This window comes from Melozone crissalis, unplaced genomic scaffold, assembly GCF_028551555.1.
Source record: "Melozone crissalis strain CALT ecotype California unplaced genomic scaffold, PUWL_Pcris_2 ptg000090l_1, whole genome shotgun sequence".
Classification (NCBI taxonomy): domain Eukaryota; kingdom Metazoa; phylum Chordata; class Aves; order Passeriformes; family Passerellidae; genus Melozone; species Melozone crissalis.
In genome coordinates, this window is record NW_026535867.1 from 726,487 (window position 1) to 798,575 (window position 72,089).

Consider the following 72,089-nt stretch of genomic DNA (forward strand, 5'->3'; position numbering starts at 1 on the left):
AACTGCTGGCTGGACAACTCTCATGTGTATTCTTGCCTCAGGTCTGCCACAGGGTGTGTTTGTGGTGCACTGCCAGGCTGAGCAGAGTGAGGGAGATGTGAGAAACATTTAGGTGAGTTGCAGAAGGAGAGCATAGGAGGAATACTTGTGGAAGATTGCCAGTTGTTGATAAACAGTGGTCTTTTGGACTATACTCTTCCTTGATCAAATTCTGATAAACTTCTCCTCAAATTTCATTATTTCCAACAAATGTTCTGCTCTGACCAAGGGGATCTGATTTGAGAAGTCAGGTTACCTTAAAGAAAATAAACTGTATAAATCTATGCACAGTCCACTGAGAGGCCAGGAGCTTGAGGAGGTATCATCCAGGCAGTTCTACAGCAGCAGCTGTTGTGGGAAGCTGAGAACAGCTGCTCATTGCTGACATTTTAATCTAACCTGCCCTGCCTTTTTCTTTTTCTCTTAATGAATCTTTCTGTCACCCATTGAGCAGTTATTTACTCCTTGAACAGTCTGAGTAATCCCCAAATTTGGAGGAGTACCTGGGAGCTATTTTTTTGAGAAGGATAGCGCAGTAGGAAGCACAATCACTATGAAATTGGAGCTTAGCTTCACTTTTTTCTGAGACACACAGTCCTTTTTATGAGGGAGAGGCCTGGCTTCTTAAAGAATAAATATAGCAAAGTCTGTAAAAAAAAACACTGCTCAGAAATTGTGTATTCACCTTTAGATTAGCAGCTTTCTGGAAAGGAAGGAGAATTGTTTTCTAGCCTTTGTTTTGCATGTGGCAACTTTTTTAGGGTATGGAGATACAGAATCCCCCATACTTTGAAAAATGTTAGGGCTGGATACTGAGTCATACACATCCTGTGCATGCAGGTTCTACTCCTTAATCCTTAATTAAAAACCATCAAGAGAGGCTTCAGATATTCCTCTGGGGAAAGCATAAAATTTGCTAGGAACTGGATTTTGTTGGACATTTCAGAATATTAGGAAGAAAGTAGCAATCCTGCATAGAGCTGGTATCTTTGCTTACAAGGTCAAAGTGGTGCAATGAGCACTAATGCTGAGCAAAGGATGAAAACCAGAGAAAAGGGGGAAAAAATCTGTATTCCAACAATTGTCCTCTAAGCTAGAGGAGTGGGAACGTACCTGATGCAGATAATTCATTCCTCTGGCCCTCCATGGAGATGCAGTGATCTCTGCAATTCAAAAAAATTATGTATTGAAGTGCTGAAGCAGCAGTTGTAAGGCCAGCCTAGAATAAGCCCTAAGTTTTTTAATGCAAGTGACAACTGAAGAGAGAACAGTATGTTCTGTCATTTTCCAACAGATTACTTATGATGAGGAAAATACTCTTTCACATTTTTAAGAAATAATCACACTATTCCTAGAGTCAATTCAAAGCTATCCACGAAGAAGAACAAGAGGCATCAGGTGCCATTTCTTGTTGTGAGCTGTGATTGGAGCTGTGATGGTCAATAATGACAAATGGCCAGAGGAAGATGAAATTCCCAAACACATTACCAAGACTCTCAGCAGAGTCTTGATGTATTGTAGCACTTTCCAGCCAACGCATACATCTTCTTTTACTCTTTGGCAGCTTTCTGAAGGGTTTTTTTTTTTTTTCTTTTGGGTCAATAACACACAATTGCAGTCACTTCAGAACCCAGCTGCAAGGGTGGTGCTCTGTCAGGGCACCCACAGCTTGGGCCAGCGTGCCACCTCCAGGCACTGCTGCCTGTGGGGCTGCCACAGGTGGCATCTGTGGCTCCACGAGGCTTTCTGAACACTCAAGGAAGGGAGCTGTCACACAGGTGGGATGTTTGTGCCAGTCCTGGCTTCCCAGTGGGATGTGGGCAACTGTGGGTGGGTCATGGCATGGCACAGGGGAGCATGGTTTGTCCACCCCACTCTACCACCATAACTCCTAAACCACATCACCCAGTGTCAGATCCAGATGTCTCCTAAACACCTGTAGGAATGGTAACTCCACCACTTCCCTGGGCAACCTCTTCCAATGTCTGAGCACCCTAACACTGTGAAAAAATCTGAATTGCCTCAGCCTAAGCCTAAGGCCATTTCTTCTAGTCCTCTCACTGTAGGCCTGGGGAGACTGGCCCCCACTTCACTGCAATCTCTTTCCAGGTAGAAAATGCTCCTTTACTGTGTCCAGTTCTGGACAGGACAGGAGAGGCATGGAGCTCCTGGAACAGTTCCAGTGGAGGGCAATGAGGACGAGTGGGGGACTGGAGCATCTCTCTTATGAGGAAAGGCTGAGGCCTGCTCAGGTTCGAGAAGAAACGACTGAGAAGGACCTCATTAATGGACATTAATATCTAAATGGGGGCTGTCAAAGCATGGACCAGGCTTTGCTTGATGATGCCCAGCGAGGGAACAGGAGGTGAGGGGCAGAAACTGATGGTCAGAAGTTCCACCTGAGCATGAGGAACAACTTCACTGGGCAGTGACTGGGCAGACAGAGTATGGAAGGCTATAATTTTCACTGGACATACTCCAGAGCCACACGGTAACAACCCTGTGCCAGCGCTCCGGGCTGGCCCTACTGGAGCAGGAGGCCGGACCTGGTGACCCAGCGCGGTCCCCTTCCAGCCTGCCCCATCCCGCGCCGCCCGCAGTGCCGAGGCGCGGCGCTCGCCGCTCCCGCCGTTTCCGAGCCCGGGGGGGATCGGACGGGGCCCGGCGCTCGGTGCCGTTGGCTCGGCCGGGCGGGGAGGCCGCGGGGAGCGTGACCGCGTGACGCCGGTGGGTGTGCAGGGAGCCGTGTCCCCTCCACAGCCCCGGGCAGCGGGCTCGCCGGCAGGCGGCCATTGGGAGCCGGCCGGTGCCCGCCTCCGTGCGGCGGGGGGTGTGTGACAGGCGGGCAGGGCGAGCGCGTCACGCCGTCCGCGCTCCGCCCCCCGCTCCTGCTCCTGGCGCCGCCAGCTCGGCCCGGCGCGGGCAGGCGCGCGCGGCGCAGCCATGGAGCCGGAGTGCCGGGTGCTTTCCATCCAGAGCCATGTCGTCCGCGGCTACGTGGGCAACAAGGCGGCCACCTTCCCCCTGCAGGTGAGCGGGCGCGGACCTGCTCCTCTTCCTCCTCCTCTCCCTCCTCCTTTCCCTCCGCCGCTCTTCCCTGCGGGCAGGCGGTGTGACGGCAGCGCTGCCCGGCGAGCTCCGGTGCCCAAGCGGCTCCTGCCAAGCCGGGATAAGGGAAGGGCACGGCGGGGAGATGCCCGCACGGGCGCCCTCCCCGCCCGCTCCGCTGCCGGGGGCAGTGCCCGTCCCGGGGCTCCGCGCACCCCGCGGCCGCTGCGGCTGCGCCTCCCGCCGGCTCCGCGCCGCTCCCGTTAACGCAGCTCCTCCGGGGGCTGTGGCACGGCGGGCTGTGCCAGGGGAGGCGAGCCGGGAATGCTGCCCGTGGGTTTGCTCGCTGCCTGCGGGCTGAGGGCGGCTCCGCTGCCGCCAGCAGGGGCAGCCAGCCGGCGCTCCTGCCCCTTAAGGCAGGGTGATCGCCGTGTCCCGTGCCGGGGACCCGGGGCAGCGGTGTCCTTGTGCTGGCACCCAGCTAAACCCCGCCGGCCCTCAGGGGCAGAGACTGGGTGATCCCCCAGCCCGGATGGTCTGGAAAAGCTCTAGTGGGGTGTCGGGGCCCCTTAATGCGTGTGACAGGCAGGGCCAGAGGAGCTGCCTGACATGGCCCGGGGCTGGAGGTGTAATTGGATCTTGGCCTTCGTGCCTGTCATGTGCTGCCTTCGGAGTTGTTTGCTTGGATCTCGCCGGTGCTGGGAAAACATCGGGCGGACCTTTGCACATCGCACTGTTGGCTCTTGTGGAAGGTCTGTGTCCTAAAGGGCGGATTTGGGCCTGCCCATCGGGAGGTCTTTGTGCCTTTAATCAGGAATGTCGGTGTGGAGCTCTCCAAGAGCCTCGCTACCAGTGCACACTGTGTGTGACATTGGTTATCTTGGTGTGTGCTTACAAATGGTGTAGCTCATTTGACTAGACAGGAGAGATGATGTACTCGATAAATGATGCAAGTGAGATCAGGTCTGCAACAAGCCACTGGCACACCCCCAAAGCACCATCCAGTTATAACGTAACCAAGACTCTTAAAAATTAATGTGTGGTGAAGGGTGATGTACGTGTGTAATCCGAGTATTGTGGAAAAATACGAGTATGTAGAGCTCCAGGCCAAAAATGTGATCATGAACTGCAGGTCACCTGTCCTTCCTTTCCTAGCAAAATGATCTCGAAATTGTGCTTCTCCCTTCAATTTCGGTGTAGCAGAAGAGAACACAGCAGTACTTATTCCAGAAACCTCCAGTCTCTTAAGCTGTTCTCTCTCTCCATTCTAATTCTCTGTCAAAGGTTTTCTTTACTTTTCTGTGGCTTAACCTTTCTGTGGCAAGTGAGCTGTGTAACTTGGTAAATGGGTTCCTGGAAAGTGTTTTTAGTTCCTTGGCTATGATGGTATAAAATACTGCCAGAGTTAAAAAAACCCTGATGTTGGTGTAGCTGGGTTTTGTTCAGGAAGCTGTTGCACTCGCACTCTGTAGTATTTCTCAGTGAATAGTGTAACAAGAAGTTTCTGGAGTGGGAGGAAAAGAAATTTACTTGGGGAGCAGCCAAACTCCTGCCACTGCTGGCTGCACTTGCAAATCCTATGTAGGCAGCCCTTAGTGAAGTTGTGCTTGTTGGAAAGTTACCTAACGCCTGGTTTAGGCGCTAGAACATCAGATGGGGCAAGGTGCCCCAAAGTGAAACTTTGCTTTTCTTTATGAAGAGAATCACAAACCTGAGTCTTTCTCTTATATTGTTTTTATATAGCCATAAAAATAACCTCAAATATCTGTTGAGGATGGGTGCAAGTCTGGCATGCTTTTATTTCCCATTCTCTTTTTTTTTTACTTTAGTTTTCTGAACAGTTAAGTGAGGCTCCCTTTGGAGCTCATCTGTATTGAGTTAGCAAGGCAGGGTGTGTGTAGATATGTGTGCCTGTGTGCTTGTGAGGTCTCATGGGCTGAAATCCTGACACAACAGTTCAGGAATCCGCATTTGGACAGCAGCATCCAAATAGAAAACCTGGCATGGTTTCACCTGCTCTTTGCAGCCTTATCCAAAAAACATCACTCATGTTTGCATGACCTGATCTTTGGTGGAAATCTGTGACATTACTATCAATAGCAATCTGCACAGAAGAGAATTTTTTAAGATCTTTTTTTTATCAAGTTGGTTGCATTTTGTCAGGCTGCCACTAGAGTAAATCTTAAGTATTTAAAATGTAGGTATGTGGAAGGACTTACTCTGTGGAGTGTGCTGTAAATGCTTTCTATAAGGCAAACACAGCAAAGCAGAGTTAGACCATATATTAGAGCATTTATAATAATGGGAATAATAGAGCTAAGTGAGAAATATTAGAACTTTTTACATAATTTCAGGTTAAAATAAATTTAAGTAATTAGACAGTCTAGATTAACTAATAGGTCATAGAGGAAATGTGCACCTGGATTTGCCAGAGAGCGAACTGCCCTCAGCACTGCACTGAATTTTGCCTTGTCAAGAGTTTAAATAGTTTCTACTTGTATGATCTTACTATCTCTTTCAAATGTTCTGAAAGTCGTTCTGAATTATTGTTAGAATAGTCTTAAGTTGTTCCACAGCTGTGTATTCTGAGCTTTCAGTATCAGGAAGTGATACTAAAAGCTCAGAACTGGTTCAAGATGGTTCAGGACTGTCCAGCATTTAAGACAGTAAGAGCAGTAGGGTGTACATTAACTTGGGGAGTTGCCACTGGGAGTCAGATAAGTTAATTCAAAACACAAAAAAAGTTTCTAAATGTTTCCAATGTTGACAAAGATTTGTCATAGTTTTTATTATTATCACCATGACATTCAACTTCACTTTTATCGTATGTGGTTTTGTTTTCCTTAGAGACAAGCTCTTAGCTGTTAATTTTGAATATAATTTTATCTTGCCCTTCCTGCCCCACCTTTTAGGTAGGCAGAATGTGGCAATAAGTAAGGGGAGCAGAACTACAAGTAGAGAGTTACAGTCCTTCTCAAACCACAGAGGATCCAGAAGGACAAGGTGATTTCTCATCCTGACCAAAAGGAAAACTTTGGTTGGCAGAGGAATTTAGGATTCATATACTGCACCTGTCATAAAATCAGCTTTTGGGAATCAGTGTGTCAGTCTGTGTGCTCTGTTCTTGGGGCCTCCATGAGCTTACAAGAAAGAATTTTGAAAGTATAAGGAAGGAGCATGAGAAAATCCCAGCCAGTTTTACCTGGGCACCGGACATCTTGTTGCCACTGGAATAGTTCATACCCCTGTCTGCAAACCAGAAAATGTTGCTCTCTGCTTATGTCTCAGTAGCAGTGATGGTTTGGGGTGGTTTTGTTTGTTTGTTTTGTCTGCCTAACACTCATAGAATTTGAGAAAATCATGCCTCTGTTTTGAGTATTTAATTCCTGGCTTCCTTTTCTATCTGCTTACCTTGAAGAGAGAGCTAAAAGTTGAAACAAGCCCCATTAATTGTTTGTATCTGGAGAATGAAATTGTCTGTCCTAAACTGTAGAAACATAAACAGTTTCTACAGTACAGGATTAAATAGCCTTTTGAAATCTATTCAATTATTTTATTTCCCTTTTAACTTTTTTCCTCCTGCTAAATGGAGACAGTTGTCCAGGTATTAAAAAGGACTGATGGTTCTCAGACCATTTCTGAGTAATTCTCCTCTGTAAGTAAGTCTACATTTTTAGCTCCTTCTTAATTGTAGAAAAGATGGAAAAACAACTTTGGTCAGCACAGGTGGTAATTTCTTTGATATTTATGGATTGTATTGAACTGTCTTGTCCTGAGACCAAAACCAATATCAGTAGATCTTTCCTAACTATCTACATGGCAAAAAAGTTAAAGACATTTTTTCTTTATTTTGTTAAAAAGTATAGTCAAATGACTTAAGGATTGTGTAGAAAGATAAGTGCCTCTCTTATTCAAGATGACTCTCTTTCTTTTTCAAGCCCTGCTATTGTGTTAATAGTATGAGTCAGAAGAAGGATGAATCAATCAAAAGTCTTTACAGAGTAACAATAAGAAATGTTCTTGCTGGGTAGCCCTTATCTTTGTTACAGATCAAAGGCTGAAAAAACCCAAACCTTAAACAAAAAATAAATACAAAGATGAAAGAATGCATCTGGTCTTTTTGGGTAATACCCAGAGATTGTCCTAAATTGCGTATCTGAAACAACAATTATTGCTCTAGAACCATACTTCAAATGAGGCTTGTGGAAGCATGCTTTTTTTCTGCCTTTGTTCTTTTAATAAAGATAGATAAGGGGTGAATGAATTAAAAATAAAACAACCCAAGACATAAAAAAATTTACAACCTCTCTGGGAAGGCTTCAAAGCTGTGTAAAGAGCATTTTCTTCTTATGTGGATGTCAGCACAAGTAGCTGCAAAACTCAGGTGAATACCTTGCACAAGGTGAGGCCCTGACAAAGACTTGTAATCCAAAAAGTCCAGAGGAAGTGGCTCCCCCAACCTGGAAGTGTGGATTTCTGGGGAAAGGCTTTGCCAGACCTTTCCAGAAGTGCTTTTCCAGATGAACCCAGCTCCAGATGCACTTGAGAGAACTTTGAACCTGTCAGAAGATTGTAGGAGATGGACTTTCCACCTGCATGGTAAACTGGGGGGGAAGGTGAGTGGGACAGGACTGGGAGAGGATAAATGTCACATTCATATTTTCTGAAAAATCCCTTCACCCAGGATTTTTCTCCTGGGAAGCTGAGAAGCCTCAGAGAAAAAGGAAAACAATAATTAGGTGATTTGCTTCTCCTGTGTTTTGCAGCTTTGGAATGTGGTTGGACATTATTTACCCACAGGTGATTGTTTCATTGGGTTTCTGTGAATTATTTTGACTTATTGGCCGATCAGGGTAAAGCTGTGTCAGGGCTCTGGAGAGAGTCACGAGTTTCCATTATTATCTTTTTAGCCTTCTGTAAGTATCCTTTCTGAATTCTTTAGTATAGTTTAATGTAGTATTCTTTAATATAGTATAATAAAATAATAAATTAGCCTTCTGAGAACATGGAGTCAGATTCATCATTCCTTCCTGCCATGGGGCACCCTGCAAATCCAATAGATAAGAAAGTAGATTATTATTCAAAAGCCAACAACAAAGGGTGTCTGTGTCACTTTCAGCTCCTAACATTGCTTCGAGATAGACAAAACTGAGGCTGCTGGGGTCTCACTTTTACCTAACAATTGGAGTTTATGTTTGTGCACAGCTCTAAACAAAGAGACCTCAATTTTCTGTTTGAACTCCAAATGGAATCTTTTCAGCTACTAATGCAAAATAATCAGCTTGAAAAATTAGAGTAATTTCAACCTGTCCAAAAGAAGTGCAGCTGTGGCTGCAGATGTGCTGTGGACTCTGAAGGGCTGGGCAGAGCCTCTGATGAGCAGAGAGTGGGACTGACTGAACCATCCTCATCCAGGGTCAGCTCTGTGTGGCTGTGGGGCTTCTGACTCTTCCTGCAAGCCACTCAGTGGTGGCAGCTTGTTAAATACGCCTTTGTCATGAAAATACAGCCATGAAAATACAGACATGCTGAGGGATGTCCCCACAGGCTGATTGTATAACCCAGCTGCAAAGCTGCAAAAAGCATTTTAAGATATGCTTCAAGTTAATATGCAGTGCGTGTATGGGGCCTGTTGACCAGTTACATTTTAAATTTTTCAAAAAGATGGTGGTAAATATTTACAGTGATTGATGATTCTGATAATTTGCTGACTTTTTTCATAGTAAATTGTGGAAGTTTGAGCCATGCAGATGCATGTGCTGGTGTTTGACACAATACTTACACTGGAGTGTGTGTAGTGATGTGTAGTGAACAAATAGTTTCTGACAGAAATGTAATCTTTTCATCTGTCTCAACACAGCAAAGGGAAAAGATGAAGGAGGATCCCATTTGGTGCCTACAAGTACATACAAATATTTTACTTGAGAGGAAGCAAAAATACTTTACCCTGATTCACCCACTGTCTTTGGAAAAAAAATTGAGCTGTCAAGAAATTGCAAATCTTATTAAAAGACTGGAAAACCTTGCCTAGAGGTGGATTTGCACTTTTTGTGTGGGGAGTATAATGTACTCAGAGACTCAGTAGCAAGTGTTTACTTGCTTAAGGCATTTTTATATTAGGAATGGCCTTATTTTCTGTCTTTAAATCTTAGAGGTTTGTTTTTTTAATTTTTTGAGTATTTGATGTCTTATTTCTGCTTCAAATTAAATCTCCAGATGAGAGGATTTTTTTGTGTATAAACAAACAGGGACAGATAACAGAGGGAGAGTGATCAGGTTTCTGGGGAAAGAAAAAAAAGCTTCAAGTTAAAGTTAATTTCATGCTAAAATGGATGGAAATGTATTAAAAACAAAAGTATAGTTTGAAATAATAAGATGAATAATAATATATGTATGCAAAAGGTACACTTGATAAAAACAGGATATATATGCAAAAGGTACACTTGATAAAAACAGGTGACATACAAAGTTACTGATAGCTCTCTAAAATATTCTTTTAAGTAAATTGTTGTCTTTTGCTCTCCACTTTTTCTATTTATATCCAAAAAACGATGGTCACTTTTCCTTGAAAAGCAAATTTAGTCATTTTAGATAAGGGATACAGCATTATCCATGGCTGACTGAGCACATACCAGGCAGGTATTTTTAGCTTTTTTAGGCTGAATGGATGCAATGGAAGTTCCACTTCAGTTGCTCGTGTTGGATGGAAAAAAGGCTGGAGCTGGTGAGGCAAGGTTAATGTGAGGAGCTGGACATTAGTCTTGGGACATAAAATGTCCATTCCTCTGAAATTACTATATGCACTAGAGTGTTCAGCTGCACAGTAATATGTACAGAGGAGAAAAAAAAAATATATATATGATGAGCCTAATGTTTGAAACATGCCAGGAAGGTCTGTGCTGATGGATAATATGAGCCCCAGGAGAAGCCAGGCTAGTTCATCATCTTGTGGCTTGGCAGCAGTGGGGTGACTTATCATAGCTAAAAAAATATTGCTGTGCTGAACTACCTGAAATTTTTCAAGCCTTTGTTCAGGACTCGTATTTGTTCATGTTAATTCATCCATGACACCTCCCAGCTCCATTCCCTTAACATCTGGAGCAATTATCCACAGAGCAGGAGAGAGAACTGAGGTACCAAAACCTCTTCTGTGCTTCATTTAAAAACAAAACAAACTTCTCTTCACCCTCTGTCATCCTTTGTAAATTTTAAGCATATGGAGTAGTTTGGGCTGAGTAGAAATCCTTGCATGGTGATATAATTTTGCTGTCTGGGGAATGCAAATCACCTCTTCCCAGCTGCATGTGTGGGATTGAGGAGGTGCTGGAGCACGCACTGGAAATGGAAAGTCTCTCCTCTGTGGCAAAACAAAAGCTGGAGGGCTGCTTTCTGATCTGTGGGTGCAGTCACTCCCAAAACCAGCAGTAAATGCTTTTTCTGACCTGCAGAACTCTCCCAGTCTGGCCACAGCTCTTCCCCTTCTCTCTGCTGTGGGACCCACTCACATTTTAGCTCTCAGAAGAGGATCTGTGTGGAAATGTCCAGCAAGGATGGCACAGCTGTCAATGACATTAATAAGCTGGAGGGAGGAATCCATGAAAGTCTGCAAGAACAGTGTTCATTGGAAACATCCAAAGTTGGTCTGTCCCACAATATCAGAATACAGCAACATTTTTTCTCTTACTTCATTTAGCAGATTGCTAGCCAATAAAGCCAAGAGTGTTATCTTTCATACTTCCCTTATTTTTAACACTAAGTAGCTTAGGTGGTTTTTTCCCTAAATTTTACCACGTTTCTTCATACATGGCAATTTTGTCTCCATCTTCTCTGAGGGGAAAGAAAAAGAAAATGAGTTACAGCAGAAAAAAAATGTCAAAATTTAATACTATTTTGCAGAATTGTACACTGGAGGTTATGGTCATGTATTTAGTAAAGTCTCGCCTAAATCTAGAAAAAAAATATTTTACCAATCTGTGTACCTTACAAACCTATTTTATTACTTTTTTTTTGGATGGTGAGTACTACTGCTCATGGTTACACTGAAGGAAAAGTCTTTTTTCATCCCTCTTCACTGTGGTTACTCTCATTTTTCTGGCAGGATACAGCCTCTGGGTGTATCTCACATGGGTGAGCACCACACTACCTGTGACAAACCACCAACACAACTCTGAGCATTTAACAGAAATGAAAACATAAGTTTTTTTAAAAACCCAGCTGTTTTGTTCTCACTGTAGTTAATGGAGGTAACATTGTGCCTCTGCCTATTCATACAACAACCAAACGAACCCATGGCAACCAGCGTTTAAATTTGAGAAGTTTTATATTGTCACCTGCCCTCTAGGGTACTGAAATCTGCTGGTTTCAGAAGAGAAGCCAGACTGAGAAATGCTGCCAGCTGCTCCTTCCACCTGCACTATTTTGTGTCCACTTCAGTGCTCCAAGGAAAGTCATTTTGTCAGGCCATGTGGTAAACTGCTCTGAGAAGCCACCCAGGTTATAAATGACTTGGCAAAAGTGGAAAAGAAGAAAGTGAGGGTTTATTTTGTGAGCCAGTTTCTAAACACAGCCCTACAGAAAAGCTTTTTTTGGCACAGCTGAGGTGCCAGGACAGGAGCAAGCCCCAGGCCCTGCACCTGCTGTCTGCTGAAGGAAACATTTTCTAGAATGCTCTTCTCTAAGACTTCTGCTTGTTTTGAAGGAAGTGGTGAGACACCCACTCTCTATCAGCTTCATTCTTCCTGTTTGTGGCATTGGTCTTATCTTCACATAATGTGGCACCTCCTTCAGCGAGCTGTTTCCTGTTCTGTTTCTTCAAGTATCTCTTACCATGCAATTTAATGTCTAAACCTTTGGTAGGAGAGTGGGATCCATTCATAGCCTGCCCAAGGAGTCCACATAAAGAATGTGCTGTATAAAACAAATCTCCCTTGTAGGATAACTCCACCTCAGATGTACAAAGTGTGCTTGCCCACACTTTGCTAATGGACTGGTGGTTAGGGACCTGGCTAGCCAAAATATGAACAGCAGGACTAAAAATAAAGTGAAAAATCAAAGGAAAAGAATGTGCTGTGGGATCCTCCTCCACCATTTCATTCACAGAACTAAAAGAGATAATTCCCACGCCTGTTGAACCTATTGCTGCTGTCTGTGTCTGCCTCTCCTTATCAGTGTTTGCAAACCTCCTCGTGTAGCACTGCAGGATTCCAGCTGGCAGGAGTTTGCAGTGACAGTATGGTGTTTTTGTCAAATTACATCCAAGTGTAGCAGGAAGCAGCATGAAGATGATGAATCTGAAATCTGCAGTGAACCTACTTCTCCATCTGAAATCAGCATCTGAAGTCATTGCTTGACAGTAAAGAATGGGTTTCTTGGGTGGAAGGCAGGCAGAGACCCCCCAGCACCACCTTGTTCTGCTATTTTTATGTTTGTCCTTTAGTGGGAAGAATGAAGGGGAAAACAGCAGCATAAACAAGTTGTTTCCTTGTCTTTTATTTGCCTTAACCTTTCTAAATGGGTGTCTTGCAGGTCCATCACTTAATACCACTCCAGATGGCAGCAATGGCCTCCTGCCCATAGAAAGGTCAACAGAGCAGCTCTACCACAAATCTTTTGACCCTGCAGTCATCTCAATCCCAAACTAGAGCTGTTGTGATGCAGGGATAGTGCTGGGGAGGGTGTGTGTCTTGCAGGCACAAGAGGCTGTTTGTCTGAGTAGCCTATGGAAATGGTCATGATGTAGAACAAGGAATTTCTTAGTGCTGAATAAAATGGCTGAGGGGAATTTTGATAAAGGGATTTATTTTATGTCATCTGAGTATCTTGCATTGAACAGTTAGTAATGCATGCTAATCAGTCTGTCCAGGTGCAAAGAAAAATTAATGACATTGTGGTATTCGCTCTGAAGTGTTCCTGTGGCTCCAAGACTTCTTTGGAAAAGCATCTTCAAGGCATTACTGGATAATCTTGAATTTGGCCTAATTATCATTCAGATTGCACTTGCATTGCAAGCCTTTTCAGAAAAATGAAGGAATTATTTGAGAACATATTCACTGCAGTCTCAGGCTGTTCTAGCCTTTTCTGTTCAGTTGGTCATGATATTACAGCTAGATCAGCCCATCAGCAAATTCTCAGTGAGTACCAATTTTGCCCGAGCACTGTGACAAAAATTGTAGTGTGCTCTGGCAGAAGAGAGGATTTGTTTTCTGCTCCAGTCTTTACAATGTCCTCAGTGCTGAAGTCAGCTTATAAATCCTGAAAATGGGTATGCAGTTGATCAAAGGTAAAAAAGGGGTGTCACTGCAGAAACAAGCCCTGTTCCAGTGCCCAACCAATCTCTGGGAGAAGAATCTTTTCCTATATCCAACCTAAACCTGCCCTGACACAATTTCAGGCCATTCTCTTGGTCCTGTCACTGTCCCCACAGAGCAGAGATCAGTGCCTGCCCCTCACTGAGGTTTCCCTTCAGTCTCCCCCAGGCTGAACAACCTCATTCCCTTCAGATGCTCCTCTCAAGGCTTCCCCTCCAGACCCTTCACCATCCTCATAGCCCTCCTTTGGATGCTCTCTAATAGCTTAATACCCTTCTTCCATTATGGTGCATTTTTCTCAAGGTCACCTGGTGTATATTTTTACTGTCTGTTTTGTAATTGTCTATTTCTAACCTCAGAATTTGAAGTCTGTTCATAGATCACCAATAATATGTCCAGCATCCCTGTCCCCAGTTTATTTGCTCTAGTATTTTATACACAATATCCCAAATATCCTAATGATTTTTCTTTGCAGTGCCTTGTCAAATACTGTACAAAAATACCACTATATTATAAGTACAGAATTCTCTTTAGATACTTGGTGTGCCTTATTAAAAGCTCAGAGAAAAAAGAGCAGTTTATCAGCCCACGCCAGCAATTATTCCTGTTCACTAATTGTCAGGACATGCCTTTTCTTTTTCCCAAGTTCCTATTTCTCAAACTGAATTAGTGTTTTTACTTTTCTGCAGCCAGTACAATGTATGTTTTTTGGTTCACAGCAAATGGAAGGAGATGCAATTAAGTGAAAGAGCTGGCACATAGCGAGAGGCACAAGCTGCAACTGGGAATTTTTTCTTTTTCTCCCCCTCCAGATCAGTTTGATTACAGAAATTCAGCCTTTAAAAACACATTTCTATGCCATCTCCAGAGGAATACAGTGCAGCAATGATGTTCACTGGAGCTGCAGTGATGGCTGTGTGAGATGAAGTTCCAAACGGTAGGCTATTAATGCAAACAGCTTGCAATACAATGGATACATAGAGCAATTCATGGCCTGACACAGAGGCTTTCCTATTGCAAAGTATTGCTGCCATTATTTGACAAAAAATACCCCAAACCTCAATTACCTTGTTTGACAGGGCAATTTTAACAGAGGTAGTAAAGTTCATTCTTAATGTCTTCCAATTAATATTGGGTTTAATATATATAAAGAAGTTGGAAGGAATAGAATGGATTTGGTTTATGTGATACAGTATTTTTTTTTACACAAATTACTGGCTAATTCAGTTTGTGAACTGTACACATTCTCTGCTAAAAATCAGCAATTTGGAGCCTTACCACAAGATTTCTTGAAAATTCCTAATAAATTGTGTCTAGTTAAGTCTTGGTAACCCCCATGATTTATGTACATCTTTGTGCTATAAAAATTTGTCCTTTGACTGATGCCACAGTTGGCATAAACCTCACAGGCTGTTAATAAAACACAGTTGGGATAAACCTCACAGGCTGCTAATAAAACAATTGGGATGGAAGGAAATATTTGATTTTGTGTATTTGTATATATTTGAGATGTAAGATGTGCTCTTAAATATTCCCTTGTTTTTTAAAATTCCTCTATGTGCTTTAAATGATGTAAATCAAGGTACTCCTCAGTGCTTGGAAAGTTTGGCTTTGAAGCTGAGGACATTTTTTTTTCCTTCTGTAGAGCTCCATGGCTTGTCATATGCTGCCATTAATTTCTGAAAATTAGAGGCAACTTCACAGTGTGGTGATTAGAGGACTGGATCATCTGTCTTACAAGGACAGGCTGAGGGAGCTGGGTGGTTTTGGTTCATTTGATGATGTGTGTTATACTTCCTCTTTTTTATACTTTTTTTTTGTTTTAACTCCTACTGTGGTCTAACTCATCAGTCTGTTACTGTTTGTTGGCACAAAGGGTGGGACATGCCTGGCTTGGATGTTTCATCATTTGAATATTAATTAGAAGAAAAGTCCATAAAAGCTTTACTTGCAAAGTAAAAAGTTTGCAAAGTTTACTTTGCAAAAGTTTTGCAAAGTTTTATTTTTTCCATAAAAGTTTTATTTGCAAAAACAGTGTCGTGCTGCAAAGCAGAGGAGTTGAGGTGCAAGGAATTTAAGTGTTAAAATTTAAGGAATTTAAGTGTTATAATACAAGACTCCATTTATTTTGGGGACAACTGGATGCATGAAAGTCAAATCCTCCTTTCAGCAGTGGAGTCTCAAAAGTTCTCTTCTCCTGATCAGCAGAACCTTATTCCTTCTTACCTTTTAACCATTTTTCTGTGCCCTTTTCCTGTCAAACTGTGTTTCCCTTAGAGATAAACTCATCTTTTAGAGTTGTGAGATTTTTACCTGTGGCACATTTGTAGCTCAGATAATAAAAAACCCAAGATGCCTTGTGTTCACAATAGAAGAATTTGCATGAATGACTGGCTGAGCTTGGTTTACAACTTCAGCTAATGACACTTTCCCTGGATTTGTGGTTTACAGACTGTTTTGTTTGGGGACTCGTATGAGAAAATTGGTTTGGGTGTGTTCTGGCATGGTAGAGCTACTGTTTTCCAAAATCAAGAACTTTGAAGGACCTGGAGATTTTGGATTGAGGTCTTGCCTTCATTCCATGAAATGTAGATAGCAAACTGTGACCATGTATCAGGAACATAAATGCTATGGAAGAAACATGTATGAAGGTCTACACAGGGTGGTTTTAAACAAACTTTGGCTTTTTTACTTTTCTTACAGTGTTCTGGGGTTTTTTTCCCCTCTGCCTTTTCCTCATTCCAGATTTTTCCTCTAACTTGAGCTGCATTACTGCTTCATGGTTTTAATTTCAAACCTGAAAATGAAACACCACTGGAGGCACAAAGCAAGTGCCCTAAGAGGGCAATATATACCAGTCATGTTGCAGAGCAGAGAGGTGGTTTTAATTGAATTTCATTCTTGCAGAACTAGGTCATTGTTCTCTAAGGTTGTTTAAATTAAGTGCAAACTAAAGCATTCTAGTTAAATTGGTCCACTGGTCATTTAACAGCAAAGGATGTATTATTTTTACTGTCAAAGCTGGCATAGTTAATAGTGTAAACACAGAGTACCCCTGGGCTTTATCCTTAGAGCCAGAACTTTAGGTTGGGGAGTTGGTGGTGGTATTTTGTGTGATTTTTACACATGGAGCTGTACAATGGATAAAACTGAGGTTTTTGTAGGTAATTGTGTCACTGATGAGGAGTGGCCCAGGCTGGAAGGGACCTCAGGGATCTCTGGCTCAAAGCTTGGGCAGCCCTAAATTCAGCCCAGGCTGCTCAGGGGTTTTTCCCCCTTGGGTCTTGGAAACCTCCAATGACAGCAACTCCCAGAGCATGTCACCCCCCTCTAAGCCCCCTTTCTCTGAATATGTACATATAATACACTGGAAATTGGGAAATATTTTTGTTGTGTTTTTTCTAATGTTTAGTATCCTGAAAATCACTAAAACTTCAGTTCAGATGTTCCTGTAATTCAAGTGATAGTTTTTCTCACACACTTAGGAGATATATTTCTCTCTTAAAAAAAAATAATACTTTTTTCCTCCCCAAACTGCATATAAACAATGAAAAAAGGAGAATTTCCTGAGTAGCACAGAGTGTGTGACATTGGAAATACGCCTTTTTCCCCTGCAGGAGCATAGTAAAGCTGCAGTACAAATTTAAAGAGAAGCAGTTCAGTAACAGCTTTTCACATTTCTCAGAGTAAATAAAATTATTAAATGAGAAGTTATATTAATATTTACTCTGAGGCAGAGCTAATCTTTGAAGTTAACAGTTTTCTGACTCAAGTGGTGTTAATAATCAGATCCCAAATAGGATTAGGAGGTAGAAGTGAGTACCTTTATTTGTCTCCAGGCCATTGGTACATAATGTAGATTACACAGATATAAACATAAAGGTTGGCAGTCATTAAAGCTGAATTTCAGATGTTGCATTTGCTTTAAAATCTTCCTGCTCATTTCTCTGTTGCTACACTCACAATTTTCCATATTGTGAAATGGTTTTCTTCCTGTTTTTCAGCCTCCCTTTTGCATAACATCTGAGGCTCTCCTCTGGACTGTATGTTTGTAATATTTGATTTCTAATAGTCTTAGGCAATGGTTTGTTGTGGTGATGAAGTAACACATTTCAGTGTTTATGTGGTTGAAATGTTTTCTGGAAGGAATGGGAAGAGAAACTGTAAATTTTAAACAAAGCTGTAATTAGCACAGTGGCAAAGTCCAAAGGGTTGCATGATTAGAGTGAACCAAAGCTGAGATCCAGCTGTTTATGTAATTTACCCAATTCAAGACATTTTCTGTCTGTCTGGGCCTTTAGGTTGCTCCACTAGAGAAACAACTGCTATCTCTTGGAAAATTTTAATCCTGAGGGAGACCCATTTCTTGGCTTTTTGTTTAGAGCATAATGGCTGGATATAAGTTCAAATTACTTCTGTGCTTTTAAGAAAACTAGGCTGTCTATCCTCATTTCCAAAAGAGCCAACACCTTTAGAGGTTCTCCATGTATTTTGAAGTCTCTTCCTATCTTGTGTGTTGATTTTTCCCTTGAATATTTGCTATTTTTATTTGGGTAGTTCTCTAGACCACAGCTCTGCCCTGGTCCCAGTTTCTCTTTGCAAGGCTGGGAAAGCACTTAGGGAAGAACTGGATGAGATTTGTTCCTTCCCTTCAGTTACCTGTGATGAGAACTCAGCTGAATTTGATGTCATGCATAATGTGCTTTGTGCTGGTTGTTTCTTCTCATGGGTTCTGCTCTGCTGTGTGTACTTGGATTTAGTCTTGCAAATATTTTTCTGAAATGTGTCACTCAGATCTGCCAGCCAAACCTTCCAAGCACAGAACTCCTCCAGTTTTAATGTTTTGTGATTTAATTTTAGAAGTATAACAGTTCTGCCTCTTTTATTTGAAGATACTTGAAAAATACATTGAATTTGCCCATTTTCCTTTAAGATTTCAATTGCAAATATCACTGTGTGATGTGATCCAGGCAAGTATGGTTTGGGTCTTAAGAAGAACAACATTTGACACATGCTTAAACTGCTGGCTGAGAGATTTAGGATGGACTCATCCATCTTTTTCCTTGGAAAAACACTTATCATCCTTACCCACACACTGGGTTTGGATTTGCCCAAGGTTTCCTGTTCTGTGAACAATTGATACTTACACAGGGTGACAGCAGAGTGTGGAAATTTGGAATTGTTCTCTCCTGGAGAGCTCTGGGAGAGCAGATCATGCAGGTCAGGGGATGTGTGTGATCAAACAGGACTTGTTCTGCCACAGGCAAACTCCGAGTGGGGTGAGTCCTTCCGTTTATTTACACAGAGGCACAAGGAACACATGTGTGTGTACACAAGCAAGAAATTTTATATATTGAGTTTAGTTCTGTTTTGAATTTTTACTTTCTGGTGGTTATCTGAAGAAAAGGTTGCTTCTTACTGGTTTATTACAGTATGAAAATTATCATATCCTACTAAATACATATTTTCAGGTCATAGTTGCTACTTCTGTGTGCAAATATGATAGATTGACTCTTTTTTTAGTATGATTTGTCTCATTCAATTCATTTGCTCTGATCTCAGTTTTCAAGGTCTGTACATACAAAAATAATGTATTTCTAATTAGTTAACTTCCACTTAATATTTATTTAACCTCTGGTTTAAGCAGAAATTTTTAATTAATTAAAAAACCTGTCAAAACCAGTGCTTTTAGTTTGGTTTGCACAAGGAATTAAAAGTGTGAGTATGTATTAAAAAGGATTAACAAGATATTTTTGGAACAAAATTCCCTTTGTAAGCAAGGAAAGTGTTCATCATTCAGAGCATCAGAAACTGTCTCTGATGTCCTTCAGGTGTGAAGGATGACAGTCACTAACACTGGTTTTTAATTATTCGTTGGAAACAACAAATAAAAGAAATTAAATAACAATTAAAAGGGAGAAAACAGCATTTCTTTATCCACTAGAAACTATCAAGTTGTTAAAATGAATTATGCAAACCAAAATAAAGGCACAGTTTTTTTCTCTAGTCCTAGAAGAGGTGATTGCTGTGAAAAGCTGCTTTTATCACCTCAGTCCTGTTTTCAGGTTATCTTCTCGTGACTAAATTCTATGGGACATTTAAATGCAGTTTGCCTTGAAAACAAACACAACTTAACGTGGCTTCAGCATTCTTTTTGACTATTCTACTACTAATGCTAGGCCTAGGCCTTAGCAAGCACCTTTATAAAAGGAAATGCTTTGGAGTAACTGTGAGTTATTTTAAGAGTTGAATCGGGATTCAGAATTAGGTGTGTTAGATTTCAGTCATACATGTTTATTAAAAACAAAACTTTGGAGGAAACTGGAAACTGTGACAGAGTAGATTAATACCAGTAAGTAACTTTTATTGAGACCTTGAAAGGTTTTTTTTAGCCTCTTTTGGACTGATGAGAAAAGCGAGGATATCAAGGTCCCTTGCAGAACTTGAGCTGTCTGTGGCTTTTCATCCGCTCTCCAAAGCATTTTATTTAATGTTTTACCAAGTGTACAGCCAAGCTAACCTGACACCTATCTCCAAGAGACGTGGCCTCCTTGTACTTTTCCATCTTTTGGTTGAAGTAGATTAGCTGGCCAAAACAAACCAAAAATCCCTAATCCTGTGGAAAACCTGGCTGGGAAATCAGATGATAACTGGTGCTGGGGAGGACACAAAAGAAGGACTGCTCATTTTGGTGGCCATCATCCGGGACATCTGAGTGTTGTAGAACTGCCCTGCCTGCAGCAGCTGTGCCTGCTCTCCTTCCCTAAAGCACTGAGTGAAATCCTGATTAGTCAGTAAATCACTGTAAGAGTGTTCTGTAGTCTTAGGGTTTAAGTAGCTGGAGAGATGTGATCTGAATACTGCAGAGAAAATTAATTCACAGTTATTGCCAAGATACTTTAGGAAGTAACAACTTAGGTCTGTTCATTACAGGGAGGGGAGTTGATTATGGGATGATAATCTGGTTAGAGGCCATGTTTCCTTTTATTTGTTTGAAGAGCATGTCCAGACATCAAGGTTAAGGTCATAACAGTGTTGTCAGTTCCCAGCTGTTCAGTTCCTGGGGCTTTAAAATAAAATCCACCAAGGTGAAACAAGAACCTGTGGGGAGCATAGATGCTGAGCTTAATTTGAACCTGGTTATGTTGAGGTAATCCACCATTCTGTGTACCACTAATCCAAAATTTCTTTGCTTTCTGGTGAAAAAGGAACAGAAACCTTTATTAACTATTGAAATAAGAGATTTATTCTAAGAAGACCTGTGTGGATGTGAGCTGTGAGACAGCAGAGGAGTAGAAATGAACAACATGTCACAGCACGTAGCTTCACCTTGTAGCCAGGTATTGGAATGAAGGTTTATCCCAGGGAAGGTACAGGCACAGAGGAAGCCTGATGTCTGGCACCAGGCACCCAAAAGGGTTTTAATCTGTGAGGAGTTGCCTTCACGACAGAAAAGGGAGAGGAGTGAGCCTGCCTAGAAAACGTGACTGGAAAAGCTTTGTTTGCTCACTCCCCCCTCGCAGCAAATTGCCTGAAAGAGGATCATGCACAGTGGTGCATCATTGCTGTTATCTCCAGTGTGACTCACTGAGCCATACATAGCAGCACTTCTTTTGAGGAGATTTCTTACTCAGAGCAAGCTGGATGAGGAAACAAAGACTCGGCTGTCAGACTGTTAATGTCACTTTTGCATTAGAATTCCTTGCGTGACACATGAAAATGTCTAAAAATGGCTTGACTAGCAGTGCCTGTCTGTATTAAACAGGTATTGTCAGGTTAAAAAATCCTCATTAGTTTTCTACTGATTGGATGCTCTTATTTTCATATTATTTATATATTTTTGGGCCACAAGAATATTTGTTGATTGCACTAGGAAATTATTGGGTATTTCAGTATTTGGATTGCTGGTAATGCAATGTAGCAGGTGGCTTTCAGAGCATGCTGTAGGCTTTTTTTATTCTGTGTTTGTTTCTCCCTTGTATTGCCTAATCATACCACAAATTAATTCTCTGTGACTTCTTTCTATTCTCTTTTAGCTTTAAAGGAACTGGTTGTGACATCCTAGTATGGCTTGTAGTATTGATCCCTTTTAAGATCCCTCTGTCCTCCTTTTAGAAAAATTGGTTTTCTGGAATGCCAACAGCATCATGCCTCCATATTGTGCATTAATTTAGTACCTTGTACTTCTTTTCTTGCCAAGAAATGCCAGCCAAGGCTTTCTTCAAGGTTTCAGTGCTTGCTGCTGGAGGAGCCTCTCTGGCCTTATCCCCAGATGAACTCCAGCCTGAGCATCCTGAGCTATGATTTTCTGGTGCTGTTGCCAGTGGCATTTTTGATCCCTGTTTGTTGCTGTAGTACAGCACTGTGCTCTTTGTTTATGTTGCATGTTTGTTGACTCAGCTCCCAAGATTTTTAAGTATGCATGGGACAGCAAGGAGTTCTCTTTTTTTGTGATGTGGGCAATGTATTAACAAAGTTGTGTTAGTAAAAGAAATATTCCTGTGTTCTGTTACAGGTTTTGGGATTTGAAGTTGACACGGTGAACTCTGTCCAGTTTTCAAACCACACAGGTAAAATTTTACAGATGTACTCCAGTGTCCCTGAACTCACTCAGCATGGGGCTCACCTCATCCCATGGCAGTGGAAGGACATTGGCCTTATGTAAAGATATAAAACTCTTTTGGAGTCACAAACCAGTTAAAGAGGATATTGGTTTTGTGTTTTCACTCACATTTTCATGATAGAGGATGGAAATGTAATTTTGATGTTTTCATTCAAATCTCTCAGAAGCCTGAAGATGGGAGTAGGATGGATGTGGTAATGTCCATTTCTGCCCTTCAGAGGGTGAGTTTCTTTTGTTAGGCAGTGATCTAATTAAGTCAGATAGTGAAATAACACAAATACATTTACACAGCAGGCATGTGAACAAAGGAGTCTTCAAAATGGTTTTCTCTGAATTATGGCTCTACGAAAGTCACAGTCACATTATCAAATCAAACATCAGAAAAATACAGAGGTAGATGCAATGTTTCCTCACTATGTGCCCATTCAGGTACTACCAAGTATCCCAAAAATCTCATTTTGGTGAGAAGAAAGGCCTTAATACCTTTGGGTGTATTTTTATTTAAGCTCTAAGCCTGAATGCAATGCACTCACCTAATATATTCAGACTTCCTAATACTGACAGTGCTAGAGGACTTGATTTTTTAAAAGAAAGCTGAAGTTTATGTTTATTTTAGCAAAACCTTTCACCCATAAAGGAGCTCCAAGTGATTTGCTATTTTTGGATCACTGGAGACTCATGTGCTCTCTTGGTGGTGGCAAGTTTGAGAGGAGAGCTACTCTAGATAGAGAAAATCTATAGGTGTCTTCAGAAAATAATCTGGGAGCAAATTCTGGCTTTAACATCTTGGAAAAGGGCAAAAGTTGTTTCTGGCAAATTAAAAAGAAGGCAAAAGTTGAGGTACTTTTTTAGTATCTCTACAGGTGCAGCTCTATTAATAAAGTACTAATTTTGAGACAGAGATCAGACTGTTCATGCAGCTTTCAGAAGGTTCTAAGATGACTATCATGCAGGGAATTTAGTGTCACCTTGGGTAGAAAAAATTAATGTTTCAAAGCTGGCTTTAAAGCTATCTCTGCTTGTTGAGGAAGAGTAATAACAAAAAACCAAAAAAGGTAATAATTAAACAAGGGAATGAGGCCTTTCCTGGCTTAGGTAAAAATCTGCTTATTTTGCTTGTACCCTTTGGCACAGTACAAAGGTTATCTTGTGTTTTTCAAAGATACTTAGGTTTGACTTCTGTTTATTTAAAGAATTTATTTAGTTTTGGAGTTTGGGGTTTTCTGTTGTTTAATTTCAATAGCTGGGTGAAACTGTTGTAATCTTCCAGAAATTAAGCAATTTTTTCATGTCAAATTATTCAGTGCTTGAAATGCATGAGCACGTGTTGTTTGTTGGCTTTCTGTTTCAAGATTAAATCAGCTTTATAGGGCACTGCAAGAGCTTAATAGAAGTTTTATAGACCATAAAGTGAATGTGTCTCAAGATGGGAAAATTACATTATCAGTAGGGTGACCAGGTTCTTAAAACAAAAAAGAAGATTTTAAATTTGTTTTTAATGATATCACAACCAAGGAGAGGTTTCCAGTGTTACATTCAAGGTTTGGCAGACAGTGGAAGGAACATTAAATTTGTGGTTCCTCCTCCCACATGAAGACCCTAATGAGCATCCCAAACCCAAAACCCCAAAAATATCTCAAATATCACAAGTCTTTAAAATACTGGAACGACTCCTGGTGTTTAGGACTCAGGTTTGGTTTTGTTTTGTGTGGGGTTTTTTTGTTTAGTTGGTTGTTTTTTTGTGGTTTTGGGGGGGAGGGGTTTTTTTGGGGGTGGGGATTTTTTTGGTTTTTTGGGGGGGAGGGGTGGGAGGGATTTCTGTATTTTTTTTCTTTGTTTTGTTTACTGAATCTGTTAAAAAAATCCCAAAGTTTGCCACACGACCTCATGATTTTGGGAATTAGAGCTTGTGTCTGGCACTGTCCTGCAATACACAGGAATTGTGTGCAGGGTCAATGGGTGAATTGGTTTTCCTATAAAAACAAAATTTTACAAGAACAATTTCTGTCATCATCATCAAAGGTGGAGGACAAATTCCTCCTTCAAAATCTGGCTGTGAACTTTAGTTTCTGGAAGAATGCCAGAGGAGCACAGGTGGAAGAATGTGTGGGGTTTGGACACGGTATCCTTTCTTTCCTTCTTCCCCTGTTTTTAAATTTGGAATTAGCAGCAAATAAAATGCAGAGAGAATTTATGACTAACAGCCTTTGGTGAATCATTATTGCTCTTTTTTTGCCCTGTCTACAAATTAATAAGATACCACAGGCCTCTTTCTGCTGACTCCTGCTCAGAAATTGCAGCTTTCTTTAGTCTCTGATAATCCTGAAATTTGGAAAATGGGCTTTGAATCAGTGCCCCTGGGAGAAGAGTTTGTCATGTTGCTTCGTGAGGAACTTCAGTGATTAGAGTGACTCACACTTGAGTGGCATCATGCTGCACATACAAATAAAAAAAGCTGTCATGCAGCCTATTAAGATTGTTCTCTTTATGCTATATTAATAAACCCTTTGCAGAAGCATCACCTCATATGATGTGCAAAAATAAAAACCTGGATTTATTTTTAATTGTATAATTGATATTTTTTGGGGTGCCTTTTTAATTCTGCAGTGATTTCCAGTTCTGTTTCTCACTGGTAGGTTAATTTTAAGCAATAATGTGCTTACTCTGCCATCCAAATCCTACCTTTGAAACAGCTCTGGAACAAACAGCCTGGGTTTTTTTTGTTACTTTTCCTTTTATTCTTGAGCACGTTTGACTTCCATTTAGTGGGTGTGCAGTAGGTGGCTGGGTTGGCTGGTGGGTCTAAGACATGAGAAATTACAATTATATCTTGATGTGATTGTGCACAGTCTGCCCACCCAGGTGATTCATTCACCCTTGTGTGTGCAGGGCAGAAAGAAAAGATCTCCACTTGTGCCTGACACTGATAACATTTTACTCCCACCCTGTGACCAGCCATAAAAAATCCACTGGGGAATTTGGTTCTTCATTTCTGCTTTTGTTGGAGGCCTCCTGGTGGCTGCAGATGAGTCAAGTGCTCAGAGCAGGTTGTCTGCTGGAGTGTGCAGTGTGAATTTTGTGACACAGCTGGGCCCAGATTCCCTGTCCATCTTAAACACTACAACTTTCTTCCTTTTTCCCATGTGAAATTCTTTGTTACTGGAGCCACTTGGAATAGTTTTGCAGGGAGCACCACAGGAAGAACTCAAACCTCAGAACAGAATGTTCTGGGTTGGAAAACAAAGGAATCTTACATGCTTTGCTATACTAAAATGGTAGCTTGTTTTTCTCTTGCTGTGTTGGTCAGTTGGGGTTTTTTTTTCCCTTCTGATATGCCTGGTAATTTCATTTTCTTTCTTCCTTCCTTATTTTTGAAAGTAATTAAGAGGATTATAAACACACTCCAAAAGGGAAAAAAAAAAAACCAGAGGAAGGCAAGTATGTAAATTCATCTTGGGGGAAGTTTTAGCTGCCTCTCTTGGTTGTGGTTTTTGCTACTTTATTTATTTTTCACACCAATGTCCAATGAACCAGGACATTTCCTTGGAAACTGATGAATATGTTCATCATTTTAGTGACATGAGGTGTTGTATCTTACTTGTTTGTCATTGCCTTATCTGCTAAAAGCAAATAGATAGGATGTAATTGCAATAAAAAATAATAACCCAGGCAGAAGGGGTGTAAGGTTATTGAGGTGTTTATGTTCATCTGTGTGTTTAAAATTATTACAGACGTGGGAGACGAATGGAGTCTGAGCCAAGTGGGGTTTTGAAGAGTTGTGTCATGATTTGCAGTGTTCTCTCTGCTCTCTCAGACCAGCAATGAGGGGAATTGTTTGGTGGTTTTGTACCCAAAACAATGAAGACTCAGCTTTCTTCCTTTCTGCCTTTCCCCTTTCAAGACAGTCCCTCTTTCTGGGACCCTATCCTCCAGTTCATGAAAACCTTTTTGAACATGAGTAACTGGCTTTTTCTTCAGTCTTTCTGCTTTTTAGTGTTACATTCTGCCAGGAAAGTAGGATAAATGCAGGGTCATGAGATTTGCCCCTTCTGTTTGTCACATTACATGAAATTACCCTGGGGAAAGGACGTAGGGGTGTTCTCATCTTGCTGCCAGTTTTGATTTAGTTTGGTGAACATAATTCAGTTCCTAGTGACATCACAGTTCTCTGCAGCTCCAGTGAAGTCATTCCCTTTTATTTTTAATGTCTCGATAGCTGGGGCTTCCCTGAGAGCTTCCCTAGGGCTTTGTTTTTAACTCTGGCTGTTGTGTAGTTAGACTTCAGGTTGTATTACACATTACCAGATAATTAAAAAGATCCTCAAGTTACCTGTGGAAGTCATTGCTGCAGAGCTCAGACAATGTCCCTGCCCCATGTGGGTGACACCAGCTCCAGAGATGAGCTGGGCTGCTGCCTAAAGTTGAGTTTTTGTATTTATTTCTCTCCCTCAGTGGAGGATCAGTGTAACATGAACCCTGTGCACTGACCATTTAAGACAGCTTGACATGGGAAGCTGAACTTTTGGTTAAGCAGTGAATTAACAGGGTCTTTGTAAGGAAAGCTCCTGAAAGTATCCAGGTTGCCTGGGCCATCTGTCATAGTTATTTTTATGGCCATGTGTAAGATAAATACCAGCATTTTTTGCCTTGATTCTGGGTGAAAAGTGCCCCCAGTTTCCTTGGTGGCCCCAATGGAAGAACTCTGTTGTTGTAAATGTGGGCAACCTGATGAGGGGAGAGAATGATGCATCTGACTCCATGTTCTCAGAAAGCTAATTTATTACTTTATTATACTATATTATATTAATACTATACTATACTAAAGAATACAGAAAAAATACTGAATGCTAGAAAGATAATAACGAAAACTCATGACTCTTTTGAGAGTCCTGACACAGCTTGGCCCCAGTTGGCCAAAGACTGAAAACAACTCACAGCAGAATCCAATGAAACAATCACCTGTGGGTAAACAATCTCCAAACACATTCCACATGAGCACAACACAGGAGAACCAAATGAGATAAGAATTGTTTTCCTTTTTCTGCGAGGCCGATCGCTGCCTTTCAGCTTCCCAGGAGAAAAAACCCTGGGCATGTTCAGAGAATGTGAATGCCCCACTCTGTTGTGTCCCTTTAATGGATTTTCAGTGCTACAGAGGCTGGGGGAGAGGAGAGGACAGATTATTTCTGTGTGATGCTGCAGATGTGACAGAACAAATATCTGAATTTGTGTTAAATAAACCAAACCCTGGATTTGCATGCACTCAGGGGTTCTTCAGAACAGAAATCCCTTACTTTGTCCCTTTCTTCACAGGGACTTTGTGAGCAGCATTTTCCTGGGTGGCTGATGTGAGTCAGGCCCCCAGCCAGCTGGCAGCAAGTTGTGTTTTAGAGGCTTGGCCTTTGTGAGCTGAGGGGAGCAAAATGATCCATCTGCTCACCATACCGTGGGTCTGTTTGCACTCACAAGAAGGAAATCTGAAAAATGTGCTTATCCCAGCCTCTAGACACCTTTTGGCAGTCACTCTAATAAGTCAGTTTAGAGTGATAATCAAAGCCAACAGTTTTCATCACAGAATTTTCTAACTGCAAGAGCAGAAGTTAAACAAAATACTATTGTCTTTACACAGGGGAGGTATGGGAGAGGATATCTCACTTAACCTTTCACTTTTCCTAATTCCAGTTAATAAAAAGGTAAGCCTTTTGACAAAATATGAATTTATGGAGATTGAAAGAGTTAAAATGTGGATGTCTCATCCAATATCCTGTTGGAAGCCCCATTCTTACATACAGAGGAGTGATTGGTGCACGTAGATGGGCAGGCTTTGCTGACAAGGTGCAAGGTGCATTTACATTTTTCAACAAATGTTTAGATTCTGTAAAGGGAGATATTCTTTATTTTCCTTGGAATTGGCTGCCATGGACCTTGGTCCACTGTTTGCTGGAATCAGTTGAGTTTATCCCAAGTAACTTCCACCTTCCATCTGCTTCTCTCAGCTGAGCATATTTGCTTGCAATTCTTAGAGATCATTCAAGGATATATGGAGTATATGGATATTATTTATCTGTTTGTAGTGCCTTTCTGCTACTCCTTTCCTCCATCTCCAGGATCCTCAGCACTGAATCTGTGCTATTTTTTGAAGAAAGTCTGTCAGGTGGCCCTGTACATTTAAAGACCACCCATGGCAGTGTTCTGCTGTGATCACTCTGTTTGTGACATGCAGGTCCCAGTGGATGCTTTATCTGATGGGTGCAGGCCTCTGTCCAGACAGATCTATAAGCCTATTAAGATTGTCATCTAACTGTCAATATTTCCTTTTTTTTATATATAGTATAAGATAACAAAAATAGGTTATACTGACACCCTCCTCCAGTGAAATCTAAAACATATGTTTTTCCTCCTCCACTCAGAAAAGGGACAACTTGCAAAAGCTCCATGGGAAACCTTGCAGGAGCTTGTGTGTGCTCAGCTTGATTTTCTGTTAAATAGACACTCTCAGACGGCAGTGTAGTCACTCCAGCTCCTTTGGGAGGCAGAGATGCTGAGGAGAAGTTGAGCACACATCCTGTTCTGCTGACAGCAGCTTTCACTCAGCACCAGCATTTCACAGGAGGGGAGGTGAAAATCCTTCCTGTGCTGATACTGGCTGTGTGGTCCCTCCACGTGTATCATCTGTGTGATCTGAAGCAGAAGATCCATCTCTTGAGAGCTGCCCTGGTGTTTTCTTTGCAGGCTATGCCCACTGGAAGGGTCAGGTGCTGAATTCAGATGAGCTGCATGAACTCTACGAAGGGCTGAAGCTGAACAAGGTCAACCGCTACGATTATGTGCTCACAGGTAAGGAGAACTTGTTCCCTGCAGCTCCCAGCAGGTGTAAACAGGGCTGAAGAAATGTAAAACACATATCCCTCCTTGTTGCAAGCCAAGCAATTAAAATTTCAGCTGTATATTATAATCTGAACTGGCTCAGTGCTGTTCACCTGGGAGGTTGTAACTGGGCAGGTAAATTGATCCGCTGGTATCATTTACAGACTTGTACAGGCCAGGCATGTACAGGCTCACTTAATATTTTGGGAGTGCCTCTTTTGGAACAATGCATCAGGAATGTCAGAGTATTATTTTTAAATTTATTAGGAAGACATGAGTTTAACCCTTTCTTCTAAGTCTGCAGTGCTAGCACTCTGTGGTACTGCCGTGTGATTTTATAAACAGTTCTCTTGATTTTTTTTCTATCCTTGATTTTTTTTTTATTTGATCTTTAAGGCTTAGTGCTTTGGACAGTGAGCAAAGTATGAGTAGAATTGGGTCTTTGCTTTGGCTGTCATATATCTTGATTTTTTGCTCTTGTTACTGTGTGACCGTGTTCACAGGGATCTTATGCTGAGGGAAGAGACGAGTATCTGACTCCATGTTTCAGAAGGCTGATTTATTATTTTATGATATATATTATATTAAAACTATACTAAAAGAACAGAAGAAAAGGTTTCATCAGAAGGCTAGCTAAGCTAAGAATAGAATCTAAAAGAATGATAACAAAGGTTTGTGGCTCGGGCCCTGTGTCCAAGCCAGCTGACTGTGATTGGCCACTAATTACAAACAACCACATGAGACCAATCACAGATCCATTTGTTGCATTCCACAGCAGCGGATAATCATTGTTTACATTTTGTTCCTGAGGCCTCTCAACTTCTCAGGTGGAAAAATGCTAAGGAAAGGATTTTTCATGAAAAGATGTCTGTGACAGTTAGTGTGTAGGTCATCTGAGTGACTACAGTTCTACAGTGTTTTCCTGTGCTTACAACTAAGTGTTTATAAATACAGGCAAAGAGAACTTGTTTAGAATACTTCATAGAAAGGACAGATTCCACAAGAAGTTTTTAATAAAAATTTCTTCTCACCCAATTCCTGCTTCTCAAAAGTAGGTTACTGATCAGATTTCACCTCAGTAAGAGCTGTGCATCTGGTTTGGATAGTATTTTCAATTTCTTACAGCAGTGAACAGGGACTTTTTAAAGGTAAGCAGAAATACATAACCAGCTTTGATTGATTTCATGGCTTCCACCTGTAGGAAAGTTCTTTATACACAGGGAAAACTGGAAATTTTAAGTGCATGGGTTATAACTGCAAAGTCATTCTGGGTGAGGCATGTCCAAAGAGTTACTGCCAGGGGTTTTTCAAGGAATATATCCAAAATAAGGGAGACTGAATAGCAAATAGATTGAACTAAGGTTAAGAAATTAATTTTTGCATTAATGGGCTGTTTGCTGTGAGAAATAGATAAACACCCTTTCTTTCCTGGAAGGAACTCACACAGAAAATATTTCCAGGAAAAGCACACTGTATTGTAGGAATTTTCAGGAGATGTGAGTGTGCAAATTTATAAATAATATTTGAGTATTCTTTTAGCAGAAATGTTCCTTTTTTATTTCACTTCCAACTCTTGGAAGAGACCTCTACTCATTTCTTATCACTGGCAAAATGGATTTAAGAGATTAAAAATGGTAGAAGGAAAATAGAAATCTTCAGCAAAAAGGAATTTGGGAGAAAAAGAGATTCTTTATTAATAAAAGTCTTGTAAAATAGGATTTTTTGTGTGTTGTTCAAGTTTGTTTTAAAATCTCTTTTGCTGCAGCCATTTTCAGTATGAACAAAAAGAAGGCATGAGTAGAAAGAGCAGTAATTTCTGAACATCTAATAACACTTCTTGTGTTTTAGTCTTCAGCTGCACTGTGGCTGAAATTAAAACCCATTTTTTTTCCATTCATGACCAAAAGTCAGATTTTTCTCTTCAAACAGACATTCACTATATTGTACAACTACTTTGTATCTCAAACAAGCTGGATATGATTATTTAAACACTGAAATATGATTATTTAAACACTGAAAAGCAATTTATCAGCAGGTGGGGTTTGACTGTTAATTGTCTGATGATTATAGATATCTCAGCTGAGATTAAAGTTATTATCTTTAGGCCAATTATACAAAGTAACACTCCATGGACTTTTTGTGACTGTTAGCTATTTGTAGATCTTCTTGGATTTGTTTCATTTGCAGTAAGACACTCAAGGGAAGCGATAAATTGCAGTTCAGTGTAACTGTTTTCAACACCTCTGTCAGTGATGTACAGTATTGTTTTCAGTATTATTATTTACTCAGTATTATTATTATTCTTCAACTCAGTATTATTTTCCAGCCAGTCTGCCATGACAGGTTATTTTTAAAAAAATCTTTGCTTGACTCTTTTGACTGATTGTCAGCATTTCATGGATAGAATCCAGAATTTTGGCAAAGAATCTTTTCCATTTCTCTGCAGCACCCAAGAATTGATCAATTTTTCAAGTTAAAAAAAAAATCTCCAAAATCTACTTTTTTAATGTAGTTTAAAATATTTTATTAGAATGGACATTTCCAAGGACATTGAAAGATGCTGCCCTGCTAAAAATAATAGTATTAAATCAGAGAATCACAAAATATGCTGAGCTGGAAGGGACCCACAAATATTGAGTCCAGCTTATGGCCCTGGCCAGCCCCATCCCCATCCCCAAGAAATGAACTACAATAAATTAAAATCAAATAGATAACTCATAAATGTTGTTAGTAAAGTTAATACATAAATATATCAATTAAGGAACATCTATAACATTTAAAAACTAGTGATTAAATAAGAATATTTTGGTGCTAGCATTGTGATTGGAGCCTTGAAATACAGTAAAACTTATTTCCAGCTTATTTCACTGCTAAGCCTGAAAAATAGGAACTTTATTGGTGTTTTGGAGATTGCTCTAAAATTATCAAGGTTAAATCTCTATTGCAATAATGTGTTGGACTCAATCAGCAGGAACACTATTAATAATAAAAAATTGCCTCAAGACAGAATTTGAGAAAAGTATATGGAATTTTAAAAAATTTCTGTTTTCTGCATGAAAAAGAATACTGATCAAAATATTGTTTTTATTAAAGGGAATGTTCTTTCCTTCTAGCTTGACCTTTGTTCATATATGTTCAAGCATTGTGAAGTTATATGAGCCTTTCCTATACAACATCCTCAGTAAATGGATTTTTAAGGTTATACTTGTAGTTGTGCAAGCACTGTCTGAATTTGTATTCCAACCTTTTATTCCTGAGTCAACTACTGAAATAAATGCCTTTGTTCTAAAAATGCATTTATCCAAAGAATAGAAGTATGCAGCATTCCTATCCACAACTAAAAACAGCAAAAGTGTTCAAGAAATTGGACTTCAAAGGTGTCTTTTTTTTTTCTTTTTCTAAAAGGGTATACAAGAGACACATCATTTCTGGCAATGGTGGTGGATATTGTCCAGGAGTTGAAGCAACAGAATTCCAACCTCGTGTATGGTAAGGATGTGCATTTTAATCCTTCCTGCTCCCTCATTGAGTATGCTCATCATTTTCACATTTTAGGATGGATGGAAACAGTGTTCTGATGTTACAAAACACTTCTGATCTATCTGGAGCCAGCTGGGCCTCCAGTGATGTTTCATTTCAGCTTTAGGTGGTCAAGGAGTTGGGTTTTATCTCTCTATTTGCTGCCTTTCAGTGTGGTTCTTGCATCATGCATCCAAAGGAGAGTGTGCCTTGAGGACTGGTTGTCTGTATCCAGGAAAAAATAAAATTCCCATCCAGCTGGTGCTGATACAGAGGCTGTTCAGAGTTCAGAAGAGCCACAGTTCAGTACAGAACACAGTTCAGAGGCTGTGTGGGCTGGCAGATGAAGCCTCTCCTTGATTCTCAAGTCAGCCAGAGCAGGACAGGCTCTCCCATGTCACCCTGCCATGGCTCCTTGTCACATCCCAGAAATGTCCTGCTTTCTGTCCTCATAAGTTCCATGATTTACCTTGAACTCCAGGGCTTTTTTAGCTCTGCTGCTTTCTAATATTCCCTAGGATTATCCAGGGAGCAGGAGGCTCCAGCAGCTGTTGTCACTAAAATGTCACATCAGGCTTCAACCTGGGAGAAAAGATTTCTTCTCTTCCCTTCCTTCCTTTCCTGAGTGTTTCAGGAATAACCAGCATAGGCTTGAATTTCAGCTGATAGGGCAAAATCAGTGAGGATTTAGTGGGATAAAAAGCTGGGAATGATGGTTTGAGCTGTCATCTTCAGGCTCTGTAAACAGTATGGCCAGGAATCATCTAGAATGATTGGCAGGGTTTGCAGGGTGTTGTACTGAGCAGTGATAACTGACTTAAAATTAACAAAGCATAGGTCTTAATTAGCAAAATACAGCAGAGAAATCTTGACTGGGTCTTGTTGCTTTTTAGCCTTTATTTACACAATTGGATTGTCAAATTCTTCATAGCCTTGTGTGAAAGCTAAAGAGTCTTTTGGAATATGAACAGAAAGAGACATCTCACTGTGCAGAGCAGGAAGGAAGTGGTCAGGTGGTGAGAGCACAACGAGGCTTCTGAGATCCTGTGTGCTTAATAAATAGATTCTAACAGAAAGAAAATATTTTTAAAATGTAAAACAAATTGCCCTCTTTTTACTCATAGAAGCTTCCTGAAATACTGACATTGATTTGATATCTTTGGATTTGTGCTTCTTTTTGATCTTGCTTAAAGATCTGTTAATACAATGAACAATGTTTCTTTTTGAAGAGCCGTGCTAGGCTGTTTCCATGCTCACTGAGGACTCTTGGAGTGTGTTGTTAGTACTGCTGGTGATCCAGAACCTGTGCCAAACATGTGTTAAATATCATTACACCAAGTACTTTGGCATGAATTGTCTTCTTGTTTCATTATAATAGTTTCTTTATCTAATACACACAGAGCATTTTGGTGTGTACCAAATATATTTTATAAAATATATATAAAATATATTTTGGAATATATTTTTTCACACTGAAGTAAAAATAGGACTCTTTTCAGAGCTGTTAGCTTCTCCCATGTTTCTCCCCTCCATTCCAGACAACTTTTTAAGACACATGACCTACTCTTTCAAAATTGGCAGCCACCAGATACAAATTTCAGTGTGCTGCAAGAGCTGTGAGAGTGTGTAAGCTTTGAGATGCTCAGTGCTCTTCTGTAGCCACCACTGTTACCTCCCAAAATTTCTCCCTCCTCCCAGGATCTTTGTAACTGTACCCTCTTTCTAAACCTACATTTTTTTCCAGTGTGTGATCCAGTGATGGGTGACAAGTGGAATGGAGAAGGCTCTATGGTGAGTATTCTTCTGCTTGGATTTTCTGTGTAGTGAATGTTTGTGATACAAAGATGTATAAAGTTTTAGTATTTTTTAAACAACAACAAAAAAAAGGTGCTTTGGATCCCAGCATCAAGTAAGTTAGTACTTAAATTTCTTGGTTTTGAATGAGATTGGTATCTGGGAAGAATGACAGCTGTCCAGCCCTGGGATTGTTTCTGGCTCTCTCCTGAGACAACAGACCTTGTCCACAGGAAAATATCCTTCTACTCCCCATCCCTGTCTCTCTGGAGTTCTCTCATCACCTCTCCAGAGCTGTGTTCTGGCTGGTAGCCTGGCTGCCATTGTCAGTCATCCTGGGAATGGACACAGCCCTGGAACCTAAATGAAGATTATTTATTTCATGTGGGATCTGACAGCTGTTGGGATCTGAGCTGGGATCAGTGACAGAAAGATCCCGTGTGCCAGTACCAGGCTGCACCCTGACAAAAAAAAATTCATTTTTAATTAAAAAATTTTTGAACAAAACATTTTGGTTTTGGGGATAAGGACATGAGTGAGCTGGGACACTCTATTTCCTCATGCTGCGGAGTCACCTTGGTGAGAGAGAGCTTAAAAGTTCCTCACCCAGACATCATTTCCTTTTAATGCTGCCAGTTTAGGTCCGTCTGCTTAAAAATGGTGCTTCCCATCCCCTCCAGGGAAGAAAGGGCTGATGGTGACAGTGTCCCCAGCTGGAGGATGCTGTGCCACTGCGGTTTCAGAGTTTGGAGCTGTCAGGTCACTCAGTGGCAGCTGGAGTGGTGGTTGAGGGAAGGAGAGCTGCAGTCCCACATCTCAGACACTCTGACAACTTCTGACACTGTTTTTTTCTCCCCAGTATGTGCCCAAGGATCTCCTGCCAGTCTACAGGGACAAAGTTGTACCTGTTGCAGATATAATCACTCCTAACCAGTTTGAAGCTGAGTAAGTGCTTATTTATTTTTCTAGCCAAATAACTTGTGGAAAAAAGCAGGGAACACTGATACCCCTTAATTTTATTTGTCTCAATATAGAGCCTTATGTATGTATGTGTTGGGTTTTGAGTTGAGCTGTTAGCTTTAAGTGGTGTTTTTCAGATGACCTCAATTGCTGAATGTTGACAACAATTAAAAATACAGGAGTTATGAGAAGAAAAGGTTCTCGTTTTCTTCAGTGTCTCATTTTCATGATGAGATTTCTTGTTATCACCAGAGGCCTGTTTCTTGGACAGGTTTAAAAAGTACCTTCCCCATCCTTACCCATTAGTATGAACATTTTAATCGTGCCAGAATAACAGAACTGAAATAGTTTGGTTCAAATTCCCTCCCCCACACAAAAAAAAATATATTCAGAATTACCACCATGGCAGCATCTCAGGGGAGCTAAGAATTTAAATGTCTCCTCGTGTCCTGTCTACACAGCTGTGACTCTTTGGTCAGGAGATAATCTCTGGTGGTGCAGCACAGGCTGTGCCCTAAAGGGGAGGCAGCAGCTACATGGGAGAGGGAGAGAAAACACTTGTGAGGGGATTTTTGTGATGCAGGGACCTCTGGAGGAGGCAGGGTGGGACTGGTGTGAGTGCTCTGTGTGTCTGTGCACGTACAACACTGAGGTCTGCTCCAGCAGACCGTGGAGCTACAGATGGGTTTGGCCTGTTTGGTGCAGTCCCAGCTTTCCTCCTCTGAAAGGACAAACAAAAATTCACTGCCTGAAGAATTCCTGCTGTTTTAACATTTCTGCTTCGTTTTCAGGTTACTCACAGGCAGAAAGATTTACACAGAAAAAGATGCACTGGAGGTGAGTGGGCAAATGATGGGCTGTGTGGCATCTCTCTGCATCCCTGCCTGCAGAGCTGCACTTTGCCTTTAACCTTGGAGTCACTTTGGCCTCTGTCCTTGCCATGTGTTTATCATTAAAGCTTGTACACTTCCGGCACAAAATATTTCCTGTTTCAGTGTCAGAATTCCAAAGAAACTTCCCCAAAAGATCTCCAGATAAAGGGATTACAGTGGTAGTGAGTACATCTCTCTGAACTTGCTTTCTGCAGTGAAGGAGGAGTGGCAGCAGTATACATGGCAAAAAAAAAAAAAAAAAAAAAAAAAAAAAAAAAAAAGATATACAATATCATATAATAATATAATATAAATAATTATATACAAGAATATATAATCTATATTATACTAATATATATTATTATAATAAAGTATATATAATTATATATATAATAATATATTATTATATAAAATATATTATATATAATGATCCACTCTGTTGGTTATGTTATATTATATTATATTATATTATATTATATTGTATTGTATTATATTATATTATATTATATTATATTATATTATATTGTATTGTATTGTATTATATTATATTATATTATATTATATTATATTATATTAATATCCACAGAGTGCATTATTATATATAATAATCCACTCTGTGGATATTATTTGGTTGGAGTGAAAACCTCAGGGGACCCCAGGCATTAGGAACCTGTTTGGAGCTCTGCTGGCCACATTCAGCAATGCTGAGTGTGAGGACAGCTCTTCCTTATTCTCCCAGATAAATCCACAGCATTGACAGCTGCTGTCGTTGCCATACAGAGCTGATAGATGGCCTGCAAATATATTGCATGGAGGTGTAATGATTTGCCCTTTCACACAAAGTGAAGAAAATAAAAACCTGTAGGGCTTGGTGGTGAAGGACAAAATAGAAATCCAGTTTTATTGATGTCTTGAGAAGGACTGAGCTCTTTGTTTTGTTGGCTACTCGAGTGCTTTCATAATGGACTGATGTAATTCTCTCCAGTTTGGTTTTGAACTTCAAAAGAACACAAAATCTTTAAACAAGCAGCAGCTGCAGTTGCACCCTGGAGAGTAGCTGGGGGTCTGTCAGCCCAAATGTTTGTTGTTTTTTTGCTGTAGCAACGTCAAACACCACAGGTTGGTCACCATCCCTTCACAGCAGGAAGCAGCTACAGAGATCTCATCTCTGAATTTCCTCTGCCCCCATTTCTGCATTACCCCACTGTGCTGGGTGAGAATGATGAGCTGTGCTTCATGCCAGTAACAGCAACCTGCAACTCAGTTCTTCTGTTCTCATCTCACCAGTGGAACCAGTCTTGAGAAGAACATAATTAGCTGGGCAGCCAGTAGTTTTAAATTTGCATATTTCAGCTGCAAACCTGAGTTGCTTGTGCTAAACAGTTTTGCCAATTAGTCTTCTGACTGATTAATGCCATAGCTCTGATTTGTGATGGGCTTTAAAAAAGAGATGGAATACTTAGAAATGGCAACATTTTTAAAGAAGTTGTTTGCAGGATATTATACTTTAATCTGTCTGTATTTCCAGCTGCATGTCATATATGGGTCTGAGTAATCATTCGTGCTGGAATTTGTCCCTTTTAAAGGTGGCAGGAATTCTGGCATTGATTTCCATGATTTCATGCTTGCTTTCCTTTCCCCAACAAGGCCTGTGATGGCAGTAGTGTCTAATGACATAAAATTAGGCATGATGTAATATTAATGTAGAGAGGACTAAATCCTACAGCTAGAGACAGTGGAGATTAGGGTCCTAGTGAATTGTGACTGTGAAATGAAATTTAGTTTAATATTCCTGCACAGACTGATTGTGTCAGTGTGTGCTGGTGGATTTACTGCTTCTCCAAAACCCCACTGATGTCTGTGCAAAGAGGTCTGACAGCTGAAGAAACTTGGAGGATTAGACAAGGAAAAAAAGCAATAAAGTATTAAAAAATAGCAGAAATAAATCCTTATCATCCAGCTGCTCATGAGTCATAGCTAGCCTGAGAGGGTTTTTAGTTAAACTCTTCTGGGAGAATTAATATTTTATCCATGTTTTATACTGAACTCATTATTGAAGTCATTCTTTTTTTTTTGAAATCAAAATCACTTCTGTCTGTAACAACCAATTGTGATGTCAGGAGTATTAATGAGTTTAATGAGGAACAGACAGAGTGGAAATACATCTGCAAAGGTATATAATTTACAGCTGTAGTTTTGGGGTTGAAACAGAATGAGAAAAGAAGATTGAGATAGACACACTTCTGCCTCTGATTTAGGTTTTTAAAGTTTTGTCAACTCTAAAAGTAGTAGCTTAATAAGATTTCATGACCTGGAGTTGCTGGCTTTCTAGAAAATGCTTCAAGATGCCAGATGAGGTGCAAGTGTCTGTATATTTATTCTCTTGTTCTTTTGATAGTATGTTCTGAAAACATGATGCAGGCAAAAATTCTGATCACAGCTGAAAGAGAGTATTTTTCCAGAGGAGCATCCAAAGATAACACAAACAGAAATGCTTGTATATTTTGACAAGTGTGTACATTTAAATGTGGATGTTTTGATTCCCCTAGTTCAAAGTAATGCCCCTAATTCAAGTGGATTATTTGAATAGAGACTGGTGTTTTTTCTCTTTACAAACGATGCCAAAATAAGGTGTTTGTTAAAAATCCTCAGTACTGTGAAATCCACACATATTGCAGTCACTGACTGCTGCCTTTTTGCACACTGACAGGTAATGGATATGCTCCATGCCATGGGACCAGAGACTGTGGTGATCACAAGCTCAGATCTACAGGCACCTCTGGGAAATGACTACCTGATTGCTCTGGGAAGCCACCAAAAAAGTAAGTGAAGAGCTCCTTCCTTACCTGTGCTCTCTTCTAACCTGTCTGTGCTTGAAGAAGGAATTCCATCAGGCCCATCTGCGTGGAAGGAGCACAGATTCCTAAGTGAGCCCCTTGTCCTGCAGTAATAAATATCAGGAGTGTGAGACTGGGGCTGCTCCATGAGGGAGGACAGGAGCTGAGTGTGATCATAGCCCTGGCAGGACTCTGTCCCCACCCATGGGACCTGAATGAGGTCAGCAGGACAGGGGGGTGGTGGCACACAGGTCAGAGTCAGGGAGGCAAGGCAGGTCTGAGATGAATCTGGAAAATTCAGTAAGTATCTCAGGGCAGCAGGGCTGTACAAGGAATATCTGCACCAGGCCTGAGCTCCATGCAGCTCCTGGGCAGAAGAGGAGGAGGAGAATGTCCTAGGCAAGGTTTTTTGGGACTCTTACAGCCCCTGGTACTGACCCTGGTAGTAAGGATGTAAAACAGGAACTTGGCATGTTTGAATGCTTTCCTGAAAAGTCACTCTCTCCTTCCTGTTAGCAGATTGTTCCTCCCTTGAAAGGTTATAAAATACCCTCCTGCTTCTTCTCTGTGTCCCCTTTTGTGCTGTCACCAGGATTCAGTGTGTTCACACAATGTTTCCACCCGATGCTTACAGTTATGAAGGATGAAAAATGAAGGTGGTAACTCCCTCCTCCCTCTCAAATAAAGTATATACAGTATAGAAGTTGTAAATGCTGTCCCAAGCTGGCCAAAGTTTGGAAGGCTGTTTCTTTTAAAAGAGCTGGTACAAAGTTTACAATACTCCTTTATGTTCCAAACATTCAAATCTGATGATGATTTTAAAAAAAAATTCTTTTTAAATTCTAGTGATTGCTGTTGTATTAGTGGCTGGGTCTGTCACTTAACTGTGGATCTGTGTTGCAGCTAAAGCAGATGGTACCAGGATAACACAGAGAATTCGAGTGGAGTCTCCCAAAGTGGATGCTGTCTTTGTGGGAACAGGAGACTTGTTTGCTGCTATGCTTCTGGCATGGACACACAAGCACCCAAACAATTTGAAGGTGAGGAAGAAGTTACTCATCTCTCTGCAAGTTTGCACCTTGTTTCTCTTGAGTTTATTAAAAAACTTCTGATCTGTGACATTATTTAAATATTGTTTTCTGTTTTGGCTTTTTTTTCCTCACCTCAGAGAGGAAGCCACAGAATTTCCCTTTTGCCAAAAGGGACATTAAACTGTCATATTTCAGTTAGATTGATTTTGTAATTTTTCCAAATAAAATGTTGTTCTTTTTAGAGAGACAGACTGCATCCATGTTTACAATTACATTTTTTATCCTCACTTCATAATAAACAGTGAAAATAATTTCTCAAATCCATCTTTCTTTCCCTTAAGGACACAGAGTCCTTGATACAAGTATGATTTCTAATACCTGTTTAGGGATAATTAAGTAAGAAAAAAATTATCCCAAACTCTGCATTGCATAGCTGTCATCATGTTTGTTTTGTCAGTCATGTTTTTCTCTTAATAGCAGTGTTTTTGAAATAATATTAATTAATACTAAGTAATATTAAAGTAGGTAGCTGAAGTTTTACTGAACCCTAAATATGTTGTTTCAGGTGGCATGTGAAAAGACTGTGTCAGCCATGCAACACGTTCTGCAAAGGACCATCAAGAGTGCAAAAGGTAAATTAAATTCATCCAGACCTCGTTCCTGTGTTGTCTGGATTGGAATCAGAAGAAATATTCAAGGAGCTTTCTGGGTTTCATGACTAAAAGCATCCCCTCACTGCAGAAGCAGGCAGAGATTTACAGAATGAGAGCTTGGTAGTTTTGTGTGCATGTTCCTGCTGTGTCCTCCAGGGCCATTTTTGACCAGAGCCGACTGCAGATGTCACTGTTTAGCTTGTGCTGGGTGGCAGTCGTGCTGACTGTGCCTGACTCAGCTCTGCAAACCTGGCACAACTCCAGGAGATGTTTGCTGAGTTTGGTGTGCCAAAGAGCTCCTGCTTCAGTGTAGCTCACCCACTGTCCCTCTGAGTGTGTGTTTAGCCCTGAAAGGGGTTAATCAACTAATCAATTTCTTGGCTGTGTTGGCCCATGTGAGGAGTGATTTTTTTTTTCAGCTTCTCTCCCCTTGGAGTTCCCGTCTTTCAGTTCTTAAGGAAATCTGTGGGTTCTCTGAGCATGTCTGTGAGACTTCCTAATTAACAGCAGAGCTGTGTTTCTTTCCTGGAGAGAGGTGTGGAACAGTGGTGATAAGAAATCACAGTGCTGACTTGGATTTTCCACATTGGAAGCTTTTAGCATGGAGCAGCAAGGGAAAATGGGGAAGGGAGACAGGTAGAGAAAATCGTGGGGTAACAGAACAATGTAACTTTGCAATGTAATACTGCTGTTTCTAATGACATTCTGATGTCATCTTTTTAGTGCAAGCTGGAGAAGGAAACAAACCAAACTCAGCCCAGCTGGAACTGAGAATGGTCCAAAGCAAAAAGGACATAGAAAACCCAGAGATCATAGTGAAAGCCACCGTGTTATAAAGGCTCCACGTCTCCAATAACGCACAATGTATCGATGTCCTCATTTCTTTCCTGTAAATTGTAATATTTGCCTTAGATCTGTGACAGAAACCTGACTTTCATGAAATAGTGCCCAGCATAGGCAGATATCCACTCTCAAACATATGTGCTGGCCTTGCTCAGTTTTAAATCCAGAACAGTTAGTGTGCATTGAAGCATATTCCCAGGTATCCTAATGTCTGTCAGATTCACTTAGTCTGTGTGATTACCCAGGGCAAAAGAGCAATGTTCCTGCCTTGCCAAAGACTGTAGATGTGAATTTGCTAATGGAATGCTTGACTGACTGGAAAATGTATTTCAAGATGGCATCTAGTGCCAATGGAGCTGGCTCCATGCTCCCTTTTCCTGGAGGTACCTGGTTACCTACCCTGGTATTCAGTATCTCAGCTGCTATGAAACTAAGCAGGGTTAAAGCTACACACACAGTTCTGCTTGTGTGTAGGAGGACTTCGAAGATGTTTGGCATGTTCAGTACTCTGAAGTGACCTTGAGGTGTTCATTCATGTTGCTGATCTCTGCTCCTGTTTCTTGTCCATGAACAGCTGCACAGTTTCAGTTGTTACAGGTCCTGGCTGCTTATTTCTCATGTCTGTGGTTGCCCACATGATTTTCCTCCAAAAGCTGCTCCAGAAACATCTTCATCAACAAGATCATGCCTTTATTCAGTACCACCGGTTAGAAGGGTACTAAAAATCAAACCTCTGAGGCCAGGTTTGATTTTAACTAAGGGCAAAAGAGAAAGCAGCTCTTACCCTGGAGTTGGCTGCCTTGGTTTATTCATTGTGGGTGGATGTACTTAAAAACTACATGAGCACTTCCCTTAACATTAGTGAGCACTGCTGGCAGCCTCAGCAATGAAGCAATGTGGCAAAAGTAGTATTTTTGGTTTAGTAAATCTGGTCAGTTACACCTGTTTACCAAATGCAGTGAAACAGAAAAATTAACTTGTTCATAAAGTCTCTGTAAGCAACACCAATTAGAGATTACAGAAATACATTATTATTTTTATTATTAATGCACAATTCTGCTTGATAAGGCATCAGAATGGGATTTTTAATCATTTCAGTGTCCTGTGGATCATAGCCACATCCCAAAGCAGCAGGGCAGCTCTGCTGACAGGTATTGGACACTCACACTTGTGTAGGATTTCTGTATGGGATCCACATTCTTGCTTGTCCCAGAATAAAATCTAGTGTGGTGTTAAATCCAGATCATGTTGAGGAGCTTTACTTGTCTCAGACTACATAAGGGGATGGAAATTGCACTTCTGATTGATTTCCTCTCCTTCATTTGGCATTGAAAGTGAAAAAATTATTATGTTACTTGAGAATTTAAGGAAAAATATCAGCAGGAATTTATCTACAAAATGGGACTCTACTGCCAGTTTCTAGTAACCACTGTAATGAAATAACTTTCTAGCAATAATAACTTTGGTGTTGTGCACAGTTGCTAAAATCAGCAGTCAGTAGCAGAGATAGGAGCTCATGGCTGCTACCCAACCTGTAAAAAGCTGTGACCTCCCTTGACAGTGTGTGCAAGTGTCTGATGGGAAGCAGTGGAGAGGGAACCAGGCTCTTCCCAGTGGTGCCCAAGGAAGTGATAAATAGACAGAGCACAAATTGAAATACAGGAAAATCCATTTAAACATTAGGAAAATGTAATTCACTGTGAAGGTGATCAAGCACTGGCACAGGTTGCCCAGAGAGGTTGTGGAGTCTCTGTTCTTGGAGATGCTCAGATGCTGACTGAACTTGGCCCTGTTTGCTCAGAGGCTGGAGCAGATCTCCACAGGTCCCTTCCCACCTCAGCCATTCCATGATTCTCTGGGCACATTGAACAACCTTTCTTTGCAGCTCTACAGTTCTAAATTCTGTTCTCCCTGCAACACAAACTTCCAGATGGGCTGGAAAATACTCATAATAATATTTCCCCCCTTTTAAGGTAAGCTGCTGTTTGCTTGGGCAGCTGTGCCAGGAGGACAATTACCTCTTTTGAGATACTTGCTTTCAGCAAAGATTTTAAATACTGTAGCTGGTGATATGTTTCAGCAGTTGAACATGAAAAGGATTTTAACTGTTTCTAACATTGATTAACCAAGTGCTGCATGCCATATTCCAAACATAACTGTGAGTTTATTAATCTTTTAAAATTAAATTTAAAATTTCATGTGGACGTGTATAATCCCTGCTGTCCTCTTAGGAAGGAGAGATCAACAGCCTGAACTTCCCTGCCTGTACAGACAACGGTCAATGCCCTTTTAGTGAGACAGCACAATTTTATTTTGCCATTAGAATAAACAGACTTCAGGAAGGATTGAGAGCAAGGCAAGGGCTGTTTTCTCTGAAATAAAGAAGCTTGGAATTTGGGAAGCTTGGAGCTACCTTGCAAAGAAGATTTTAATTATAAACCACGATGAGCCTTGATCTTGACACAAGATACAAAGTGATATGTTTTGTTGGAGCAGTTTACACCTGTCAGGTGTAATCTTTTCTCATTTCATAGAGAATGGATCTGTTCAGTAATTGACACCTTCCTCAGAATCTGTGACATTCCCATGTTAAAAAGAAAAAAAAAAGAATATTCAGACTAATGTGCTCAGTTTGCATAAGTTCTGTTTCACAGTAGCTGGATCCTGTAGCAATGGGCTGCTGGCTTCATCTGCTTGAGTCCCTGAGGGTTGCTCATGTGATACCTGCTCTAAACTCCCACTGACCTGGTCTAAATTAGGTCAGGTTTATATCTTCAGTGAAGAATTGGGCTTAACATCTCTTGCCAGGAACAAACATCAGAAATGATCTGTAAATATATTCTATAGCTAATATTTTGTAACCACAGCAGGCTAACAGGTATTTTTGAATGTCAAGGTACACATTTTTATTTGTTTAGAGTTACACAAAGCTCATGTGCAGAACAAAATTCAAAGACTCAGCACAGTCCTGTGTAATATTCCATTCCTTCCTCTCCTGCATATTATACCTGTATCTTTCCCTGAGTTCCTGCTGTCTGTCTCGTGGAGCTGTCTCAGTGTCAGTGCCCACTCTTCATTTAGGGGCTTGGAAGAGACTGACCAGCATTGTCTGATTCACTTGCAAACCTTTAGTTAAAGATAGAAAGTTAATCTCAGCTAGCCTAGGTCCTGACTGATGGCAGGAGAACAAGCACTTTAGCCCAGAGAGGGAGTCTGTAATGATGGATAATCTTCCCTGGCCATCCTGGGAGCATGGAAGGTGTGACCCTGCTGGGCACTGGCGGCTTCAGTGCCACCTGTGTGAGCTCAGAGGCACAGGAGGCTTCTCCTGGCAGCACATGGAGCTGTGGGAGAGGTGAGTGCTTTGTGTTTGTGTCCCCTGACTGCCCTCACATTCTTTCTCCCTTCTGGAGTGAATTTGTGTCAGGTCCCCTCTTCCTGGAGTGATTTGCAGTGCCTGTGGCCACTGCTCAAGTCCACCCACTCGTTTTTGGAGCCACCTGTGCAGGAGAGACCAAAAGTTGTTTACAAACCATCGACTCTGGGCTGGATTAGTCTCTACATGCTGAGAGTTGAGATGTGCATAATGACATTGTGCTAAAATCAGTGCTGCTCACACTCAATAGAAACACGTCAGAAACCTGCAGTATGAATTGTTGATGTTTGTGTGCTGATTTTTATCTCAGATGGGGAGAAATCCATAATCCATGTGTTACACAAAAGAATTGGAGGACCAAGGTTTCCAGCTACTCATACTGCCTTTTGAGTATCTTAACTGTGTCTTGATTGGATGGTGTTAATTTGTTGTCTGAGACTGTTATGGTGATTGTATTGATTAATTTTATTTTAAAATATGTGGCAAGGAAGATTGTAATAAACGCATCTACCTTTATTATACTGTGCACACACAAATTGTTTAGATCCTATTTTTAAATATGTTAATCATTTCAGAATTAAACAGCACAAGAATGGTTTGATAGTCTTGCTGAATAAAGTGGATGTAATTAAATGTTTCCTTAGTTATGTCCTAGGATAGAGAAAGGGTAGTTAATGGAAGAAAGCACATTTGTGCCCTGTAATCATCTTACTGTAAGATGTGGATGTGGAAGTGAGTAACATCCTTGTTGTCTTAATTTATTTTTTAAGAGGTTTCATGGGAAGAAAATCTCTGGCATTCTGCAGCACTCCCTTGCATTCCTCTTACTTGTATGTGTAGGACCTCATTGTGTTGTGCTCTTTTTTCCTGCAGACAAGGTGAGGTGAGAAGAGGGGCTTGGAGTCAGAACCATAACTCATTTTGAGAACCATAACTCATTTTGAGATCTCTTCCTTGTGCAGCGTTTAACTGCACTCCACTCACTGGATTTTTACCTTCACTGTGTAGGGTAGAGCACACAGGGCTGTAGAGTGGGAAACAAATGTTCCTCCTGTGGGAACAGGAGCTTCTGCCAGCACTCAGCAGTGTCCCTGCCAGCCTGGTGGTTTGCAGCAGGAGCAGAGCAGGGATCCAGGTTAAGGAGAGCAGGAGGTGCTGTGTCATTCCATTTGTGTCCTGCAGAGGTTTGGTTTCTATTTATACTGGAGAAAAAAAACACCTCTCCCAAGTAAAGGTTCTTGTCCAGGTGAAAAATGCTTTTAAAGCTGAGACATGTTACAAATTTTGGTCACCCTGGTACAAATTCTGGTCACTCTGGTACTAAAATATTTCTTCATAAAGGGAGACACATCCCTTTCACATCCCCTTGCTGCTTTACTGGCTTATTGACTGTAGTGATTTTAGAATGCCAGGATTAGATACCCAGAGGGCTGTTCTTCCTGCAAGCACATGTTCTTCATGTTCCTGGTAAGTGAGAGCCTGCTGAGCAGCTCTGCAGCTTTCTGCACCACCTCCATTGGAGACATTTGTCAGCCATGGAAACTGAGCTTCGACATGTTCCATCACAGCCCAAAAATAGCTCTTTGAAAGAAATGGAAACTCTTGAAAGTGCTTTATTGTCAATAAATGAGTTTATTACAAACCAGTGAGTTTGTACATGCATGCAGGAGCAGAGTTCAGGTACATCCCCAAGGTTCAGTCACCCACTGGAGGAGTGTGCCCTGAGCAAGGGCTGCTGCTGTCAGGAGAGACCCAGCCAGTCCTCAACATTGCCCAGAAGGGAGGAATGTGGTGTGGCATCCAACAGCCAGGGAAAACTCCCATCTGCTTCACCAGGAACCCAGTGCCACCAGTTTGGTGCTTTTGCTGCTTTTGAGGCAGGTGGGATGCTCCTAAATGTGCACCCGTTCCTGATCAGTGCCTCCACAAATAATGGTAATAAATCCCAGTGAATAAGGCAGCACATTATTCAGAGAGAGAGAAAACCAGCAATATGAGAAGGCTGTGCCATATGTTACCACTGAAATCACACTTACCTATTGCCCTCGTGGTTGCATTGCTGTTTAGAAAAAAACAAAATCTGTGTGTAGAAGAGTGTAATTTATGTACTCTGTGTGTGTGTGTGTGTGTGTATGTTGAAGCTTTATTTGCAATGTGGTAGGGGTGGGAAGCAGAATTTGGGGGGCTGGCTGAGTAGGCCTTCAGGATGTGAGCAGAAGGTCTTAAAGAATTATATTTTTATAGATTGTGCTGAAGCTTTGGGTCCCAGCCACACGTAGCCTTTTCTTCCAGAGAAGTAAAATGGTTTGGAAAGAGAGTCAGGTGGCTGTAATATAGTAGGGATAGTACAACCCCACCAGCCCTGGACAAACTGAATAACTTAATAAAAGATGCCTTTTTAAGTCATATTTTTTTAGTGCTGAATTGTTAAACAAAGAAATATTTATGAGCAAACTTTCTATGTACTTAAAATTTGTGTGGTGCTTTGTACTGACTAGGTGGACCTGTTATCTGTTTACACATCTTAAATGATTGTCCTTGAGGTGTGTGTAGTAATTCAACAACTTCTGTGCCAGAAAAACAATGAATTTCTGTGTAATAGCAAATGATTTAATTTCTGATGAAACTGTAGGCTTTCTAGTGTTTGTGTATTTTTCTGGTTGGCCATTACAAGTTGTGTCCTTCCTGCAGTAAGGCTTCTACCTTGTAGAGAGAGGCAATAGGATGGTAGATAACCATTGTTCAAAAAGAAAACCCTAAATATTGCTACCTATCCACTTTAAAATCAGGTAAGCTTTGTGGTATAAGCCTGGAATTTTGCACTGAAAAGAAGTTTCAAATACATCTAAGATTAAAAATTTGGGATGGGTTTGTTTATTTAATTAAATAAAACAGGGAGGTCTTAAAAGTGCTTAATAGCAACATGGACAAGCCAAGAGATGGGAAAAAGATGGGAAAAATTGTTTGTTCCATTGTATGGAGCTGACCAAGCTAATTCACAGCTTGTGCTAAACCTGTGCACAGACTGCTGAATAGACAAAGATTTTTTTCCTTGTAGTCTGTCAGCTGTAATAGCATGAAGAATTTCAGTTGTTTGTGCCGAATTCAAATTCATAAATACCTTTCAGGAGAGCTGAATTGCTGATAAAATCCCATTCAGTCAAAAGGCAAAGCTGCTCACAGGGTTCAAAACCAGAGCAGGGTTTTTTCATCTTGCTAAGCATACTGAGTCTTTGTTTGTTATGGCTGGGAGACCAGGGCTAAAGCACAACTGTCCAGGTTAATTTTTTTGGTTGAACTTCAGGGTGTCTGTAAAAACCACAAGGGTCTGCATCATAAAGGAGTTTTTGGAGCATTGTCCTGTGATAAATGTCATTACCTACCAGAGCAGTTGGTGATTTGGCAAAACTGAGCATCACTTATGTCCCTTTAAATTTAACATGGCAGCATCCTCATTCTTGTGAATAAATCACCACTGCAAAAATAGAGGAGAATTTATCCTGAGTTTTTCTCCTGAGAGTTCCCAGTTTCTGGATGTGTTAAAAAAGAAGCACTTCTGCTTTGCTAAGTTAGCAATGGAAATGTCACTGGAATGAATAATTGATGCTGAGGAGGGAGGCAGTGGCAGGGAACAGCAGTGCTGGGGGTTTGTTGTGCCTGCCTTTCCTCCGCTGGGAATCTGTGGGTGCAGCATCCCCGTGGTGGTGGCACAGGGGCTGTTTTGCCTGCATCCTCCTGTGGGGGGATGTGGAGGAGTTGCTCTGAGCTGAGGGTGGTGTGGAGCTGCTGGGTTTGTGGGGCAGGGCTGTCCCAAGGCTGTGGTTCAGCACAGCTCTTGTGCACCCCAAAGCTCCTGGTGTACACCACCCTGCTCTCTGGCCACAGCATAATTCCCTTAAATTTCTCCTGCAGGCCATGGAGAGCCAAGAGACTCTGGAAGTGCATTATCCAGATGATTCAGGCTTGGCTTTTGTGCTTTTGGAAAGAAAGGTAGAGAATTCCCAGCTGCTGTGGTGGATCTAGCTTGTCCATCTCAGCTACACCACAAAACTGTGCCCTGACCTTCCTCTCCCATCATCTCTGCTGTCCCTGATTTGCCTCTCCCCATAACAAGGGACATGAAGGAGCTCAAATCAATGGGAATTCATGCAGTCAAAACTCCTGAAGTTTTAATCTTTAGTTCCCTTAATCCCTCATGCTGGGAACAGATGAGTGCCCATCCTGCTGCTAGAGAGGGTCTGGGACAATGCAGCTGCTCTAAAGGAGGGAGACTGGAATTGCCTCTGCCTGGCAGTGAGGTGCTGGCTGAGCACTAATTGCAGAGCTGCATGGTTAATGGTAAAGAAAAGAAAAGCAAAGAAAAGAAATCTTTATGAGCAAAGCACTTAAAGGAAGAGCTGGAGATGCAGAAATCAGAGTTTGGTGTTCTCAATCCATCCCATCCCCTGTGTAGCAAAAATATTATAGTACTGAAAAAATTGGTGTGGCTGTTCTTAATGATCTGTGTGGTGCTTGTGCCTATCAGAGCAGGAAATAGCATGGAATAAATCAGTGCTCTAAATAGGGAATGGAATGGGGAGACCCAGGTGGAGAAAATGTCCAGTTTGTTTTCACAGCACTAGCATGGTGTCAGAGTTGTCCAGGTCTGGCTCTTTTCCTTCCCACCCCCTTTAAGCAAGGAGAAAATGACATCAATAAATCTATAAATAAATAAGGGCAGTTACCTGAGAATTTATGTGGCCTTAGCATTAATTTTCATCGACAGATTGATAAGAATTTCCACCCCAGAGGTCTGCAGTTCACAGGGGCTTTCAGAGGTGTGATGGAGCCTGTCGCAGCTGGCTTGGAGCACAGTCCTTGGGACACAGCTGTGACAGATGGCATTGGGATGCCACCTGCAGGCTCTCCTGCCCTGCTTTTGGTACAGCACCTGTGTTCACATGCCTGACAGGTGCTGGGTGTGAATTCATGCCTTGGCAGGGAGGAAACTCAGGCTTGCTGCTGGAGCTGCAGTGATGGGAGGAATCCCTGGAGAACTCAGCACCATCCAGTGATCCTGGATTTACTGTCAGTGTTTGTTGGTGCAATGCTTCCCTTTTCAGTGATGTTTTCTTTCTGGGAGGTGGGAGATTGGCAGCCCATATTCTGCTTTAACATGCTTTTATCTGGCTGAATGTGGAAAACTAATCAAGATTGTTAAAAATGGAGGGGAGGGGTAGCTATGAATTTGCCTAGGACTATGTGAGTAGAGAAATACAAGATTTGTCTCTAATTCAGAAATAATTCAGTATTGACCAAATGAGTGCCATGTCTCCAATGGGCAGTAGCACTGGAAGAGGCCAATATTTAGGGTTTTTGCCCAAAGCACATTTAGCCCTGCTCTACTGTTTAGTGAAAACACCCAGTGCAGATGCCACCAGAGCCTCATCTCATGGAGTAATGCTGTAATAAAGAATGTGGTTTTCTTGTGTAAGTCTTGACCTCTTCTTATGAAAATAACACACAACTCAGTATTTTCATGGTGTATAAGTGAAATGTAACCTTTTTTTTCAATAAAATACATTTCCTTTCCTAAACATGGGTCTCTGGTTTTTTCCCTTGGTGATGTTTCTCTTTCAACTCTAATGGAGCTTTGGCTTTTTGTGCCTTCTGAAGCCTGACCTTGCATGATTTCTTTTTCCTCTTGAGCTCCATGAGGAGTTCCCTGTTCAGCTAGTTCCTTCTACTTGACTCAAACCACAGTGGATTCATCTGCTCCAGTGTTCTAAAAGGGGATTCCTAAAGTCTGACCTACCCTTGTGGGCTCCCTAAACCCTCAGAAGCAGATTCTGAGTGTACTCCATTAAAACAGCTCTCTGCACAGCCTAAAATTTGCTCTCCTGCAGTCCAGGGTAGCAACTCTGCTGTCTTTTTTTCTCATTACACTGAATATTTTTCTCATTACACTGAACATTTTATACTCTGTCATTTCATGATTGCTGTGGCCACGGCAGCCACAAACCACTACATCCCCCAAAAGTCCTGTACTAGCCACAAAGAGCAAGCCTCGAAGGGCATCTTTGCCATTTGTCTCACTGAGTGTCTGTGATAAGAAATTATCTCCCACAAAAGTCAGGAATTTCCAATATCTACTCATCTTGGGAGAATGACATTCCCAGGTGGTGTCTGGGAAATTGAAATCTTCCACAAGGATAAAGGTCCAGAAACTTCTCCTAAGTGCCTACAGAACAACTGATTGATGCTGGGCCATCAGTAATGAACACCCACTGCAAATTTCTTGTCTTTTCCATCCCCTCCAATCCCCCTGCAAGGCTCTGAACCACATCATGACAAATTGCAATCTCATCACATCATCACAAGCTTCAACCTCATCACATCATCACAAACTGCAACCTCATCACAACCTGTCCCTGACACCTCTCCTGAGCCTGTACCCTCCATCCCAGCACTCCCAACGTGGGACACATTCCAAGTCTCTCCAAAACCAAATATCAGAGCTCTGGGAGCTGCCCAGTGCTTCCACTTCACCTGTTTGTTTCTCCTATTTCTCATACAAACAGCAGCTGGGGAGGGGTTTGAAAATATTTGAATATTTTAGGGGAAAGTGCTGAAGCTGCTCCCTCTTCACAGCCCTGTGAGAATGAGCAGTTCAGGCACTCAAAGAGCCACTTTTGTCAGAGGTGTTGGCAAGAAGCAAGTATTTATGTATTAAATATTATTATTAAATATTTAATTTAATATGTTGGCAAGAAGCAAGTTTTAATATGAATTTATGAGAGTGCAACTTTAATTATTAGAGTTCAGTGGCAAAGGTGACTCCATTACTTAGGCCATGGATGAAGCACACGTAAGAAAATCAGATTAGAGGCAATTTAGGATGATTTACACAGAGACCAGAGATGCAGAAGGGTAAGGGGGTAAAGGATACGGGTACAAAAAGATAAGGGTGCAGAGGGGGTTAGCAACTCTTAATCATCAACTAATTTAACACTTAAAAAGTGACTCAATAGGATTAGCTACAATTATAACAGTGGCTAAATTACAGATCCATGATAACAATGAAATCACAATCAATTCACATGGGTGCACACAGGCAAGGAGATGCATACATCAGGTTTTATATAGAGATGTGTACAGAGCTCCATCCATCTGTGTGGATGCTCAGGTCTCCATCCAGTCTGGAAGTGTCCAAGGCCAGGCTGGATGAGGCTCTGAGCAGCCTGGTCTGGTGAAAGATGTCCCTGTCCATGGCAGGGGGTTGGAACTGGGTGATATTTGACGTCCCTTCCAACTCAGACCATTCTGGGATTATATGCTATCTATCTATTTATCATCTATCTATCTATCTATCTATCTATCTATCTATCTATCTATTTATCTACATACCCCAGGGGCTTTGTGGAAAAAAAAATTAGTGTCTCCTGAAAAAAAGGGGGTCACTGAGGCAGCCAGGTCTTTGCCTGGGTCAGCTGGGAGAGCTGAGGATCAGGAACTGGGTGAGACACTGCTCTTGCTGTCCCCTTGGGACAGGTTTGGACGCTGCTGTGGTGATGCAGAGAACACAGCAAGGGGAACAAAATGTAAGGAGGAACAGACCCAGGAGGTGGGTGTGACTCTGGGGAGAATTTTTGGATGTAACTCAGCCCCTGAGCAGGGAGTTTACCTGCTACAGAAAGGCCCATTGTGCCTCAGAGCTCTGCATGCCCTGTTGGTGCCCCAGGAGTGCTGCTGAGGATGGAAGGGGCTGGGTGCTCCCATCCCTGTCCCAGCCATGGACTGGCACTGCCCAAAGCCCAGCCCTCCCCATGGAGCAGGCTGCTTACCCCCAGTGGATTTCTTTTCACCCCTGTTTTGCTTTGAAAAATAAGTTTAATTGCAAATACAACAGAAGATCATTACAGGCCACATAACCAGGAGGAATTTATTGAAATAACAAAAGCTACTACCACCTCCCTATCCCATTGCCCCCCCCCCCCCCCCCCCAAAGACTAGCCTGAATAATAAGCATAAAGTATGAACAGAAGGGTAATGCAGGAGGTTGGCAGCCTTTGATTCGAGCTGAATTATGAGTCAGGTCCCACAAATGGCTTCAGGAGGGCTGGAAAGCCACAGCATTATTCATAGTGCTCATTAGCTGCCTGCTAGGACAAAGGCAATTAAATCTGCTGTCAGCAATGCCTCAGCTGCAGGGAAACCAGGCGGGGATTTAACATCCCTCTTCAGTGGTACCAGCATCCAGCATTTCACACCTGGGTCCTGGCTGGTGATGCAGCATCAACACATTCAGGTTTCTTCTTCATTCTGAGGTTTTTGGGCTGTGCTGGTGACCAGCAAGGCTGTTGGAGTGCAAAACCCAACTCCATTAATGCTAGTAAAGGTTGAGCTTTGTGTTTAATATTTAAATGGTAGTTTGCTAAATCACTACTACAAAAAACCCCAGGTGCCCTTATCAGTGAGAGCAAACAAACGCAAATAATCCAAGGCACACTTTTAGAGGCCATCTGTGTTATTCCCTGGATCTGAATAGTTCTTTAGTGTTCTTGAGGCTTTTTTTTATCCCCTTGACACAATTCAGGTTCTTGCAGCAGACAATTAAACAGCACTGGCTGCAACAGAGGTGCCTTGGATGGGTGAGGGTGAGAGGGGCAGGGACAGATGGGATTTTCAGGTGTGTGGTGAAATTCCCACCTGCTGCTGGCTAAATACACGTGGTTAAAGCAGCTGAGGGGGTGGGTTCAGAGCTCTCCCTTCAGCTGCCAAGGAAGCCCACAGTGAGCTGTTTCAGGGAGCTGCTCCTGCTGGAAACCACAGCCAGCCAAAAATGGGATTGCTTTCCACCTGGATCAGTTTCCTGAGCCACCAGGCTGCCAGGAATAGAGCAGGGGCAATAGAGCAGGGGCCAAGGGCTGGAAGGAGGGCACAGATATTTAAGAAATTGCCTGGGACCTTGTAAAGACAGACAGTGAGATCCTCAGTCCATACAGACAGATCAATGAGACGCAGGAGTGGGTTGTTCCTGCCTTTCTCTTGGGACCAGGGACATGGGGATTTTGGAATGGCTCTGGAGGAGGGAGGTGCCTTGTCCCTCAGCCCTGCCTTTGGGGAATATTCTGAGGGAGTCTGGTGGAGCTGGTTTACCCCACCACACTCCACAGGGATTGTTTTATTGCCTGTCAAGTGGCTTCCTGCAGAGAGAGGGAAGCATGAAGGAACAATGGTGAATAGCTGGGAAATGGGGCAGCTGCTGATTTATGAGATCTGCAGGAAATGTTTGACTTCACCTTTGCCATGCTGAGGGGCTCTGATGGTCAAACCTGGGCAAGGCACCTGGCAGGGGAATGGATTCCCTGTCCTGTCCCAGTGCTCCAGGGAGTGGGAGCTGCTCCCTCTCTGTTCCCCCTCCCCAGAGACCCCCAGGAACCCCCAAAAACTGGGCTGCTCTTCCTCCCTCTGAGGTGCAGGATCGTGGATAACTCCAAGAGGTGCCTACTTGGAAACCCAAAATTGTTGAAGGCGAGTGGGAAAAACCTTTTGAAACAAGGGCCTGGTGCACTGGAAATGAGCAGGAAAATATCCACAATGTTAATTGGACAAAAATATAAAAAGAAGAAAAAAAGGTAGTTTTAAATGGAAATAAAAGTCTGAATTTTGTTTCCAAATGTTCAAAAGAAAGTTACCTTTATTGTGGTGCATATAATGTAGACAACTTATTTTAAAATTTTATTATAAATTTAAAAATATTTATTTATATTATTTATTTACATTAATTATATATAATTAATAAAATAATGATTTATTAATAATTATTACTTATCATTATTTATATAATCATTTATAGTAATATTATTAATTATTATAATTATTATACTTTATTATTTGATATTAAAATTTATTATTTATAATATAATAATAGAATTTATTATTTAATATTAAAATATATTCTTGATTTTAAAATAAAATTTATTTTATTTCTTTTAAATAAATAAAATAAAATTTATTTATTATTTATTTTTAGAAAAAAGCAGGGAAGTTATTTGCATTTTTCCCGTCTATCATGGTAGTGCTGCACTCCCTCCAGGCAGCCCAGCTGGGCAACTCTTCCAAAGCAAAGCAGGACGGTGGAGTTTTTTCCCTCCTTGCTAAAAATGGTCATCCCCAGGCCAGCCCCAGCTACCCCTTCTCCCTTCCTCCCAAAGTCTCTCACAAACATTTGGACTGAAACTGGTGAATTTTCCCCTCAGAAGTGAATGACTTTTCCCACTGTAACACAAAATTGCCTCAACTGAGTGATGAAATTGCCCCAGACTAAACAAAATTAATCTAAAAATGGCCAATTGTCACTAGAATAAAGATCACAGAATAATGAAGGTGGAAGAGACCTCTAAGATCAAGTCCAACCTATGCCCTAACACCTCAACCAGACTATAGCACCAAGTGCCATGCCCAGGCTTTTGTTAAACACATCCAGAGATGGTGATTCTACCACCTCCCTGGGAAGAGCATTCCAGCACTTTATTTTTTTTTCAGGTTTTTTTTTTTTCCGAATATCCAACCTATACCTTCCCTGACATAGCTGGAGACTGTCCTCTAATGCAGAAACACAGGACAAATCAGAATAAAGTAAAAGGCTCCCTTGAGTCTCTCCATCAGATCTGACTTTGCTGAGCAAAGCCTGCACAAAGCTTCAGCCCCCATGGGAAACCCCAGCTCCTGCTGTGCCAGGCTGGGGATGCTCATCTCTCCCCAGGGTGCTGGGCAGTCAAGAAATTCAGGCTGTGCTTCAGCAATTCTTGGGGCTCATCCTAAAGTGCTGATTTTGAGGGCACAGGACAGTCCTGGGTGCTGTCCTGAGCACAGACAGAGTAGAGAGTTTTGGGGAGGAAGAGAGGAGTTGGCTCTTGGAAAGTCCTTTTATCCTTTTTGCATCCCCAAGTGACATTTTTAATCAGCTGCTACACAGCCCGTGGGGGCTTGCAAAAGGCCAAGGAAAGGCTGAGAGAGAAGTTCTGCAAAGTGGCTCTAAAATTAGGGGACTCATCCCAGAGCATTACCTCATGACCTCCATGATAATAAATTTTTTTTGGGCTTGATTTATCATGGAATGACTGGGGTTTCTTCATCGTTTTTTCTGGAAGGCTCTTGCCCCACCTCAGAATTGTGAGGTCAGCCTGGAGAAATCTTTCATAAGCCCTGGGGAGGGAAGGTGGAGCAGCCAGAAATGATCCCAGTTTACATCATCTTGCCAGGGCCTGTGTGAGCACTTGGGAGTTTCTCACAGATCCTTGTTGTTACTCTGATCATGAAACCACCCAAACCCCAGGTTTGCTGAAACTAACCCTGATAAGCTTCAACAAACAAAGCCAGAGGGAGTTGAAGATTGGATATCTGGGATCTTAAATTTATGGCCTTTCAAGAATGTTGGAGTAACCAGAAGATAGGGAGGAGATAAAGGCCTGGAAATGTGGAAACTCCCTGTTTCAGAGGAAGATGATGAAAGGACTAAAGAATGTGGGCCAGTTTATCTTGAAGAGCAAGAGATCAGGACATCTCTTGGAGCTCTCCAACCCTCAGGGTTTCCATACTCAGAAGATGGCCATCAAAAGCTGACAACAAGGCCTGGGATGAAATTCCTCACTCCTCAAAGCTCCACCCTCATCCATTGAGAAATACCAAGACATTTGAAATATTTAACTGAATTCAAGGGGATTTTTAACAGGAATACCTTTATATAATCTATAATAATATAATTATATATACATAAATATATATAAGCATATATACTTATAGATATAATTATATATCCATAAATATATATAAGTATATAAAATATATAAATATATTATATATAAATATATATAATTATATTATATTATTATATTTTATATAAAGGTATTCCTGTTAAAAATCCCCTTGAGTATAATATATATATTATATATATATATATATTATTATATATATATTGTACTCAAGGGGATTTTTAACAGGAATTATTATATATTAGAATATATAATAGAATTTATTATATATAATATTATATATTATATAATATAATATATAAGAAATTATATATTATACACATAATATTATATTATCTATTATGTATATAATATATAACATAATCCTTCATACATATATTACTCTTTATTTTTTTCTTTGTGTGTGTGGATGTCTTGATTGAAATCCCTATAGCAAGTATAGTACAAAACATTGGGATCTCAGATCTATAATTAAATCACTGTCATGACTGTATTAAATCCTATTGATTCACTCCATAAATGTTTAGTCGATGATTAAGTGCTGCTAAATAAAGTTTTTTAGATAAAACTATTGATGAAGTCTGAGACTAAGGTTGGACCTAGCTCACCTAAGCTTTATCAGGGGTTTAGAGGGTAAAGAAGGGTCCTCTCTGATCAATGGGAGGGTTGCCTTTGACATTTTGCATCTTCAGACTCTGTGTAAATCATTCTAAGTCAATTTTAACTCAATTTTCCTTTGTGTGTTTCATCAGTGCGGTAATAGAGTGACCCTTGCCATCAGATTTTGTTAAAGTCCCACTTTTACAAATTTATATTGAACCTACTTCTGCTAAATACCTTTGATGGTGAAACTTTGAGCAACCTGAAACCACAAATGCATGACAAATCAGCAGAGTGGGCAGGATGGGAAGTGATATCCCTGATTCCTCACAAAAGCATGGAACGAATCCAAGTCCTGAACCCTCAGGAGGGTGCACTTGTGATGGCTGGAAAGCTGTGCAAGAACACCTGAAGGTGGCCAGGGATCACATACAGGAGGAAAACGGAATTGTGGAATTGTTTGTAAAATGTTAGGCAGCCACCCAACAGCTGAAGAATGATACTAAAAGGGAGCAGGACCTAAAGGAAGAAATAGAAGGCAGGAAAGCAGCTGAGTTATCACTGTCTTTGAAAACTGGGCAGGAGAAAACTGGGAGAAAAGGAGAAAAAATTAAAAGTTGGAAGGAAAGTTTGAGGTGATGAACATGCAGGGTCCTGATCCCCAGACATTGCAGAGATTAGAGAAATAACATCCCCTGAAGAATGGATGGAAACATGCAGGGGCACCCTGACAATAATATGAATATGAAGCCAAACTCAGTATAAAACCAGGAGAAACTACAGGACTTTGGGGTGGAGTGGGAGGATCAGAGCCCAAACCCCACCCCATTCCATCTGATAACAAGAAAGGTGATATCTTGGGCTGGTGGAACAGATAAACTGGAGAGGAGAACACATTAAATCCTTGAGTAAGCTCCCACAGCTGGTGCAAAGGCTGCCTGAACCCAGGCTGTGCATGATATTCCCTCCCGATATTCCCATTTCAGCAAATGTGGATCATGACATGCTGAAGGCAATAATTAACAGCCCCTGCTGTACTCAAACCTTAACTCACGGGCCTGTGCTTGCTTCTTTCTCATCCTTTGTGGGATTATTTGGCAGCAAAAAAACTCCAATCCATTGTTCAGCCTTCCCCTCATTCCTGAAATTCCCTGGGTTTGTTACCTTCTCCAGTAACAGCCCCCAATGATATTATAACATCCCAGAGGGTCCCAAGACAGTTACAGAAAAGGGAAAAGAATTGCAAGTCATGTTCCCTGAGCTTTGCTTTTATCTGTCAATAGAGAGCAGCATTAATGCAGTTCTTTGTCCTTGTAGTGTTGATGGAGCCTGAATTTAAATCTGCATTTTTATATTCCTGCTCTCTCGTGGCCACCCTCCAGCTTTACCAGGGCAAGTGTGTGTATTTGGGGGCAGGGATTTAAAACCCTGATGCCAAGCAGGTGCCCTGATGTGTTCTGCATCTTCTCCAGCCTCAGAGGGGTCCCTGACTTCTCTCTTTGTGCAATCACCTTTGCCTGCTGAGGATACATTTGTTGTCAGGCACTGGTAATTCCTATGAGGAGCATTGAGATCTTGTTCTCCTTGAGTCACCACCATCCAATTTACTGTAATTCTTTAATACATTCCTGAAATTTCTTATTTGACATTCTCCCCATACTCCTCTCTGTGTCCCAGCACTCATCACTTCTAATTCAGTGGCATTTATTTGCCTTCCCTCCTTTCCCTGCTTTGGGGAAAACACAGTGAAAACAGTGAAAAGTAAAGGCTTTGTGAGATGCTTTATTTTTTCCCCCATTGTCATTTTGAGTTAAAAAATAGCCCCAGGGCAAAGAAATGGTGATTTCTAATTTAGTGGTAATTTGCTAAGGAAAAAAAATAGTAATTGGTGCTGTTAAATGTTAAATTTGTTATCTGTTTAATTACTGTTAGCTGGGTTTCTTGAGGACCTCATTATCTAAACATCTGGTTTTAGAGATGCAATTCTTAAGGTCTCAGATGCTTCCTGCCATTATCTAGCTATGACTGAAACTCATTAGCATATCCCAATAATCAGAGCAAGGCAAGTCAATTCCTTCTGTTCTGCAGAGCCTGAATGATTAATTTGTTATCTGGGTAAAGGACCACAGGGTGGGAGCACTCCCTGCTTGCCATGGGACACACATTGCTGTTGGCTCCTTCCCTAACACAATGCTGGGCTGCAGCTCAGGCAGGCTCCCAGAATCCATCCTGCAGTGTAAGATTAGCACTTTTATCAAATCTGTAAAAATCCAGGCATTTTAATCACCTTTCCCTCAGATCTCCAACGTGCACGATGGGTGAGCTTCATTTCTGGAGTCTGCACCAACTCACCCCATCACTGCATGCCTGGAGAGGATGGGGCAGTGTTGGCTGAACTGGGGAATGAAAGGTCACTCCTAGCTCCTGCTTCTCCATCATTTCACCTGGTTCTCTTGCAAGAAAAAGGCCCTTTGTCAGCCACTGAGACAGAGTAGAAATTCTCCAGAGTAGAAATCCATTTTGATTTAAGTGAAATGTACATCTTTGAGTCTGAGGTTAGAAAACATAGCTATTTAGCCTGACTGCAAAAGCCTAAGCTCAGAGAAACTGCTTCAGTGAAAGACAGAGATAAAGAAGAGAAAAACAGAAAGGGATAAAGACAAAGAGACTGCTGTGAGAGCAAGTCAACCTAACCTAAAAATTCTTTATGATAAAGAAGAACTAGTGGCAAATGTCACGTGAAATTCGTAAAAATGAGTATGTATGAACCTATTGTAGGATTGAAGGGGGTAGGACAGTCGGGATGGACGGAGATGAGAGATCTCTGCAGTCAGGTCGTGGAACTTGTGGTTTATTGCAAAGGGCCTGGGGGCAGGGCCCTGCTGGGAGCTGCCAGCCACAGCTCAGAGCAGGCCCGAGAGAAGAGAGGGGGAGAGAGGATGAGAGGGTGAGAGAGTAAAAGAGTAGGAGAGTAAAAGCATAAGAAAGTAAAAGGGGTAAGAGTGTAAAAGGCAAGAGCTAAGAGACAAGAGGTAAGAGTATATTCTAAGTTCCCCTTACAGTACAATAAATCATCTTCTGTGCTGAATATTCTGATTCTCACTAACCAATCTCGTACAACATACAAATCCTATAGCAATCCCATACAGCCTGTAAGAATCATTACATTACCATACTGTGCTACATTTTAAACCCTCAAAACTCCTCTTTGGACCCCTTCTGCCAAGCTGTAGGGTCTGCTCTGACCCTTGGGCTGTCTGCAAGCAGAGAGTGTTGTTTCATCAAAAGGGGATTACCTTCAGCCAGCCACACCATTGTTTTCCAGTTGTTCAGTAACTGAGGGATCTCAAAGCTTGCTTTCATTTCAATCTCACTTATAGTTTCCATATTCTCAAAATCTTTTGCCAGACAATCATATTTATAAGGCTTTCCTGTTTCATCTTCCCCAACACCTATTGTGAAATTATACATATGTATTTGAGAAGAAGATAAAAAAGAACCTAAAGTTCCCAGAAGTACACATCTTTTAAAAAGAGTAATCTCCACATGCATCCAATGCTGTAATAAGCATACCAGCTTTACAACTTTCACAGAGTTGTAGAGTTTTCAGTTATCTCTGCATACACCACATCCCTTGACACACTGGCCTTTCTCAGCCACATCCCCTGCAGGGTCAGGTTACCATTTCAAGGCTTTTCTTTTGCATTGCTGTGAGCCCAAACCTGCTCTGGGAGGCTCCTGGCACCCTGAGTGTTGCTGACAGGCTTTGAAGCAAAAAATCCTTGGTAGCCTGAGCAGCCACAGCCCAGCTGTCAGTGCTGGCTCATCTTCTGCTGGGGAGACTGTTTGTGTGCTGCTGTCCCTGCCTCATCTTCACAAGTGGAGCTGCTAATTACCTCCTGCCACTTGTTATCCTGAAATCCTGACACCTTCCTCACCTGTCTCTTGGAAGTGTGGTTTTGGGGGGTATAGTGAGAGACCATTTTGACATCCCAGGGACGATTTGACCCTAAATTAATTAAAAGTACTTTCAACTCTACCCCCATTTTAGCACATTTCCAATGTACTTTAACGACCTACACCCTCTAATGGTAATTTCCCCTAAGATTTAATTTACTGGAGGAACTTCCTTCAAAATGTCTATATGGACAGAAGAGGAGAGAACAGCTTTTAATCTGTTCATTAGCAGCAGCAGTCAGTGTGGCAGGTAGCACAGGCCACTGCTCTGCCTCTTGATGCATGTGCTCATTAACAGGGGAGAGCTTGGGCTTTTAGTATTCAGTGTTGTTATAAGCTGGATGGCTTCCTGACTTGGAATTCAAGCCCTGTTATCCAGGGTTAACTGGCCCAGCTGGGTCTGGTCCTCTTGATGGGCTTAGTTAAGGGAAATGTTGGAGATTTTAACCTGCTTTGTGCAGAACTTTTTTAACTGAGTGTTTTTTTTGAGGTAGGGATGTGTAAGTGCATGTATATTAGGATGTGAAAAGGGGTTGTGTCACAGACATCTTGTATGAAAAATCCTTTCCCTAGGATTTTTCCTCCTGAGAAGCTGAGGCCTCAGGAACAAAATGTAAACAATGATTATCTGCTGCTGTGGAATGCAACAGGTGGATCTCTGATTGGCCCATGTTGGTTGTTTCTAATTAATGGCCAATCACAGTCACCTGGCTCAGACTCTCTGTCTGAGCCACAAACCTTTGTTATCATTCTTTCTTTTTCTATTCTTAGCTAGCCTTCTGATGAAATCCTTTCTTCTATTCTTTTAGTATAGTTTTAATATAATATATATCATAAAATAATAAATCAGCCTTCTGAAACATGGAGTCAGATCCTCGTCTCTTCTCTCATCCTCGGACCCCTGTGAACACGGTCACAGGGTTGAACAAGCTTCTGTGACCTAAGGAACAGAACTCCTGAAAGGGCAGGAATGCCAGCCAGAGGATATTTAACAGGAAAACTTGATGATTTCCCCATCAAAGCAGGACTTTGTGTGCATTTATTGACAAATAAACTGGTATCAAAGTCATCTGATGCTGGTCTGCCTCTCTTCTCACACCTAGAATAGTATGAGCATCTCATTTGATCAAAAAGGACAGCAGATGGAAAAAAACTGGAGTGTTGGATATGCAGGAGCCCAACAGCAGTCTGCTGTACTCAGTGATGAAACCCCAAGCCTTTCCCATGATATCAGTCAGAGGAATAATGCAGAGGCAATGATACACCCACATCCAGGAGGGCTTCTTCAGCCAGGATGGTGACTACCACTCACTGATTCAGGGTTCAGCTGGGGGAAAGGCTGCCTTTTACCAAAAAATTATCTTTTCCAACCAAGGATTGCCTCCTCCCCAAGTCTGCAGGAGTTTTTTTTTTCCCAAGGTGCTCTAAACTCTTGCTGTGAGAGCACAGACCGGGCAGTGAGTGCCTGAGGGGGAACAAAGGGAATCCAGTGTCACTGGAGATTTTCTTACCTTGTAAGAAATTAGCTGGACTTAAATACTCAATGAAGCTGCCATGAAATCTGAAGCATTTATCATAAGAGCTCTTTTTTTTTTTATACCCCAGGCACTTTGAAATGAAAAGATTAAAGTAAAAGGTTTTGTTACATAAAATGAAGAGCGTTTTCATAACTGGTTTCAAGGTACAGCAGCTTTGGAAGATACATGGTGGATTTCTCTTTTCTTTTTTGCCTAGTAAGAACCCTTGATGACCCAGCCCTGGCTCCATGGAGAGTGGATGTCCCACCCTGCTCCTGCTGGCATCCCTGGGAGCAGCTGTCCCCACCACAGGGTGACCTGCAGCTCGTCTGCAAGCACAGACCTGTGACTCCAGCTGATCCAAAACCATCCTTCTTTTTATATCCCCTGCCTCCACACTCTTGATAGAGGCCTGCCAGCCACCAGAGCTGTGTTTACCTGCCAGAAACCTCCTGTCCCTGCCAAGCTGCCCACAATGAGCTTTGGAGGCTGAGCCTGCCAGCGGCGCCTTGGGCACAGCCGCAGAGGCGGCACTGCAAAAACCTGGCAGCATTTACACAGGACAGCCTGGGCAGCTCCCAAATGCCTTTTTCTGTGACCTCTAGTATGTTTAATAACAGGTCTTCTCATTAATTTTTTCCTGATTTTATTTTTTTTTTCTTTATAAGCCCAGCCTGTGTGCTTGCTCTCAGAGCAAACCACAAAGATGCAGGAACCCACGGATGGCTGCTCACCAGGAAATGCAAAGGTTTGACCAAAACTGCTTCTGCCTGTCGCAGACATCTTTTATGAAAAATCCTTCCCTTAGGATTTTTCCTCCTGAGAAGCTGGGAGGCCTCAGGAACAAAATGTAAACAACGATTATCTGCTGCTGTGGAGTGCAACAGGTGGATCTGTGATTGGTCTCATGTGGTTGTTTCTAATTAATGGCCAATCACAGTCAGCTGCCTCAGACAGAGAGTCTGAGACAGAGCCTTTATCATTCTTTCCTATTCTATTCTTAGCTAGCCTTCTGATGAATCCTTTCTTCTATTCTTTTAGTATAGTTTTAATATAATATATATCATAAAATAATATGATATATTATTTTAATAAATCAAACCTTCTGAAACATGGAGTCAGATCGTCGTCTCTTCCCTTGTCCTGAGACCCCTGTGAACATCGTCACATCTGTCTCTGCCCCCATCCCCTCCCCAGCCCACCCTTCTCCCCTTCTATGCCCCAGTGGCTCCTGAGGCTGCCAAAGCTGCAATGCTCAAGGCTGTGCCCAGACTTGCTCTGAATAATTCCCAAGGATTGGCATTTCCAGAAGCTTCCCCAGGAGCCTCCACTCCATTTCACCTGGGTGTGATTAGCCAACATCTTTGTGTGTTCTGGAGTAAAAGGGGCAATTCCCTCCCCTCCCAGGCCAGACTTTGAACACCTGAGGGGTTTTACATCTCTGCTTGCCTACGTTAGAGACACAGGTGAGGTTTGTCTCTCCTCATCAATCCCTGCCTACTCCTCTGACCTTTCTTTGCTTATTTCTGCATTTTCACACATTCTGCCTTCCCAATGGCGTGGTGCCTCTGGAGAAGGAGCTGTCACCATCAGGCCATTCACAGGGGACAGCTCCCTCTCATTTTCCCAGGGAATGCTCCTGCAGAGCATCTCCAGGGGATGTCAATGAGCAGAGTTCATGGCAGTTCGAGCCCCAGCCTCAGACACAACGGGCTTTGTTCATCACTTTGCCAGATGGCATAAACCTGATGCACTGGTATTCCTTTTTTTTTTTTTTCTTTTGTTTTTAATTTTCCCCCCACCTTCTGGGTCCCTAAAAGCATCTGTCTTAAGACAGAAGTGCTTTTAGCTTGCTAAAGGCTGGCTGGATTTTTTTTTTCCTACCTGGAAATGAAATATTGGTGCTATTATAAGCTGGTGTGGAAATCTGCCATTGGATCCAGTGGGGGCAGAATGGTGAGCTGTATTTTAATATGGTTGAGGTATTTTAATGTACAAAATGATTTTTCTTTTGGAGGAGAGCTAGCTAAGTAAAACAAAATAAATCATGTTCTTTACAAAGTGAACTGGTCTTGTGCATATGTGGTGCTTATTGGAGAGCTCATCTTTCAAAGATACTGTAACTACAAGCTGGTTTTATATATTTTATATACAATTCTTATTAATTCACCTTCAGCTCTCCTGAGGGATAACCAGAACAAAAGGTAACTGTTAAGATTAAAATCTTTTAATCTTAAGATTAAAAATGTGTATCTCAGGAGATGTTTTTGCAATACATTTAAAAGAAGAAAAAAAAGAATGGCAAAACAAAATGTAAAATCAAATTACCATTTCAAAACTATTTCTTAATTTTTGATTCAATAGCAGCACTTTCTTGTTTTTTGAAGGAGAGGATTTGATCAGGAAACTCTGCATGAGTGTCTGTGGCCACAACTGCACAAAACTGACTTGTGTCAATGGATGCTTGTCTGAACAATGAAAGATCAAAACTGACTGATCAGGTACAGGAATCTTTGTATAATGAACTGAGAAAATTCTACAAATTACCAGAATGAGCTATTTTCTGATAATCCTTTCCATTACTAAAATATTTAGCAAGATGAATGGAACCTGTTTGCATTTCAAGTGACTTCCAGAAAATTCCTGTGCTGCTGTTTGGAAAAAACCCATGAAAGTTCCCTAATTGCCAAAAGCAAACCCAGGGCCTGAGTCCCTGGAGCAAACAGCCAGCTCCAGCAGCTATCAGCAAACAAGAAAATAACCTGTTTGCCAGACTTTCTCTGCGATTCTTCTCCTTTATCTCAGGTAGGAAGTCAAGGAACACGTGAGCAGAGGCAGTGAGTCACCCTTATTGACACTGGTGGTTCTCATCCATCCTTTGGGGTACTCATTGGTCTCGCACTACGGGAAAGGCTACACAAGCACTGCTCTCCAATTTTCCAGAGCTATTCCTCTGACACCTTTCCCCAGCACTGAAATCAATGGAGTAGCTGCAGATAAATCTGCCTGAAGAAATTTAAAAGGCCAGGAGGAGGGCTGAACAACAGATTTTAATCAGCTATTTTTTGCCATTAAACCCCGAGGTGAAGGAAGCAATCATTTGGTATCCTGAGTTTCCTTGCTGTGCTCCTTGGTGGGCAGCATGCAGGAGGAACAAGGATGTTTTCTCATCAGCACAGAGCTCAGCAAGTGTTGAACCAAGGTTTTATTAAAATAGCTGCAGGTTATTTCCCACACAGATCCTTTCTCCAGGCTTGGACCTGTGGTGGTGTTCACAGGGGTCTGAGGATGAAGGAAGAGATGAGGATCTGACTCCATGTTTCAGAAGGCTTGAGTTATTATTTTATGACATATATTATATTAAAACTATACTAAGAGAATAGAAGAAAGGATTTCATCACAAGGTTAGCTAAGAGTAGAAAAAGAAAGAATGATAACAAAGGTTTGTGGCTCGGCTCTCTGTCTGAGCCAGCTGACTGTGATTGGCCATTAATTAGAAACAACTCTATGAGACCAATCACAGATGCACCTGTTGCATTCCACAGCAGCAGATAATCATTGTTTCCATTTTGTTCCTGAGGCCTTTCAGCTTCTCAGGAGGAAAAATCCTAAGGGAAGGATTTTTCATAAAATGTGTCTGTGACATGGACCCACACTGGGTTCCTACAAATGGATTAATTATTCCCTCTGTCCCATGGCTGTGCACAGGGACTCAGGTCATGCATGCCTTTTACTCAGGGAAGCAGGATTTGTCCTGTTCCCTGGGAAATGATGTCTTATGGTATGAACAATGTATTTCTTATGGCTGTGCTGGTTTGGGCCGGGGAAGAGTTGATTTTCTCTGGAGTGGGGCTGTGTTTTGGGTTTGTGCTGGAGGCAGTGGTGACAGCACAGGCTGTTTCAGCTCTTGCTGAGCAGCTCTCACACAGAGCCAAGGCCTTTTCTGCCCCTCAGCCCAGCAAGGAGAGGGAGGGGACACAGCCACGACCCAGGGATGTCCCACACCATGTGGGGCCATGCTCTGCATGGAGAACTGGGGAGGAGGAGATGCTTGGAGTGGTTAATTTGCCTTCCCAAGTCACTGTTAGGTATCACTCCACTGTGATGGAGCCCTGAACTCCTGTCTGCCACGGCAAGTGGGGAAAATTAATTTTGCACTTTGCTTTGCTTTCCTGAGCAGCTTTTCCTGTTGGATGTCTTTATCTCAACCCAGGAGTTTTCTCTCTGCTACCCTGCTGATTCTCTCCCTCATCCCTGTGGATTCTTTTGTTTCTTCTTTTTTTTTTTTTTTTTTTTTTTTTTGCTAAATTCAGGATTAAACGTGCGAGAAGGTATTTCTTATTACATTTATTAGTTCTCCTTTATATTACAGTCTCACAAACTGTGAGTTCTACAGAACTTCACAAACAAAGTACAAAATGGAGATGTATTTCTCTCTCTACAAGGCCTTTTAAAGAATAAGTGGTTTAACTAAGAAATGGCACTTAAATTATTTTTACTTTTACATTAATAACTAACTACTCATGGCTCACAATGCAAACTTTTTTAATCTAATTACACAATATTACTTAAACCCAAGGAGAAGAAGGTGAAGAAGGAGGACTAGTTTCTGTCTTAAAACTTCTGTTTTGCTTTATATATATTACTTTATTCTAAAACCTTAAACTCTAAGTTTTCTGCCACATTATTACACACTTCTATTCGAACTACACACTCATAATCCCAGGTCTATCATTCAATTTTGGTAGTTTTCTCCATGGTCTCAGGTCAAATGCAGTGTTCTCTTGGGGGTCAGTGCCTGTCAGCACAGAAAGCCCAAAATTCTCAGTAACCAAGGTTCCAACAGATCCCATCCCAGGGGAGTGAGCAGGTGGCTGTTTTGGGGCCGCAACAACCTCCACAATTCCTCCTCACTTGGACTTTTGTCCCTGGTAAGACACAAGGAAAACAACCTTGACACTAAATCCCAGCAGCAGGAGTGCCTGGCGCTCGCTGCAGCCCTTACAGTGTAGCCCACATCTATTTTAAATTACCGAATACTGACTACAGCACTTAAAAGTAGGGAGAAAAACATGGGAGTACCATCTTTTTTGTCCTTACAGTGCCTAGTGGTTTTTTGCCCTGATGGTACCCACCTTCCTATCTAAATTTTGAGGCATTTAGGCAGGGTTCCCACCATGACCAACCTGACAGGTGTGTTCCTAAAGAGCAACCTCCTTGTCTGCATTCCCCTCTCCTCCCTCAGGGAGTGCTGACTGGTAAATTCATGATAATTTTTTTCTTTTCTGTCTGTGCTCTTTTATACCTCCTGGTGCAGCACAGGCAGCCTGGGGCAGGGACCAGCCAGAATTCAATCTCCATCCCCTGCTGTTAAAACCTTTTGTCGTGGTTTGAACAGATAGGTGTTTTCTTAAGGAAGGCAGGAGTCTCCCCTGAAATGGAAAATGTAAACCCCCTCCCTCCAAATTATTATGATTTTGAAATTAAAAGGCTCTCAGGCAAAGATGTGGGAGCAGGAATAACAGTTCTTTATTAGGAAAGAAAATAAAAATAAAATAAAATAAAATGCAGTGATACAAAACAGCACTGCCAGAGTCAGACCGTGCCCTGTCCCCTGTGTGTCAGGGCAGTGTCCCAGCCCCATCCCACAGGGGCTCAGCCCTCCTGCAGTGCCAGCTGTGGCTCTGCTGCAGCAGGGATCCTGCACAAGGGGGGAGTTTTCCTCTGAAGCTCCAGGGCTGCTGCAGATGGGCCTGGGCTCCCTCTGGCAGTGCAGGGCAGCAGAAAGCTGCTCCTCTGGCAATGCAGGGGGCAAAGGCTGCTGTGCTGTGCCAGGCTCAGATTGGATCCAGGGAGGAATGCTTGGCTCCTCCCCTGGGCGGAGCATCTCCCCATGGGATGCTGGGATTGGATCAGCCCTGCAGGGACACTCAGTGGCCATGGACAGCAGTGGTCTCCTGGAGGGAGGGTTGGCTGTGGGAGAGAGAAAGGAAAAACTGCCCCAGGAACAGCAGAGAACTGCCCCAGCTCTGGCAGATGGTGACAGAACACACACCCCAATTTCCAACCTGAGGCACCTTGCCTTTGTGACAGGGCATTTGTAACAAGAGGGAAAGGAAAGGAATTTATCCTATTGGTGAAAATAAGGGAGCAAGAGAAATAAGGACAGCACAAGACTGGAGCTTTGACTGGCCTGGCTTCTGGGCATGTGGGAATGTCCTTTCAGAGGAAATCTGTTTCTGAAAGGGGGAAACTGTACAGGTGTGTGGGAGTAACTACCTCCAGAAGCCATACTCATTTCATCTAATAAACCTTTTATTTTTCAGAAATTTTGGGATTGAGGGGCAGGAGGAGGAGATGTGTTCTGTGTGCTGATAGGATGGTTTTCAATATCTGCACTGTATGATTTTTCCCAGGTGAGGACAGCATTATGGTCATGGCATGCAAGCCAAGCACTCAGGGACTGACCAAGAAAGATTCCTGCTGCAGATGTTGTTTGCATTCTTTGCAGGATCACAATTCCTCCAGTCAGAGCTAGAGAATGTCAGTGACATGTTGTTAAAAATCACTTGTGCTCTAGTAAAAAGTATTTTCTTGGCTCTTCATCCTTCTGGGACATTCTCCACCCTTCATTTTGTTTCTTTTTTTTTCCCTAGCTTGATTAGTTTGCCAATTTTCTGTTAAAAAAAAAAAAAAGAGCAAAAGAAGTTGAAAGCAAAAGCTATTAGCTTCAGTTAACTGGACAATAAAATTGTTTGTCCCTACTCTTTAGCAAGGTTCAATACAATATTCAAAGAATTGAGTGAGGAGGGCATTGAGTAAGGTATGTGGAGGTGATGGGTAAATGTTTTCTCACTTCTTTTTCTTTTTAAGTACTAAAATGCTCCTGGAATACAAACATTCCAAAAGGATGTCTCAGGAAATGACCTTGGGAAATTTGAGATGGGCACAGGTACATTCAATAATGAATGAAAATTCATGTTCTTATTTGTGCTCTTTCTTGGGAACTGAGATGGGAAGGCATCTGTGGGAATAGCTGGAATACAGATAACACTGGTAACTTGTTTAACCAAATTAATGCAGGCATGGAATAAGAAGGCATTGGATTTCAAAATTTTATAGTTAAAATCATCACATCTTTGCATATGTTTTTTATCCCCTGAGTCACTCTGATTTTTCAAACACACTATTAAGTTAAAAATCCTCCAAATCTGTGCAAAGTCTGCTTCAGCCTGGGGAAGATGTAGGGAAGAAGGGGAATGAGGAAGGGAGAAGAAAAGGCCTGGGATAACATCCAGAACTATTTGGCTTCAGGATTCTCCATCTGCAAAAAGAAGAAAAATGTCCTTCCAAAGTGAATAGCACACAAAATGCTGAATGAAGTGAGCATAAGAGGTTCTCTCAAATTAACAATTATTTGATGAAAGGAGTCAGATTTTTCTGGGCTGGAGTGAGCTGGAATGCTAAAAAAGCCTGTTGCCAAATATTACATCTGGAGAACTGCTGCTGAGTATTTTGTGGTGATCTTTACTGAGGCTCCATGGCCAGCTGCCTCCTGCCGTGAAGACTGGGATGCTGCCCCAAAATCTGACTATAAAAAGATGAATTCCAATGCTCACAGTCAGGTTTTGGGGTGCTCTGGGCACTGAAAGTAGGAGAAAAACAGCAGTTGTCCTCATAGTGAAGATACAGCTGTATTTTATCCTCCAAGACGTGCTGGACATGGTGCTGCTGAGCAGCTGGTTTGCACAGGTCTGCACACTGGGGGTGTTTGTGTGCACTTTTCCTGTCTCAGACATCTTTTATGAAAAATCCTTTCCTTAGGATTTTTCCTCCTGAGAAGCTGAGAGGCCTCAAGAACAAAATGTAAACATTGATTATCTGCTGCTGTGGAATGCAACAGGTGCATCTGTGATTGGTCTCATGTGGTTGTTTCTAATGAATGGCCAATCACAGTCAACTTGCTCAGACTGTCCGAGCCACAAACTTTTGTTATCATTCTTTCTTTTTCTATTCTTAGCTAGCCTTCTGATGAAATCCTTTCTTCTATTCTTTTAGTATAGTTTTAATATAATATATATCATAAAATAATAAATCAGCCTTCTGAAACATGGAGTCAGATCCTCATCTCTTCCCTCATCCTCAGACCCCTGTGAACAGTCCCATTTTCCCACCCTAGAAAATACTAAGATTGCAAAAAAAATTAGTGACTGTACCCCAAATCACAGAGTCTACCCTAAATCTCATTGCCTTTGAGACAGAGGTCAGTTCTATGGATGAAAAGTCAGAAGCAGCAAGTTGTGTTTCTCCTTGGGAAATGTTACTGCCCCTCATCAGGATCTGCTGCTTTTCTCTGAGGAGCAAGATGATAAAATGAAGCTGTCCCCAGGCTTTTATTCACAAAGCTCTTTCAGTTGTGTCTCAAAGCCTGGGATATGGATAAGAGAGAATTCCTGCCTTTCTCAGAGCTCTCCTTAGTTTTATTTTAACAATGAAGCTTCGAGCACTGCCCAAGCAGCTGCCCTGGCCCCATGCACCATCCCAGGGCTGTGCAAGGGAATGAGGAGGGAAAAGGGGAGAAAAAGGAGATTTCTGGAGCAGCTGCCTTGGTCTGGCTCCCCATCAGCTGCTTCTGGCAGCCTTGAGATGGGCTCAGCCATGGAGAGCAAGAGCTGGAGAGCAGAGTCTGAGCCAAAGCCAAGGGGACAGGTCTCATTGCATGCTTGGGACAAAGCATCCTTTATCTCAGGAAAGCCTTGGGGTGAAAGATGCCCCCCACTAAGGGGGCAGGCAGGGCAAAGGCTGCAGGATTGTGTGTTCTGTGTTCTGGCCAGCTGCCCCTCTCAGCTCTGCTGAGACTCAGAGGCTGTGGCAGAGCTGCTGTAATTGGTGCACTCTGGAAAATGGAGAGGATATAAATAGCCAGAGCTTGAAGTGGAGGGCATGTCAGAGTTGGGGTTTCTTTTTCAGTGCTACTTGTGATGCACAGAATACTAATTAGTCTGGGAAAACAATATTATTTGGTCAGAGAGTTCAATAATTGCAGTGCACTGCCTTACTTTTCTCTACTTCCATCTAAAAATCTCTTTCTCTTCCTTTTCCCTGATTTCCTGACTTGCTGGTATGGGTCAACTGCCTGTTCCAGGTGGAGGAAATATCTATTTTAATTGCCTCAGGTTTGTCTTCTGTGCCCCAAATGGGTCCCTCCCTTGCCTTTTCCTTTGTTGGTGACTCTCACTTGGGGTGATTTCAATGGTTCATGCTTCCCTCACAACCACAGCTGTGATGCAAATCTATGAGACTTAAATATATTTATACATTTTGGTGTGTATTTTTTTTTAATCATGTATTTTTATTTAATTTTCTGATTTTATTTCCTCCAAGGGTTGTAACATTTTTTCCAGGCTTTTATCATTCATTTCAGTGAAGTGAAGCTTTGACTTCTCTCTTTCCCCTTTTTGTTACTCACAGGAATTTTTTGTGTTCCAGG

At 41.7% G+C, this 72,089-nt stretch overlaps 1 protein-coding gene across 1 annotated transcript; it reads left to right on the forward strand.

Annotated features, from left to right (window-relative positions):
* Positions 1–2,928: 2,928 nt before the first annotated feature.
* Positions 2,929–42,104, forward strand: PDXK (pyridoxal kinase). The gene is made up of 11 exons (XM_054291282.1): positions 2,929–3,069; positions 21,910–21,964; positions 28,750–28,854; positions 32,290–32,373; positions 34,148–34,194; positions 35,057–35,142; positions 35,949–35,994; positions 38,740–38,851; positions 39,770–39,906; positions 40,463–40,529; positions 41,274–42,104. Exons 1-11 carry the CDS (start codon positions 2,983–2,985, stop codon positions 41,384–41,386), a joined length of 939 nt encoding a protein of 312 aa, XP_054147257.1. The 5' UTR covers positions 2,929–2,982; the 3' UTR covers positions 41,387–42,104.
* Positions 42,105–72,089: the final 29,985 nt, after the last annotated feature.

Bases quoted from the DNA above. Each gene is read 5' to 3' on its own strand.
- PDXK (XM_054291282.1), top strand. From the start codon at position 2,983: ATGGAGCCGGAGTGCCGGGTGCTTTCCATCCAGAGCCATGTCGTCCGC. The intron at 35,995-38,739 runs GTGAGTGGGCAA...GCACACTGACAG, and splicing joins CAGAAAAAGATGCACTGGAG to GTAATGGATATGCTCCATGC. The intron at 40,530-41,273 runs GTAAATTAAATT...TCATCTTTTTAG, and splicing joins GACCATCAAGAGTGCAAAAG to TGCAAGCTGGAGAAGGAAAC.